The 60948-nt window shown below is 34.1% G+C and overlaps 1 protein-coding gene across 1 annotated transcript; it reads right to left on the bottom strand.

The window, feature by feature from the left end:
* Nucleotides 1–26964: 26964 nt before the first annotated feature.
* Nucleotides 26965–59950, bottom strand: LOC120355017 (Krueppel-like factor 4). Its single transcript, XM_039443249.1, has 2 exons — nucleotides 59796–59950; nucleotides 26965–28889 (listed from the first exon to the last, which is right to left on the bottom strand). The coding sequence occupies exons 1-2, from the start codon at nucleotides 59811–59813 to the stop codon at nucleotides 28014–28016; spliced, it is 894 nt and encodes a 297-aa protein (XP_039299183.1). The 5' UTR covers nucleotides 59814–59950; the 3' UTR covers nucleotides 26965–28013.
* Nucleotides 59951–60948: the final 998 nt, after the last annotated feature.

Here is a 60948-nt window from a genome sequence, read left to right on the forward strand (position 1 = left end):
TAAAAAGGTATTCTCAGCCATGCATGCATTGAAGAAAATGCACGATATCCTCCCTAGAAACATTAAATTATTATTGGTTCAATCTCTCATCTTCCCTCATTGAATGTATTGTAATTCTGTTCTTAACGATATGCAAGTCACTCTGAATGATCAACTACAGCAGTGCCAAAATTATTGTCTACATTTCGTCTACTCTCTCCAATGCCATGATCATATCACCCCAGCCCACATTGCTAGTTCAACATTGAAGCTTCCCGATCAAAGGCTTTTTTGAATAGTCAAGCTTGTTAGAGATATCTTGAAATACAGTAATCCGAACTATTTTAAAGATGATTTTAAATTTGTCTCTAGGAGGATAGATGCCTCACATACTAGAACCAGAGAAAGTACTTTAAGGATACCCAATCATTGAACTACTATTTTTACAAAATCCTTCTTAGTCAGTGCCTGTCGTGCATGGAATGCACTTCCTGTTTCTATCAGGTCTATTGAGAGCCGAGTGAGCTTCATCCTGACTTAAAATAAAACATCTTTTGGAACAAATGTCTGAAACTGTCTGGCCCTAGAACGATCACATGACAACCATCCCTCACCCATTCCACCAATATAAAACTTTAAACCTGTTATAGAACGAAATATATATATATATATATAATTCATTCTATAACAGGTTTACAGGTTTAAACTCATGTTATTTCAATTATCCACTGCATACTGCTGTATATTACTGAAAGTTGATAACCCTGATCTACTTTCAGCCTACTTCATTTTATTAATCAGTTATTTGATCTTATCTACCTATATAATTATTTTACTTTATCAATTTTCTGTTTTTTTCTCTTAAATATTAATATTGATTAAAACTTTTACAATATTTCCATTAATAAATAAATCTTTAGTTTAAATAATGAAATTAACGTTTTGGTAGAGAGTTAGTGGGGAGGATATTTTTAATATTCTTTCCAGAGAATGGACATTGATATGTCCAAAGCTCCGCCAATTCATGTAGATGCATAACAATTTAATTATTATCTATAGTTATTATATTACAAATTGCTTTTTCATATCATATACAGTTCAATAATTATTTTCTTAGTGTATATTATGTAAATTCATCTATAATTTTGCTGTATTGTAAGCTATTGTAAATAAGTTTATAAGCCAGTATATATTGTAATCTACATAAATAAAGTACTCAATCAATCAATCAAACCCCCGCCCCTCAGAATGAACCTCCATCACTCTCTCTCTCTCTCTCTCTCTCTCTCTCTCTCTCACTCTCTCTCTCTCTCTCTTCTCTCTCTCTCTCTCTCTCTCTCTCTCTCTCTCTTTCTCTCTCTCTATCTCTATCTCACTCTCTCTCAGATTTAACTGAAACATCTTTGTCTAACTGTCAGATTTAAGTGAAACGAAAATCTCATCTTACTGACAGATTTAACTGGAACATCTTTGTCTAAAACATAGATTTAAGTGGAACTCTAACTCTCAGATTTTTACCGAACCTCTATTTGTTAATTGCTTGCTTCCCATCCATCAGTTAAATTCTAGATGTACTTGAAAACGTTGCCAAGTACATGTAGAATAGTTGTAGGTTGTACAGACAGTGAAAATTATATTTTTAATCAATCATAACTAATACATACACATATATATATATATATATATATATATATATATATATATATATATATATAGATAGATAGATAGATAGATAAATTACTTTTATTTACACTTTACAATAAAAGTGATGTGGGCGAAATTGAGTCATCAATAGAAGCCCCCTCTCCCATTTAACCCATGATGATGAGTAACATAAAAATAATAATATACATTACAATTTGAAATTAAATGATAATTAAAAATTATAAGGAAACTACTAAATCAATTTGCTACAAATTGAATAAATTAAGAGGAAAAAAAAGAGAAAACTAAAAGCAAGAAATCTTAATAGTGAATTTTTATATATATATATATATATATATATATATATATATATATATATATATATATATATATATATATATATATAAATAGAATGAACAAGCATATCCAAATATACACACACATTAGTTTTGAATTAGACATATATCAGTGAGGGAAACTCTCTACAGAGTGATCTATGTTCTTTTACATCTTTTATCAGCAATGTCATATAAGCATTTCCAGATATCATTAGAATTATTAACAATAGCTGATGATTCATCATTATTTGAACAACCATAATGCAAATGTCCAGTTTCTAGTATATCAAGTAATTCATAAATTTCAGATAAAATTGGAAAGTGGAGATTTTCTGTTTTTGTTAATGCAAGATCACTCACCTCATCACCTGTTGAAAATTCAATATTCTTTGGAATTAGATTAAATTCATTGAATGAAATTGACATCAAGAGACAAGATAGTTTCTTGAACTTTGAAAAGCCATAACAATCAACCATATTTTTCAGTTGAGTTTATGTACAGGTAAAACGTGATAAGAAACTATTTGAATGGATTTGTATCTGCACACTATACTACACACTTCTATAAATAGAATTGAGCTTCAACACATGTGAGATCTTTACAGCTCAACTAACAAAGCGTTACTGAATGATTAAACCCAGACATTGCAGGTACAATGGAAATGAAAACAATCGAGTATACACTAGAAATTTATTTACACAATTCACTACAATTGTTCAACACTTCCTCTTCAATTTTTATTAGTTTAGTCACAGACAGTTTATGTGGTCGATAATAGCAAAGATAATCATGTATATCATTCAAATTCACTGTGCTCAAGAAAATGTCTTTTAGTTGTTTCACCAGATGATGATTTTCATGAGTTGAATGTTTAATTGCAATTTCACATGCATCATACCAATCAAGACACTGTTCTAACCTCATTTCCAATTCACTATCAGCTTGCATCCACTTGCACGGGTCCATGATGGGCGAATGAAGAAACTATACATATGACGGTACTAATATAGAGAAATTAAATGGGTTTTGTCCATTTCCGCCAATGCAGCATATGCAGGTGGTATGATATCTCAGTGCTTGCATACAATAAACACATCGAATTTCTTGTCCGTTATAGAAAAGGCCATATCATGCAAAGTTTTTCTTTTCTGCATTTGAATAGAATTCACATTTTTCATGCTAAGCATTCTATTGTTTTTACACACAAAATTTGGAGACAAGTCCATATTTTTCATTATCAATGAATTATAATGAAGTGCAGAGTAGAGGGCACATCTTCCTCTAGGATGGCGATTATGAATTTCACAGGTGTTATAACACCATGAAGTAGTGGAGTAGTTAAAATTTGGTTTATCAATTTCATCTGGTAAACAACATACATTTTTGTGTAACCTTCTAAGAAACTTTGCTTTCTCTGTACCTTTTGTGTAGATTTTATCATATCCTTCAAGATAAGATATCAATAATTCGTCTGTATAAATAAAATGCCCATCTTCCCAGCGTATTTTGTGATAATTGTTCCCTGCCCATGTCACTTCCTTACACAATTTAGCACTCAATTCCAACTTTGCAAATGGCGACTAGAAATGCAACATAACAAAGCTATTTATTTGATTAATGATGCAATTTCTTTCAGGATGATTTGATTAGAATTTCCCTTGAACCAATGCATGTCGACTGTTGCAAATTTTTTACAGGAGAGAGTTTTTTTCCTCCTGTTCGATGATGACACTTGTTTTGTCCTCCATCATTCTCCTTTGTCCTCCTTTGTCCTCATCCTCCTCCTCCTTTGTCCTCCTTTGTCCCCCATTCTCCTCCTCCTCCTTCTCCTGTGGTTTAGGTGTACTACATCTTGAGTGATAGTAGAAGGAGTCTTCCTTGGCATCAAGATCACACTCTATCCCGATAGAGCACGTTTTCTCCTCAGAAATAGAAGACATTGTAGATGTTAACCAATCATAGCTCAAATGAGTAAAATTTGAAAAATGCAATACTTATATAGTTTGCGCTCTATCAAGAAATTACTGAACCTCCTTCACCATGGAAGTAAGAGGAGTGTACTCCATGATACAATCACTGATTAAAATACAATAAGCGGAAGTATTTGCAGGGACAGCTTCCTTAAATCCCATATCTATTCTAATATCTGTGGAGGATTTCAAATGAGAAGATTGATCTGAACAGTCAATTACAATCAGGGGTGTTTTAGTACAAAATGTGTTTAAATCAATCTCTGTTCCAAGCTCACTATTGATACTATGGTTATAGTACACTGGCATGAAATCCAAAAACATACAGTACACCAATTCTTGTTTACCAAGGAGGTTTTCATAAGGAAAATAGTCAGAGTTCAAGTAGACCTTTGCATTCTGAAGATTATAACTATCAAATTCTGAGATTGATTTATTAATTTTTTTCTTATGATCTGTCTGAAATGCTAAAACGACATACTTTGGTGTGTCGAGATGGGATGCAGTTTTTACAACCTAAGAATGAACAGTGCTATTTTGTAAATTTGGTAATTCTGAAATCTCCCAATGACAAAAGCTTAGCTTCAGCAGTGTATCAGCATCGAGCAATCTCAAAAATTTCAACCTCACATGATCTTCTAAAGTAATATAGGGAATTCTCCATTGAAGCTTTGTTATGTTTACATTAACTCTTGTTGCTTTTGTAGACTGAATGCAAATGAGATCTGTTGGTTATCTTAATGAGACAAGTTCTTGTTTCAAGTTTAAAATTATTCTTTGAAAGAGGTACACAGAATGTAAACTTATTATCTTTTAGTGTATATCCTGCTCTGTCAAACCCAGCCAAGTGATATGTGTTTTTATCAAGCATATTTTTCACTAGTATAGCTTTAATTGTTGATGTTAATCTAATTAGTCTTGATTTAGAAATTTGTTTTCCAGCCAATTCATATCGAATTTCATCAAAGAGATGTCCAATGAGGTTACTGGATAATTTATACTTAGCTTCTATCAGAACATCCCCAGCCTTTGCACCTGGTTTTGTACACTTCACATCCCCCTCAATAAATATTAATGATTTGCAGGGAAGGCTGTACTGATCCACAGAACCCACATGGATGCGAGCTTTATCTTAGGGTTTAATTTCTTGACCTGAATATACTGTATGAGTATGGAACTGAAATTTAGTAATATCATTATAGAACTCGAGTTGAGATTCAACATCAAGAATTTCACTAATTGCTGCACTGTACATGACGCCAATCTACTATAAATCCAAACTTTTCCAATATTCTCATGCTTTATGGTGATATAGCACGTAGCTTTTTAGGTGTTGACTCTCATGTTCGAGTCTCTAATGAGCTTCTGTGAGCAAATGCTAGTGTAAGGTTTGAAAACAAGAAATCCCATTTCAAGTTCTTTGTTTTTCACGAATGTGAATTCTAATTGTAATTATATCTCCCAGGAAATCAATAAATGATCCTTCTTGATCAGTTACCTTTACATTAATGCTTTGAATTCTATGTGTGTTTAAAGGCATATAGATTATTGGATTAGGGGTTTCATTTATTAAATACGCACTAGGTACTCTGGGTGAAAACTCGTATATAATATGTTCCTGTTTACCATTAGAGTAACTCCCACATGCTATATTACACTCAACTACAATAGAGTCAATATTTGTTATGCTAACTAAATGCTGAGAATAATGCCATTTATTAGGTTGTAATATAACATTATCAAAACGAAGCATTTTTCCTATTGAAGCAGACGATGTAAAGTCAATAGGCTTATCAGAACAAATTTCAAGCTTCATAGTATTTGCGATAACATGAATTAAGAAATTAAAATTTTTCTATGTGACGATCAGTGGTGGGGAAATTAACTCCATGAGTGTTCACCCTGTGAGCAAATTTGCTCAAATATTTCACCATTAATTTTGAACCCCTATTTGGTTTCTGGTGAAAATAGGCTAGAACACTCCATAGAAAACATTTTTTATCAGAAAGATTTTTGATGTTGATAACACATCTCTTAGTTTTGATGGACTGGGGTGTTTGAACAAAACTGCTTGTGTATATTGGATTATATCTAATCACATTTACATCAAGCGAGTCAATCTTCTTCAACACCCACCCACTACCAAATCGAACAAAGTTATCGAAAGAACTTAAAATTTTCCTAACTGCTAACATGAAATGCTTGTTCAACTCATCATAGTTCTCCAAGATGTGCATGCCTATAGCAGAGTAACTATGCAGATTCACAATGGATGAAACAGCTTTGGATTCCTCAGATTCTAAAACTACCATCTTATACAATAATATATTTAAAACTAAGAACCATTTTACATTTCCTCCGAAACGTGCAGCATGTTCTCTTATTATCTCAAAAACACGAGGTTTTGAGTTTTCAAGTATGGTTTCAATGTCCGGAGCAACGTGTCCGAAGGAAATGCGATGGCGAATTGTGTGTGAACTGACGCCTCTGACCCTGCATTCTCTGGTGTGGTTCATCTCTGCTACTAGCAGGGGCTGAAAACAAACAAAGAATATATTACTATGGCATAGAATTAGATATAAAAACAAGTAAACATTGATCTAAAATCAGTTGTGATTTGTCAAGCTGCAAGTACAGTGCAAAAATGTTATCTCAGGATCAGATTTTCAGGTACGAGCAATTGAGGTTATTAACATTTGATAATCGTTGGAAATTAGAATTGAGTCTGTTGTCACCTCAAAATATGGCTAAACAGGGTTTTAAATTTGTGTGTGCACCTGACGTTGTTCAATGTGTGTTTTGTTCAGTATATTTACAAAATTGGTTGTCAACAGATGATCCTAGTAAGGAACATGATCGATGCAGTCCAAATTGTGGATGGCACAAACAAGATAATATTTCGTGTGAAGAGGAGAATTTCGATAATAATATTCCAGGACAATATGAAGAACGAGTTTTAACTTTCCATCGTCCAGAACCATTCAAGCTCTCGGTATTTATTAATAGAGCAAACTATTTTGCAATAAATGTTTTATTTTTAAACAAAAAATCATATCTGCAATGTGTATATTGCAAATATTTCATTGAAAATCCTTATGAAAAAGTGATACATGTTCCGTTTTGTATATATAAAAAGATGAGCTATAATGGAAAAGAAAAGGCGAATGTTGAAGAAGCTGTGGGAAAACAAGCTGGATATTGTACAATATTATGCATTCTGTTGTAAAGTAATTCCTAATCAGGATCGAGATATTATTGATTTGTTAGGAATAAGTGCATTGTAGTATTAATTTATCAGGAAAGAAGTAAGTTCTGAAAAATCATGATTAGAAAAATAAAGTGAAAATTGTATCATACTTACATGCGATGAATGATGTGATGCCCTGGGGTATAACTGTCTCTCCAGTTAGAATCCAACTCTCAGACGTACTACTACTACTTGTTCTTCACACGTCTTTCCTCCTCTAAGACTGGAGTGATTATGCTGTAGTCTACACTCAACACTCGAACTCTGTGAATTCAACGAGCATAATGAAAATCACAATAATATTGAGAAGAAATTCAGCAACTTAGCATAGTTATGAGATGTTAATTGAAAATTAATGAGGAGATTTGATATTATATTGCTCTTACATTCAAAATGTACGTTCAAAGTCTGTAAAATCAAAGAGCTTAATGAAGAAATTTAATATCTCTACATTGTTATGAGATGCTAATTGAAAATCAATGAGTAGATTTGATATTACATCGCTCTCACATTCAAAATATTATATCTGGAACTAATTGAGAAATTTTATAATAGTGCTTTGTGAGAAAACAGTATTTTTTTTTTCAATTTCAAATTCAATACTTACAAGCAGAATCTAAAAGAGGACGAGTTTCGGCGAGCTGTGAGAGATTTGATATTTTGTGATCTCTGAATGCACCTTGCTGCACGTGTCAGAATGCTTTTGTGTGTCAAGGATGTGCTAAACTTCTGTCTGTAGTGTATGCGGGAGAATGCACTATCTCTCACTCAACCTAGAACAGAGGGAAAGAGAAACGAATGAGTATATAAGTAGCACTAATTGGATTCCCCAGCTTCATTCGAGCACTAGTAACGTTCACATTAGATATATATATTTCTTCTCATCATCATCATGAACTCATCAACATCTGCACATCAGGAGTACATACTACCAGACACTCCTCCTCAACAAAGCACTTCCTTCTCATCTTACTGGGCAGAGCGAGCTGCACAGCAGAAAAAGAAGAAACTTCCATCCCCCGCTACCACTGCTGCTACACCTGACAGTGATGACTCACCACCCTCATCCACATCTCATCCGGAGTGGGCACCAAGGCGTGTACCGCTCACCTGATCTCCAACAAGCAGCAGCAACAGGGGAAGAGAAAGCTGTGCTTTCTGGAGGAGGATGAGGAGACCATCTTTGTACCCTCAAAGGTTAGTTATTTCATATATTATTAACTTGTAATGTGCACAGATAATTTTTAATCTTTATAAAACTATTATATGATGTCATTAATTTGTTGAGAGCATGCTACTATCTGATGAATTCCTTACTTTACTGAGAAGAACAAATTTCCAATGGATCTGTTACATGTGCTCACATTTTTTTTTCTTTATTATCACTTCCATTAAAACTAGTCACTAGGAGTAACCATTAATTTTGTTCTCTTATTTCCTATCCTGAAATATTGATTTTTATTGCTAAAGTCTTCCAGTGAAGCCTAGTTAGCCTAGAGTTCTAATCTATAATTCTTCTACTTTAAATTCTTTCGCTATACTTTTTTCACTTCACTATCACTACACCAACTAGGAGGGCTTTGTTCTCTTCAACCTCCTTGTGAGTTCAGTGCTGTCTAGGAGTTGGATGACTTCGGTGTTGTCATGTTGATGAAGACGTGACTCATGATGGGCTGCCAATCGTCTTATTTCACTGGTCACATAGGGGATGTGTAGATCTCGGTGCAAATCGCTGTCCATTATGTACCAGGGCGCATTCACCATGTTTCGCAGTACTTTGTTTTGGGATGTTTGAATCTGATTGATGTTAGATGTTCTAGAGCAGCCCCAAAGCTGAATTCCATACGTCCAGACAGGTTTTAGAATTTGTTTATAAATCAATATTTTGTTGTCCAATGAGAGTTGTGATTGTCTGCCCAACAGCCAATAGATTTTATTGTATTTGAGTCCCAGCTCACTCCCTTTCATCTTGATATGCTCTTTCCATTTCAACTTGGCATCAAGAGTCAGTTGCTCCAGACATTGAAACCATACTTGAAAACTCAAAACCTCGTGTTTTTGAGATAATAAGAGAACATGCTGCACGTTTCGGAGGAAATGTGAAATGGTTCTTAGTTTTGAATATATTATTGTATAAGATGGTAGTTTTAGAATCTGAGGAATCCAAAGCTGTTTCATCCATTGTGAATCTGCATGGTTACTCGGCTATAGGCATGCACATCTTGGAGAACTATGATGAGTTGAACGAGCATTTCATGTTAGCAGTTAGGAAAATTTTAAGTTCTTTCAATAACTTTGTTCGATTTGGTAGTGGGTGGGTGTTGAAGAAGATTGACTCGCTTGATGTAAATGTGATTAGATATAATCCAATATACACAAGCAGTTTTGTTCAAACACCCCAGTCCATCAAAACTAAGAGATGTGTTATCAACATCAAAAATCTTTCTGATAAAAAATGTTTTCTATGGAGTGTTCTAGCCTATTTTCACCAGAAACCAAATAGGGGTTCAAAATTAATGGTGAAATATTTGAGCAAATTTGCTCACAGGGTGAACACTCGTGGAGTTAATTTCCCCACCACTGATTGTGACATAGAAAAATTTTAATTTCTTAATACAGATATCGCAATTCATGTTATCGCATATGACAACAAAAAGTTTTTCCCCTATCGAACAAGCATATTCTGTACGTGTAAATACCAAATTAATCTCTTAATGTTGAAAGGTGATGCAGGGAAAACACATTTTTGTTCAACTAACACAGCAAATGGGAAAAACGGATTGTCGCGACTTCTTTCTCACGTTTCAAAAGCTAAAGCACAAGTAGATGTTTGTAATTTCTGTTTTCACAGATTTACAACAGACAAAACAGTAAACTGGGACGGGAAAGCAATTTGATGAGACATCTAGAGCTTTGTTCAAAGTTCCAGTCTCAGAGAATTTCGTACTCAAAATGGGGTGAGACAATCAAACTCAACTGACTCGGTTCAACTTTAAAGAAAAAGTATAAAATCTATGCAGATTTGGAAACATTTGTTGTGAATTTGGATAGTAACGAATCTGATTGTGAGGATGTACCTATCAGCAGGAGTTACACCAAGAAAACGGGGCATCATATTCAATGCAGGTATTGTTTCATCGTAATTGATGTGAATGGAGATATTGCATACGGCCCAGTACTCTGTAGATCGAGTAATATCAATGGAACGATCATGGTGAAATTTCTCAATGAAATAATCGAACTGAGTGATTTATTGAGTGGAGATATAAAATGCAAAATTCCGATGGAGCATTTAAGTGATCGTCAGCAACACAAATTTCAAAATGCTGATAAGTGCGGCCTTTGCAATGAAGTTTTTACTGAAACAGACACAAAGGTATGCTATCATGCACATGAAAATGGAAAATTTTGTGTGCTGCTCATGTGTCATGTAATTTAAATACTCAAACTGACAATACAATTAGCTGTTACTTCCATAATTTTAGCGGATTTGACAGCAATTTTATTCTAAAAGCTCTCGGAAAATGTAAAAAAGAAATTTCCTGTATCGCCAATACATCAGAAATATTTTTGACATTGACAGTGGGAAAAATCAAGTTTTTAGATTCATATAAATTTATGAATGAATCCTTGGAAGTATTAGTGCACAACTTGGTAGATAGTACATATATGGAATCGAAGTTCAAACATCTGTTTTCTATCTATCTGTTTTCTGATTTCTATCTCTGCCTAGACATCATGCTATTAGTTGAGGTTTTCGAAGAAATGAGGTCAATGCTTTTTAGCTCATATGGCCTCGATGTGACTCATTATATGTTGAAGTACACCAGGGTTGAACTCCAATTGATTACTGATCCCAATATTCATCTAAAGGGCATGCCACACCAAGCTCGCTACCGCAGCGGTAGTGAAGTTTTAAAAATCGCTAGCCATGCATTCAGGTTGATCGCGCCACACCGAGTTCGCTACCACGGCGGTAGTACGGTGCACTACCACCTACGACCGCCTGCTAGGCGATTCAACAAAAGTTTGCTGAGAGGTAGTACGGCGGACAAAGCGAGCTCAGTGTGGCGCGCTCAACCTGAATACATGGCAGGCAATTCGAAGAGGTAGCGCAGTGCTGAGTGCTGTAGTCACGCCCTCCCCCCACTACTAGACTCACTACTCTGAGACTACCGCTAGCGGACGTTCTTCGGTGTGGCGTGCTCAGCCGTGAAAACTACCACCAGCGGTACTACCTCGGCGGTACTGGCAAGCTTGGTGTGGCAAGTCCTTTATGTTTGAATCGGGAATGTGCGGTGGTGTTTTGTTTATTGGCAAGCATTATTGTGAAGCCAATAACAAACACATCCCTGACACATACGATCCAGCAAACCAAGTAACTATTTGCTTTATATAGATTGTAATTCTTTGTATGCCCACTCTATGAATCAATTCTTACCTTATGGAAATTTAAAGTTCCTCTCAGAGGAAGAAATCCATGCTCTTGACTTTACAAATTTGTAGAGTGAATCAGAAACTGGTTATGTTATTGAATGTGATCTCAAGTAACCCAAAGAGTTACATGATATGCATGCCAATTTCCCTCTTGCTCCACTTCATCAAATTCCCCCTATCAAATTGTTCTCCAAGTACCAAACCAATGAGAACAGTCAAACTCTGACTAAATAACTCATGAACACACTTTTTGATCAAGAGAGGTACATTGTTCATTACCTGAATTTGAAGCTTTACCTTCAATTGTATTGTACTCAGATTGCAATATAACAAAAGTACATCGCGTCATTAGCTTTACCCAATCGCCCTGGTTGAGGAACTACATTGAGTTCAATACCTGTAATAGGCAAGCCACGAAAAATAAATTTGAAGTCTCTTTCTTCAAACAAATGTTGAATCTTTGTTTTGGAAAATCGATTCAGGGAAATCTGCAACAATCTAAATTATCACAGACGCCAAGCATCTAGATAAGTACATTTCAAATCCCCTATGTAAACGCTGGCAGATAATAAGTTCGGATGTGATTGCAGTTTTCTCGTGTAAGCTGAAACTTAAAATGAATAAGCCCATCTATTCAGGTTTCTGCATCCTAGATTTGAGTAAACTACACATGTATGATTTTTTCTACTGTAAATTGCAAAAAGTCATACCATGGCAAAGCATCCAGCTTTGTATGAGTGATACAGATAGCTTCCTCTTATCATTGGAGACACCAGACATCTACCAGTTGATAAGAGATAACTTGGTTTGACACCTCAAACTACCCAGCTGAGCAGAAATGCTTTTCCAATGAGAGGAATAAAGTTGCAGGGAAACTTAAGGATGAAACTTGTTCGATTCCAATAAGATCTTCTTTCAGGATTACAGACGAAATTGTATTCATTTCTTGTAAATAATAAGAAGGTGGAAACTGTAAATAAGTGTGTAGCAAAAGGTGTGAAGACACATGTAAAAAATAGAAAACTTAGTTTTGAGTTGTATAAGAAATGTTTAATTGAACAATGCCAACATATAGAAAAATGTAATATGTTGAGATCCTACAATCATAACATACATCAAATTGAATGTGCAAAGGTCTGTTTAAGCTCATTCGATGACAAGCGCTTTATTGCAGAGAATGGAGTTGATACTTTATCATTTGGTCACTAATAGCAAACTGATTGCACAGATCAGTGTGTGTAATGGCATGTAGTGACCAACACATCGAATTCTGTTTCAAGCGTGTCTTCACACAAAGAAAAATGAGTAATATCAGAGCAAAATTAGCAGCAGAGCTACACACTGCTGCACGTGTAAATTACCCCACACGTAGATATGAGTTGAAGAATGAGGATGATTTATATCTATCTGATCTGATTGAGATGGGTAGCTTATCTAAATTCAATAAAGGATATCATTATATTTTAGTTGTTATTAATTGTTTTACTAAGTATGCTTATTGTATACCTTTAAAGAATAAGACTGCACAAAGTGTTTATAATGCACTCGAACCCATCATTCGTAAGAGTAAACATATGTTTTTTAAATGGATTGGATTTCCACAAGCATCATTCATAAGACAAGAGAACTTATTAGAGTAAGATTGTATGTTGTAAATAATCAGAGCAAGATAATATGTTGTAAATAATGTACATGGTATAATTATCTATCCACATTTGTTGTATCATATGTTGTAAATAATTAGAGTAAGATCATATGATGTAAATAATGTAGATTGTATAATTATCTATCCACATCTGTTATGAATAATCATTGTATAATTATCTATCCACATCTGTTGTGAATAATCATTGTAATATTCTTCACATTGCATGTTTTTTTAAATAAAAACAACTTAAATTGAATATTCGCTCTCTCATTTCTCATTTTGTCATAGAGAAGTGTGAAGTAGTAGCATGTGGTATGTGTCTAGAAGTTGAATGGGTGAGTACATGTACTCATGTAGTCACCTCTATAAGGAAAACTTTTTAAACTGATTATCACACCTGTAGTTGAAATGGGGAAAACTAAATCTTTTCACCAATCCCATCAGAGTCTTATACCAAAAAAAGGAGGAACAAGAAGAAGAAGAAAGTATTGATGTGGAAGAGGAAGAAGGAGAAAAACATGATGATATTAGTGAAACAACAGAAGTTGCATCACCATCAGCAGCTGAAAAAGATCTAAGCATAAACGATTCAAGTATATTTAATTCAACTAGACTTGAGAGTGATACATCCAGCAAAATAAAGAGGATAAAGAATCAAGTGCTTGCACAATATTTGTATACATTTAATACTGAAAAATTGGATAACTCGATTCCTTATGGAATTTCCTATGATTCTAACAAAAAAATATATTAAATGGGTGAGTTTAATGTTTGCTTTGATAACTACTTCTTTTATATTAATAGCCAAAAATTCCGAATTACACATGGTCTATTAGAACTGTTATTTGCCCAAAGACCAAATTCATATCTCTTTGATGAAAAAGACCTGAATAAATACAAGAAAATTTTATCAATAACAAAAGTTCATTTGGATAGATGAGGATATGTGAAACGTAACAGTGGTGTAAAGTCTCACTTAATTCAAATGCTGTTTCCTGTAAAAAAAGCAAGTAAGAGAGGTTCAGGGTTATTGAAATTTGCAAAAAATACTTCTAGCAATAGAATTTACCAATATTATGACAACTATGATGAATTGGTTCACAGACTTCATTTATTAAAATCATCAAAACTTGCTGGACACTCGAGTCATGATGTTGAGATTGCATCAATTATAAAAGAATTACGTGAAGGTAGAATTATTGTTTGGTTGGAGAATGAACGTGCACAGATTCGGTGGTAGAAGCCAGAGAGCCGCTGCAAAGAAAGAGATTGTATGGAATGAACCAGATCTTGACAGTTTTTGTGAGAGAATAATCCATGCAATTAATCAACAGGGTATCAGTGAATCTCTGCATTTGTATTCAGATTCACAATTATCAAATATAGTTAAGAATATTGGATTGAACGAGATTGAAAAGGAACACATCTTCAGTACATTACAACAGTTATCTGACAATATCAGAGTTAAAGAGAAATCTATCAATTTGGAGAATTCTCTACATGATCTCAAATCAACAACAGATATATTCAGATTGCACTTGAATATGATTAACGATAATAAAGTTGATAAGAATTATTTGAATGAGAAATTGGAAGTTATCTCAGACAAGATTAAAAATTTGGAAGTATTAGATAGAAATTATCTAAATACCAGATTGAAACAGCTTAGCACAGAAATTTTCACTAGAGTAAATGAAACTCATTCATTATTGGTTGATAAGAAATATTTGGATAAAACTGTGCAAGCATTGAATAACATTGTTATAGCAAAACAAGAGTTTAAAGATTGATTATCTGCAATGACTAATACGATAAAGACAAATCTTATGGAGGGGATTGAACAATTTGTTTCAAAAAACGATTTAAATGAATTGCTTTCTATGTTTGCTGAAACCTATGTATTGAAAGATTATCTGAGTAGTGAAATGCAAGCATTTATTAAGAAAGATGAATTACAAGCCACACTCAAAACAATTCGTAAGGAAATAGCATCTTGAATTATAAATACTGAGGATGGTGAAGTGACAAGATTACAATGTTCACCTGTATTTATTGATAATCTCACTTTTTTTGTTCATAGAATAGCCTACCAAATATTAAGAAACTACACAAAAGTGAGTTTTCATATGAATTAAATCGAGGCAAAACAGCATAATTTGACAGAATATCAAGTAGGCATTTTATTTACCAAAAAATGGGTTTGAGTATCTACGCAAATGTTCTAAAACCCTCAAGTTAGAATCACTTCAATCTTCAACCGATTTTACTAGACAAGTTGCTTGGAAGAAATCTCATGAGATTAAGGAATAGATAGGTACATTCTATTTCAACGTGAGAGAGTGTTCTCCACTCCACAATTTTTTTTTCCAATTGTAATGGATTTTCCAAGGTGAAACAAGATTGTGGAAAAAACGTGCCAATGGTTGAGTTTGAGATGAATTAGAGCAGAGATGCATTTGTCCTTGTAAGCTGTTTGAAGTAAAATTTTAAAACGTGCTAATGATCAAGTGATGAATTAGACCAGAGCTGCATTTGTCCTTGTAAGGTCTCTGAACTGAAACTTCAAACATGCTAATGTTCACGTGAGAGGAGAATTGGTGTGTGATGATATCACCCAAGATTATCCTCTCAGGAGACATGCATATGAATGGAATTAGTGTATCCTTATCTATAGATGCTCGATGTTTCAGTTAAATCTGACAGTAAGATGTTCATTTCACTTGAATCTGGCAGTAGTAGAATATCTCTCTCTCACACCTCTCTCTCTGCTATAAATCATCAAACAGACCATGACTATCTATGAATGTAATTGAGCATGACTATCTATAAATGAAATAGAGCATAACCGAGAGAGAGAGAGCAGGAGATTGATTGATTGATTGAGTACTTTATTTATGTAGATTACAATATACTGGCTCATACACTTATATACAATAGCTTACAATACAGCAACATTATAGATGAATTTACATGATATAGACTAAGAAAATAATTATTGAACTGTATATGATATGAAAAAGCAATTTGTAATATAATAACTATAGATTATAATTATATTGTTATGCATCTACATAAATTGGCGGAGCTTTGGACATATCAATGTCCATTCTTTGGAAAGAATATTCAAAATATCCTCCCCACCAACTCTCTACCAAAACGTTAATTTAATTAATCAAACTAAGGATTTATTTATTAATGGAAATATTATAAAACTTTTAATTAATATAAATATTTAAGAGGAAAAAAACAGAAAATTGATAGAGTAAAATAATTATATAGGTAGATAAGAGATCAAATCATTGATTAATAGAATGAAGTAGGCTGAAAGTAGATCAGGGTAATCAACTTTAAGTAATATACAGCAGTAGCAGTGGATAATTGAAATAACATGAGTTTATAAAATATATATATATATATATATATATATATATATATATATAATATATATATATATATATATATATATTTATTTATTTATTTATTTATTTATATGTATACAATTCATTCTATAACAGGTTTAAAGGTTTGTATTTGTGGGATGGGTGGGGGATGGTTGTCATGTGATCGTTCTAGGGCCAGACAGTTTCAGTCATTTGTTCCAAAAGATGTTTTTTTAAAGTCAGGATGAAGCTCGCTCGGCTCTCGATGGACCTGATAGAAACAAGTGCATTCCATGCACGACAGGTACTGACTAAGAAGGATTTTGTGAAAATAGTAGTTCGATGATCGGGTATCCTTAAAGTACTTTCTCTGGTTCTAGTATGTGAAGAATCTATCCTCCTACCTTCAGAGACAAATTTGAAATCATCTTTAAAATAGTTCGGATTACCACATAATAACAAGCTTGACTATTCGAAAAAGCCTTTGATCGGGAAGCTTTAATGTTGAACTAGCAATGTGGGCTGGGGTGATATGATCATGGCGTTGGAGAGAGTAGACAAAACGTAGACAATAATTTTGGCACCGCTGTAGTTTATCATTCAGAGTGACTTGCATATCATTAAGAACAGAATTACAATACATCAAATGTGGGAAGATGAGAGATTGAACCAATAATAATTTAATGTTTCTAGGGAGAATATCGTGCATTTTCTTTAATGCATGCATGGCTGAGAATACCTTTTTACAAGTTTTGTTCACTTGTTCTGACCAGTCAAGAGTATTATTCATATTGATGCCTAAATTTTTAACTGAGCTACAGTAAGGAATGTCATTACCATCTACACTAATTTTGTGAATCGATTCAAGGTCAATATTGTTTATAAGACGAGAATATCCAATTATAATGGGTTGTGTTTTGATGGGATTAAGCTTGAGGCCATTTTTCTTTGTCCATTCCACTATCGAATTGATATCCTGATTCATTATTCCAACTGTTTCATTAGTTTTTGTTATGGGACAGCTTAAATAGATTTGAAGGTCGTCTGCATAAGTATGGGAACCTGAGAATTTGATAATAGAAGAAAGGTCATTAGCATACAAAGTGAAGAGGAGAGGGCCTAAAATTGAACCTTGTGGTACTCCATGCATAACGTTTTTCCAAGTAGACTTTTTGTCACCGACAGATACACACTGTTTCCCACCTAATAGATAGGATTTAAAACAAACTAACGAGTTGTGACTGAAACCAAGAATAGCCAACTTATTCATAAGGACTGTATGATCAACAGTATCAAATGCTTTAGAAAAATCAAATAGGGTGAGGATGATGCATCTTCTTTGGTCCATAGCTAACCTTATATCATCAGTGACATGAAGCAGAGCTGTCTCAGTTGAATGGAATTTTCTAAAGCCTGATTGAAAGTTATGAAGCTTACTATTGTGGTCTAGAAATTTTACAACTTCAGCATGAATGAGTCTTTCTAGCACTTTGGACAATGCAGGTAAAATACTGATTGGTCTAAAATCCTCAACTTTATTGGGTGATGGAACTTTATTCAGAGGGCGAACCAGAGCAAACCTCCAGTTTTCAGGGAAAATGCCTTCTTCAAGTGACTTGTTGAAAATGTATGTAATGGTTAGTAAAACAGCAAATAACATCTTCTTGATAAATTTAATGGGAATTTTGTCTACACCCATAGCATTACCATGAATACATTGAATTGCTCTGAAAGTGTCTTCTTCTGAGATTGGATGGAAATTAAATTGATCAGTGATTGGTAAATCTAAGTTTGTAACCTGCTCTTCAAGATCATCAATATGATTAGCAATGACAACTTTGTCGCGTTGGTTAGAGTGTGAAACGAAATGGTCATTTATATTATTCAATGGTAAGTCAATTTGTGGATTCGATTCCTGTTTGCCAAGCCCGAATTCTTTTATTCCCTGCCAAAGTGATTTAGAGTCTTGTCTATTGTTTGTCATAAACGAGTTCAAGTACCTAATCTTTGAGTTCCGTAATTCCTGTTTAACTCTATTTCTAAGGCTCCTATACTCTATCAAACTGTCCAAGTCGAATGTCTTTTTATATTTTCTTTGTGCTTTGTCTCTACATCCCATCATCTTAAGTATGTCTTCAGTCATCCACGGTACTCGTCGTTTTCTATCAATCCTCCTTGTCACATAAGGTGCATGTATGTCATACAAAGTCAGTGTCCAATTCTCGAAAGTCTTGACCATGTCATCAACTGAGGGTAACGCTTCAATTTGATGCCATGGAGTCTGAGCTACATCAGTCAGGAAGGCGACTTCATCAAAGTTTTTGAAGTCTCTATAAGTGATAATTTTCTGTTCTGGCCTAGGTATCTTTCGGGAAAGTACACAGTAGATCAAATCATGTCCAGAAATAGCTGGGACTGGGATTTGGCCTGCTTGAACAACCTCATTAGGATCACTAACAATGAGAAGGTCAATGAGTGTGTCAGATTCATTTGTATGATGAGTTGGATTGAGAGGTAACATAGTCATGTTTAGGCATTGGAAAATAGTAGTCAGTTGAAAGTAGTCAAAGATGGGATTTGTCATGTTCAAGTCGGTGTTCATATCCCCCATAACTAGTATACGGCTATAACAAGGCTTAAGAGAAAGCAAGGCACTTTCAAAATCTGTAAAATGACCTATTTTTGGTGGGCGATAACAGATACCAATGAGTAATTTATCAGTACTAGATAAGGATAATTCAAGTAGCATAAATTCTGGTCTGGAACAATACTCTTGTTTAGATGTGATTAAAACTTTTGTTTTGATACCATCTTTCACATAAATTGCTACACCCTCACAAGCTTTATTTAATCTATCATTCCGGAAAAGATTATATCCAGGTAACAAAATTTGATGAAATACTAGGCTTCAAAAATGATTAGGAAATTTCAATTATATTGAAGTCCTGTAAATGGAAGATTGCTCAGAGTTCATCAATGTGGCAGCTGAGGGATTGGACGTTAAGGTGAGCAGCCTTGAAAAGTTTCTTGGAAGAGTGGAGCTTATTTGCTAGAAACATACCTGCGTCATTATTACTATTATTGAAATAATCATACCTACTTGAGAGCGAGCGAGCTGATGTGTCATTGAGAGGCATCATGGAAGCAGCAGACCAATTGTGAACCGACCTCAGAACAACACATGATGGGGAAAATGGGGATGAGAGAGAGAGAGAGCATCATCATAATCATCTTCTTCTTCTTCTTCTTCTTCTTTATATATATATATATTATATATATATATATATATAGAGAGAGAGAGAGAGAGAGGAGAGAGAGAGAGAGAGAGAGAGAGAGAGAGAGAGAGAGAGAGAGAGCGAGAGAGAGAGGGCGAGAGAGAGTGAGAGAGAGAGTGAGAGGTTCATTCTAAGGGGTGAGGGAGGGTTAGAGCAGGGGGATGTGCTGGCGGAGTGTGGTGGTGGGGGTACATAGGATGGGTGCGGCAGCAGTGATGAGGGGGGGAAAAGTTGTGAAAAAGTTCTTTTGAATCCACATTTCATATCTACTAATGGCCACATGAAGCTACATGTAGCTCTGCCACAAGTTCAAAAAGTGACTCTGGAGATTTGCTATATAGCCCGGCTATATAGCAGTTTTAAGCATATTTCCTCAGCTGAAAATGAGCTATCCTAAATTTTCGGTAAACATCAAGAATCTGAGCTATGTGAAGCAGAGCTCTGCCACATGTCAATTTTAGGCGGATTTCAGCTTTTTTTCTGCCAAGAACTAATTGAAGAGTAGGCTTCAGAAAACACTAAAAGATAAATAAAAATATAAATCTCAGTACCCTTTTAAATTTTTTTGTCACAATATGCTTCGGATATTGTCTGAACATCTTTATTTATATTAATAGTAGCCCTAAAGAAAAAAGACAACACTAAAAGAATATTTAAAATATTGAGATTTGAAAAGAGTTCAGCTAGGGTCTAAAAATTAGGTTTTGAGAGGATTTCAGAATAACGTCAAAAATATACTGAAAAAACCTAAAAATATAATAACTTTGACGTGTCATATACTGCAAAAGCGTTGCTTCCTTGATGCAGTTCCATTTGACGAATAAGTAAAGTAGAATACACCCAGACTCTAGAATAGGCGTTTTTCAGCGTTTTCATTTTTTTCTGCGTTTCCGCTGTGTGATAATGTTGAATCAAAAGAGCTTTGAAATGAAGATAAATATTCGCCCAGAATTGGCGTTTTTCAAACGTTTATCTTCGTTACCTCAGCTTTTTGGAATAAAATGAATAGGAAGTTCAAATTTTTTACAGATTTTCAGCTGGGAATTAAATATTTTTGCCTGAATGGGCTTAAAAATGCACTCATGAAATATACACCCAAAATAGGCGTTTTCAGCGTTATTCAGCGTCCCCAGCGATTTTCTACGTTTTTATTGTATTATGAGTCACTTGCTTATTACTTTCATATCGTTTCCATGAGTGACTATCTAGCACTATGAAATCTACAAACGTAACCAAAAATTATTCATTCTGGTGTATTTTCGGAAATGTGACTCATATTTGGGAGTGCTGGATCCAAATCTGAAATTAGAATCTTCCTATTTTTAGTCATAAGAAAGTTAGAATTTGAGAGAAAAAGAGATGAGTAATCAATCGCGAAATACGAAACTGCTAAACTTTTTTGCGGAATATTGATTCTGCGCAATTGTTGCGGTGAAACAGCCGAGTTGAAAATGTAGAGCAGTTGAAGTTTACAATTATACAAGCTCCCATAATTCATCTCTAGTCATGTTGCAGCGCAACATGTGGTAAAATAGAAATCATAAATCTGTGCAAATAGCGCAAATCTATATCTATGGTAATTGAAACGAGGTTTGAGAGTGAGTGTTCAATAGCTCATGATATGCATAAGTTTTCTCTCTGAAAAACACTGCATCGATTGAGTCTGATCGAGAACTTGACAAATGCGCTTCTTTCTATGACTCTATTCATCTCTATAATATTTGATTGACCTCTTTCCATTTCTCTGCTCCACATATCCCTCCAAGTCGGAGGTTGTTTTATATCGACTTATGTAAGAGGGTTTCTTTTCTCCAGTTTTTTTATAGTGTTTTCGATGCGTTCTTCTAGATTTTTTAAGTATATTGGAATGTAACAGGTATGGGTATGAATGTTTTGTAAGGGGTAAAACCAATCTGGATGGGGGCATGGGACGGTCAAGCTAGAACAATACAACTGCGAGACCCTTTGGCTGGAAGATTTAGCACATTTCCAACCCTTGTGCAATGAAGCGTATGCCTCCATCCCGTTATGTCTAGTGACGTTATTCCACACTTGGAATTTTACTCGGGGATTTCCATTTCCGTGGTTTGCACAGTTTCATCGAGGTTGTAATTTCCAACTATTAGACAGTCTCTACTCTGTAGCTGTTGGTGCAACATGGAATTCCTGCAAAGCTTATCAAGATACGCCAAATATTTAAACCGTGAAGGCATATACCAGTTTTTATTAATGTACAATCTAATCGCGAATCAAAGGATATGCCCGTCGTGTGGTAAAAACCAAACCCTGCAACCAAATGGTGAACTTGTAATGGTGAACAAATGGAAGAACTTTTCATCGACTTTGTCAATGCTATTAACCATTTCCATCGTATATAGTAGTGTGAAGTGTACAGAAACGTATAGTAGGGTTTATAGTATTGTATATAGTGTCGCATAGGTAGAATCATAGAGTGTTTATCAAATTGATTGTAGAGTAGTATAGGTAGAAATGTAGAGGTTTATGTTTATAATATTGTATATAGTGTAGTATAATATAATTATCGAATAAAAAAAACTTCAGGACAAGGCTCTTTGGGCCGCTGATTCCATGGATTGATTGGGCAGTTTTAATATTATATGTCAAACAATTCATGTTTTTTGCGGCCCAGAGTAATAGAACTTCAGCATCACTGCATAGCGGCCCAGCACAAGTGCGTTTACAATTTATTATAATTATGTGAATGTTATTATGAATGTGTGAGTTTTTATGTTTATATAAATTATGATGGTCAACCATAAACGTGAAGAAAATACTCCATTGATGATGAAATTATAATTTTATACATTCCTATTTAAAACTAATTTCTTAGTGCTACTTGATATTCTTCAATTAATACATATAATATGTTGAGTTGTAAGTTGCGGACCAGAGTGTTGAATTTTGGAGTAGGCTTTGAAAATATATTTCATGCTGCTACCTATCTGGATGGAGGCATTAAGAGATCTATTGTTGAATATTGGTAGAGCATTGACATGGGTTGACAGTTATGTTTCCCATTCAACCAACGTTGAAGAAGGGGGATTTTTCTCTTTTGACCGTTCCATGCCATCATCCAGATAGATTTTACCCTTTGTGAGTTCTGTACATAATTTGTATTTATCTGTACAATATTTAATTTGGATTCTCGTTTAATAATAACTATTAATAGTATCTCAAGTTTCAACGTAGGAAATTATATTTTAATTTTATTTGATTAAAATAGACAGAGATATTTTAACACTAACCTACATTGATAATATTCAGCTAGGTTCTAGGAATTTGCGTAGAGAGGCTTTCAAGAGTTTGCCAAAGAAACAGCCAAATCGGCATTTTCCAGCGATTTCTCAGTTAACTCGATTGAATCGAGTCTGAAAGTCTGTTTTGACTATTTGCGAAGCGAGCTTTTCGGCTAGTTATTCAAATTTTTCTATTGAGTTCTCATAACACCAATCACAGTGATCATATTGATATTAAATTCCAATCAACCGTTGAAAATAAATGTTTATTTGAGTGTGTTTATTCGAGAAGTGATTAAATTATTGAATATATTATGCACCTTAACATTATATATAGCAATAGGATATAATATTTCAAGTCAAAGCAAAGCCAATCTAATGCATTGCAAAAACTATCGAGCGATTGTGATAAATTTGAATTTTTACACTCGAATGTTGCCACAGGCATGTTCTAAATCCGCCTCTGGTGACTGGTAGACTCAAATATTTGGTGGAAGGAATTCTACTCAAACGAATACGAATATTGAAATTGTGGTTATAAAGTTTTTTGAATAGGAATTGATATGGTGGTTATAATTATAATTATATTATCTTCAATTGATTTACCACTTGGAATTCATCTTAATCAATGATAGGATAGTATTCACAGCACTTTCAATAGGAAACCAATATTCAAAATGTTAAAAAAGTGATGCTTAGCTTGTCTGTTGAATATGAGGATATCCCAATAAAATGTTCAGTGTTCTCTCAGAACTTATTTTTCTTTTCGTAGAGTGGAGTGATTTTTTTAAAAGAGATAGTATCTGACTGAGAAAGCAAAAACTGTTTCTTATTATGTTTCGTCACTGGAGTTTACACTGTGGATCACTGTAAACCAAGTTTGTTTGCCACATGTCTCTGGGCAATCAAAATGAGGATAACCCTTCTTATATAGAATATACTATATAAGATGCAATAACAGTAGAGCATTGATTACAGAAAGCAAAAGTAATACTGGGAACTAATTACTGTAGAATTGATTAGAATTATATTTGCCAGGAGTAAGTACAATCAGTGCGAAACTCAAGATTCAACTTCCAAAAAATATTAATTAGTTCTACATAAAGCAATACATTTATCAATGAACTCCTCAGTCACGAATCTACTAAACGACAAATAAACAGTATAACAGAACAATGCTTTTTATTGGATATTATCGTAATTTATTGGATGAAGGAACAAAATGACAATAAAGATATTATTGATTACAGAAACTAAATGTTAACAATATTATAGTTCTTATTACAACAGTCAGAGAGCCGAGGTCGGTAACCTGAGAAATGAAAGAACACTGTTTATTAAAGGAGGATAATAGTGTTTTTAATATTCACTATGTCTGTAATTACAATAATAGTTTTTGTACACTCTATTAAGTTATTCATGTTAGGAATATACAGTCAGAAAGAATAGAATGTAGGTAATACATTCTATACGCTCGACTGGTCACTATAGGAATGATATCACTCGGGTTATTGTCTTTGGCTTTTTTCAGTGAATAAAATACATCTATTTGAATACAAACTTATCCTAATTCATTACTGACAAATGTATCACAAATTTACTTTCTCTTTTATTATCAATAGGAAGACTTCGAATTGATTGTGGATAAAGAATTACAACCTATCATTCCTGAAAAATCACATTCATGCTGCTGAATATCAATCACTAGAGGTTGACATTTAGCATTTGAAACTTACTTGGTATCAACATAAGTTTCTATATAGTAAACAGTAACATGGACAGTTTTCCACAGTAGAATAGTTTCAATACATACCAAATTATAATAGCTATCAAAAATTAATTACCTACTTAATAGTATGTATAGACTATGATTTTTTATTTGAAGTCCTTGTATTATTTGAAAAGTATAGAGTCGTATTATGGAATGATTCTAAAGAATGTTTTCAGCCAATCACTCTTCGGTTGTCATAAGCAGCCAATACAGTAAACAATAAAGAAGATTCTAATTAGTTCCTTAAGCGAGTTTGGATCAAAACTTTTTAAATACTTATTTATAAATATTGGCGTTACTATTAAGTTAGAGTTAATATTTGACTGTTAATCGAACATGAAAAATGTAGAAGTTCCTGAGATTTTTATATTGGCTTACAGAATTCATATATGCCTATTCATATATTCCTTTGTTCAGGTTTGTTTTTGCATTTGGCTCGTTCGGATCAGTTCTTACATCTATTTAATCAGCTAAAGTCTTTTTAGTTGGAACTTGAGAGAAAAAAATAGTGATGAGTATCACTTTAAATTCAACCCACTACAGTTTAAGATGATGAATCAGGCTCTCACCAATCTGTTATGGAACGAATATTCTTTGCAATTTTGATATAAAGACATCCTTTACATTACATATATCTAACTGGATCCGATTCTCTCTTTGTAGTTTGGGAGTAGTAGGTCTATATAATTTATTATGGATTGCCTCACGGCAAATTTCGTTAACACATGTTTCTCTCTTAAACACACGTGATTGTTTTTCACTTTTCTATCGTCATTTTGGATTTGTGGTGATTCTTGGAGTTCACCTTGTATTGCTAGTCTATTTTAGAACCTTAGTTTTTTAATAATTTCCTCTAAATTAGTGTTTGTCATCTAAATTGGACCAATGAAGTTTATGTTATCACATAATCCGATCAAAGTTTATATGTACTGTGATTGTAAGTGAAATTTATTATCAGATCTTTCCAAAAATATGTAGAAATTTAAAATTTCATTATTGTTAAAATTTCATTGTTTTCATTCAATATGGGTATAAACCACAATAAAATTTTCCATTTTCATTAAATGCCAAAATATCAACTTCTCTACTGTAGAAAAGTTAATTCTATTTCATGGAATAAATATCATGAGTTATGAATGGCTCTATGAAGGTGAAATGTAGAGCATAGATAGAACCATGGTATCACTTATGGTAACATTACTTTCTAATTCATGTTGAAATATGATAATTGAAAACGTTGATGGAAGTTTCAAACTTCACAGCTTTAATAAACAAACGAAATAGACCAGAGGCATTTTTGTACTCTTACTACACTCCTAGACTACTCAATATCAGAGGGTTGAGCGAGCAATTACAGCAGGATGTAGTGCTAATAGTAGGACGATGATGATGAGGAGGAGGAGTTGAATAGAAGAGTTGACATGCTCCACCAACTGTATCTAATGACCATTCGGTCATCATTATATCTACTTTGTAGATAATTCCAATTCATACCAGGTGAGATTCCATTGTGAGCATAGTGCTTTTACGTGCTAGTCTATGAATGTTGAATAAAACTATTTTTAAAAACTCACATTTCATTAGTTAATTTCACACTTAATTTGTCATTCACTTCATTTTGTGATTCAATTGATCAAAGAGGCTCAGAATATCAGGTGATGAGCTTGATCTGATTCGATTCATCAAGATTATCTTAGCTGCAGTATTGTAAAGCTTTACTAGTTTGAAATTGAAATCAATTACAACGTTATGTTTGAAGTCGGTTAGTTATATGTGGTAACGACTTCAAACATAACGTTGTAATTGATTTCAATTTCAAACTAGTAAAGCTTTACAATACTGCAGCTAAAATAATCTTGATGAATCGAATCAGATCAAGCTCATCACCTGATATTCTGAGCCTCTTTGATCAATTGAATCACAAAATGAAGTGAATGACAAATTAAGTGTGAAATTAACTCTGATTATGACAAATCTAGCATTGACTTCATGTAAAAATAATTAATAAATCATGTAGCTATGACAAGATCTGATATAATTCCTTAGAAACTAGAGAACATATAAAAACAAATTAATGAATTGAGAATTTATAACTAGGCTTTTGAAAAGTCTAGTTCTTTCGACAGAAAGAATAGGAGTAGCCTAATAAATAATGCTCTTAAAATCAATGATATGTGATTTAAGCCATTATTCGTTCACATTTGTGGAATGAATACTAAATTAGATTTGTCCGAAAAGCTCATTTTCTGTGATCATGTTATTCTACAGAATTGAAACAATTTATCCACATATAACTAGATATCATAATATCATAACCATTTGTTCATGTTCTGCATTAAAGTTGTGTAAGATAAAATTTGATTTGATTCACAGAAATGAAATAGGAGAGGATTTTGAAGTAATTCAAATTGAATCAAATGTTTAGCAGTTTTAACTTTTAGTTCCAGTTTTTGATGGTGTTGAATGTAACAGTGCAGCATTACAGTGTAGTTTCAATAATTATTGTATGGAATAGTTTTTTGATTACAAAAAGTAATCACTTTATAGTATCGCGTCTATATTTTTGATGTATATTATAACTTTCGTTGTTTCTGTTTCAAAATATCCATTATTTTATATTTGTTGATGATGCATTTGGGTTCTGGTGATTAGTTGCTCTCATAACTATCTTGACTTGATTTTTTTCCTATTATTCTGTTGCAGCATTATGTATCGTTATTTTGATTAATCGTTTTCTTGGTTCAGTTTTGTGACTTTTTTGTAACTTAAAATCCTTCTTTCTGACGATCAATAATCTTGTATTACTACAATTTACTCCTGAGGTAAATAAGGTTTGTTTCGGTGCTAAGATGTAAAGCCTCTTCGAGTTGTATATGTGCATGTACTGTACTGTCTTTTTTATACATGAGACCCTAAATTTCTCCGTTTTTTTTTTCTAAAATTCTTGACTCAAGTTCTTGCATTAAACCTGATTTCTCAGCCTATGAGGCTGATGATGAAAATCTACTATTGTTTTCATGTGGAAATAGCATTTTGGATGTAGCTTTGATATATTTGTATAGGATATCAAACAGTGACATGTCGCTTCATGTGTAGGGAGAGATGATCAGAGCGTGAGAAGGCGCGATCGCAGAGCCGGCAGCGAAAGGGGCGATCGCCGGTGTGCTTGCGGTAGTGGCGGGTCAACTCGTCGGAACGGGCGAACTTCCAGCCGCACCCCTTCCAGCCACACTGGTATGGCTTCTCTCCGGTGTGCGTCCGCAGGTGCGCCTTCAGGTGAGACGACTTGGTGTACGTTTTGCCGCATCCCGAATGCGAGCATGTGTGCACAATGACTTTACGTCGACTCCAGTTGTGTCGGCGTCTAGTTTTGGTCGCCTGCTGAGGGGTGGTGAGTGCTTGGGGGGCTGGTGGTAGGGGGGGACCATGATGAGATGTTGTCTGTTGATAGGGCAAATGATGGTGATGTGTGGTGATGTGGGGTGATGATGGTGGAGTGATGATCATGAAGTGGTGATGTTGCCTCTCCGGGTTGTAGGGGTCTGATCCAGTGCTATGCTGGAATGCTTCGGGTGTATTGGGAGGCGAGATCTGACCTAGAGGAACGAGATACCTTGACCCTTGTTGGGCTGTCAAGTACGAAGAATTCCTACAGACGAATGCTGGTGGACCCTCTGTACTTGCACTGGACCACTGAGCTGATTGAGATGACGTGGATGGCATGTTGTAGTCCATATACATTGTTGCATCGCCACCCAAACTAGGTTCGGAATCCTTCAACTCGGAATCAGGAGAATGTCGGCTGTGCTTGTAGGAAGTGCTCAAGTCAATGTAGAAGTTGGACATTTGTTGAGGCTGGTGGTGGGGGAAGTGTGTCGGTGGGAGCGTTGGTGGGGTCGCATCACTGCCTCCAAGGATCACCGTCTCGATGTCCTGCCACACCTGTCACAACACATCAAAATCATTTATTCTTACATATGAATTCCAAATATACTCGTATATTGATATTCCTCATACATTCAAGTAGAGTACTCTTTGTGAATGTGAAACCCTTTGATTTAAAAATATGTAATTGCACTGTTTTGTAAGATTATCTATTCTATGTCAACATGTTATATGTAGAAAATATAAAATAATAGTCAATATCATTTATCTCAACTTCCAGCTAATGCACTCATTTCAAGGTAGTAAATCTATATATATATATATATATATATATATATATATACAACCAGGTAGCACTAGAAGACTTGTTCACTAGTGCACTAGGGTGCAACGCCTTACCCAACTCGGCAATATGGCCGACAGTATATACATATATATATATATATATATATATATAATATATATATATATATATATATATATATATAATATATATATATATAGAGAGAGAGCACTTAACAGAAAACACTTTAAAGTTTTATAATATAAATATGTAAGAAGCTGGTTGCTCTACATTCACGCTTCTTCTTTCTAATCATATGAACCATATGACTTGTTAATAATTTACTCATGTTATTGTTTCTGAGTCCGAATTCTGGTAGCTAGTGGATCAGTATAGAGCGGCTGGTCAATGTGATGTAAATATTTTGCTTATTGGTCATTGACCCAGATACAATATAATTTTAATAATGAGGACCACCGTCTTTGTTTCATAAAAGACGGAAAAATTATTACTAACATGAATAGGTTCTTGGAGAAAAAATACCAAGTGAGCAATATATAAATGTATTGAAATAGAAATGGCAGAACAATAATTTTTGATAGTGAATACAAGTAGCTCAATAATCATACAGAATTAAAGTTGATAACAAATTGTTAAGATCAGTAAACATAAAAATTTAAATGGAGAAACAAACAATCAAGATAACTGATAAACATCAAGAATCATTAGAGGCAGTTCAAAATCAATAAACATTGAGGTTTAATATGGAAAATTTATAATTGATAAACATCGAAGTTTAGTAGAGACAATTCAGTTAAGATACACTAAATCTATGGTAATTCACACTTACAAATAACTTGAATACTAATCATAAGATTACAATACAATAATGAGCTTGAAAAATACTGAAATTGAATTTAAAATGTGATGAATTTAATATTTATAGAATTTGTAGATTACAAAATATTGTAATTGAACAAAATATATTTGATGCAATAAAAATTGCTTGTTTGTTTTAAAATCCTAAGTCAATAATAAAATGTGATGATCAAAAAACCTAGCCTAAGCAAGTGATGTACAATATTTTACCAAGTAACCAATATTTTTATATATAAAGTGATTCTGCAATAGTAAGTTGCATCATGAACAAGGAAAGATTATGTTCTGACAACATTCATGATTGAAAATTCAAATACTGAACTGAATGATTGAAAAAGGTTACAATAGGTTGTCATAGTTATTCTTGTTTCATACAAAAATCTGACCTATGATGAAGCAACAAGAAATCAAAAATAGCCTAAGTAATTAGATCCAAATAATAAATAAACTCAACCCTAACCTTATTTAAGGGATAGGAAGATAAAGGTAATTAGCAAATACAAAGATGGCAAAAATATGCAGTTACCTAGGGTTTCAACATGATAGTGGTGTTCAAGTTGGCTCCAGGAAATAGTCAAGGTAGGCTTGCTTGAAGTATGGGTATACTGTCCGTGATGAATTGATGCAGATTTCCAACACTTGTATGGATAAGACGATTGGTTACAGCACATTGATAACTCCCAGTTCGTTTGGAAACATTGAAAGATCTTCCAAGAAAATATTAATCACTGTTCAATATTTGAAGAGCTAACTTTAGTTGAATTGTCCAGTTCATATGGAAACTGAGGTAAGCCTAAGCAAGTGTGTGGCTACCAGTTTAAACACAACAGTCAAGTAAAGGCAGGGTATTACCAAACATTAGTAAGTTACAGTTCGAAATCAAGTTTAAAAGAAGATTCAAAATGATATTGAAACAGATTCATTAATAGCAACAAGGCACATCAATCCAAGTTGAAAGTAGATGATAGTGTTGAAGTAGATTCATAAAACATTAACAAGGCACGCCAAGTTACAGTCAAAGGTAGATGGTTACGGGTTCACCCAAAGGAAAATAAAATTTATATGGAATCAATTTGTTACACGCACGCGTCACCAACTCACAAGAATGAAGAAATAGGAATAGAATTATCCCATTGCACTGAGCAAAGTTTTCACCAGAAAAACTTGAAAAGAATAAACGAAACACAACTCTGACATGAAGATTGAAGAGAAGACGCCGCCATCAAAAAATGCAAGTCATAGCTGCCATAGGCTGTGTCCAGCTTTGAAAAGCAGTCACCAGAGCGCAGCAGCTGCTGGAGAGAAGACAAAATGTGAGCAGAAGAAATGAGCGCTCCAGGCGGTAAAGAAGGAACTAATGATTTCAATCATTGAATTGGATGTGAAATTCAACAAATGTTGTTTATCTAACTAACAGCAGAGCTGATGAGAGAATCATTGAATGTTCATATTTGTACAGTTTAAGATTTATTGAGATTTATATTATAATTGACATTAAAATCGATTTATGATGATCTTACTTCGCACATATTACTTAAAATGAATAATTGACAAAAGATTTTCATTTACTTTAGAAAATCGATTTTAATGTCAATTATAATATAAATCTCAATAAATCTTAAACTGTACAAATATGAACATTCAATGATTCTCTCATCAGCTCTGCTGTTACTTTGATAAACAACATTAGTAAATTATTAACAAGTCATATGGTTCATATGATTAGAAAGAAGAAGCGTGAATGTAGAGCAACCAGCTTCTTACAAATATAAACAGGATACACATGACACGGATAGATTAAAAACACTTCAAGTGTTTTTAATCTATCTGTGTCGTGTGTATCCTGTTAATATATATTTAAATTTATAAATTATATATTGTGGGTTCGAGTCTCATCGAATAGGCATGCAAGTTTAATCATCTCATAATTTACCCTTGCACTTTCCATTACCCATGCACAAGCAAAAAGCTTATGTGAGCATCATCCGCATCCGGGTTTTACCGGCTGCTGGAGAGAAGACAAAATGTGAGCAGAAGAAATGAGCGCTCCAGGCGGTAAAGAAGGAACTAATGATTTCAATCATTGAATTGGATGTGAAATTCAACATAAGCCGGGCCCATTATGTCATCTGCAGGATGGCATAATAAGAAAGAAAGAAAATATGTTGAATGAGCAAGCTAAGTCAATGATGAAAAGGATGATTGGAAGCTGGGGAAACGTAAATCCCAAAAAACAACAAGACACCAAATCCATGTTTCACACCCATAGAACCAAACAAGACAAGTACCAATGCCGGGCCCATTAGAAAAATGATAAATGACTACAACAATACATAAACCTAAGAGTAAATTAAACCAATAATAAAATTAATGAGTAGATACATTTTCAATCTCATTATCATGAGGCAAAGGTACAATACTAGAAATAGCACGTGTTAAGATGCCTGTAGGTGTGAGAAGTGTGACAACTCGGACTTTATTATCCGCACCAGGATGTACCTCAAGGATTCTGGCCAACCTCCAAACTGATGGTGGTGTGCCAAGATCTTTCAAAATTACAATGGTATTGACCTTGACATTTTCTGAGGAGGAGGTCCATTTCTGTTTTTTCTGCAGAGTAATTAGGTACTCCTGGGACCACCTATTCCAAAACAATTGTGTTGTAGCTGCTAGGTGGCGCCAACGAGAAACATGGTCTACATGTTTGGTGACTGGTTGAGTGAATGGTAAGGCAGTTAATGGACGACCTACCAAAAAATGCCCAGGGGACAAGTAAGAAAAAACATTGTGATCCTCTGTAAGAGGTACCAGAGGTCTGGAATTCATAATAGCTTCAGTTTGTGCTGCAAATGTAGATAACTCTTCAAAATTCAATGTCCTTTTGAATGTAGTCTTACGCAATGTGTGCTTGAAATTTTTTATGGCATTTTCCCAAATTCCACCGAAATGTGGAGCTCGGGGTGGGATAAAATACCACCGAATATTCAATGAAGATGTAACACCATGAATATCATTCTGAAATTTTGATGAAGACAATAGCTGGAATAATTCCTTCAAATCATTGTTAGCACCATGGAACGTGGTAGCATTATCTGATGAAATGGTATGCGGAATGCCACGGCGTGCTACAAATCGAATCAATGCAGCAATGAATGCATTTGATGATAGTTCAGAAACAATTTCTACATGTATGGCTCGAGTTACCATACATATAAATAGAGCTAAGTAAGCTTTGCTGAAAGTTTTTGATTTAGGCCCTCCCAAACGGATTGAGATAGGACCTGCATAATCAATACCACAAGTATAGAATGGGAAGTCAATTTTTGTGCGCAAATGTGGGAGTTGCCCCATTATTTGCTCAGATCTGATAGTGGAAAATCGGAAACACATTTTACATGTCTTGAGAACTCTTTTGATGGTTCGACGAGTAGAAATGATCCAGTATCTTTGGCGAAGACTAGCCATAGTTGATTGGACACCAGCATGCCTTGAACGACGATGATATGCTACAATCAATGCATATGTGAACTTATGTTTATTGGGTAAGATGATCTGGTGTTTTGTGTCATAAGGTAAGTTAGTCAATTCCAAACGACCTCCAACCCTCAACACATCCTGATTATCAATAAAAGGAGTGAATGGATGTAATGTACTGTTTGGGCTAAGCTCACTGTTGGAATTCAGCTCCTTCAAATCAGAGGAAAAGGCATCAGCCTGTACAGCCTTGATTAAACAAATTTCAGCATTGTTGATTTCATCTACTGATAAAAATTCATTTTTCCTATCATCAGGATGCTGCAAATTATGAAGATAGTGTAATACATATGCAGCAGAGCGAACCATTTTATGATAATTAGAGCACCTTACAAATAAATTAGACAATACAGATTGATTAGAATTAATAACTAAAGAAACACGAGTAGATTCGGACAATAATACATTTGATGAAAATGAGTCCCATGACTCCCTTGAAGATGATAACCATGATGGACCTGACCACCACAGTTTGCAATTCATTAATTCAAGTGGAGAGCAACCTCTTGAGATGAGGTCAGAAGGATTATTGGATGTGCGAACATGATTCCAATGAAATGATCTCTTGAATTTCAAAAATACGAGTAGAACAAAAGACATTTTTCCTATCAGGAGGTGTTTTGATCCAATCACACACAGTTTGCGAGTCAGACCATAGGAAGACATTGGAGATTGGTAACTCAATAGCATTCAATACCTTGTTGATTAGCCGAGACAATAAATGTGCAGCGCATAATTCCAGTTTGGGAATGGACAATGCCTTAAGAGGTGCTACACGAGATTTTGACCTTTATTCCATTACTTGATACAGAACGAACATATATACAAGCTCCATATGCCTTGAGACTAGCGTCAGAGAAGCCATGCAATTCAAAGGTAGAATCAGTATCAGCACTGATTACACAACGTGGAATATTAATATTAGAGATAGAATGCAGCTCGTGAAGGATTTTCAACCATTTACTCAATAGACCTGGGGGTAATGAATCATCCCAGCCTATACGGGCTAACCATAATTCTTGGAAAAGAATTTTAGGAGCAATGACAATAGGCGATATTAAGCCTAATGGATCAAATATTGACGCAATGCAGGAAAGAAATTCCCGTTTAGTGGAAGTTGTTTTGTGTGAGATCTCTCCAACACTTGATGGAATTGATAGCATGTCAGAAGTGGAATTCCAAATAAGGTCTAGGGCCTTTGCAACAGTATCATTACTGTCGGCAACTGCTTTAGTAGATGATGTCTCTAGAAGATGTGATGGAATAGTACTGAGAAGATCTGCAGAATTGGACATCCATTTTCAAAGTTGAAAACCACCCTTTTCAAGAGTGCTGATCAAATTTTTTGACACAGTAACTGCCTGCTCAAGAGTATTACAGCCAGATAATAAATCATCCACGTAGAAGTCGTTTTTGATGACTTGAGACACTGAGATATCATCCCTTGCTTCCATATCAGCAAGTTGAATTAGTGTGCGCGTTGCCAAGAATGCTGCAGGACCAGAACCATAAGTCACAGTATTAAGGTGATATTGTTCTACTGGTTGATTGATGTCATCACGCCAGAATATGCGGTGTAGATCACGATCAGCTGGATCTAGGAGAATCTGCCTATAGATTTTTGCAATATCAGCTGCAAAGGCAATAAGATGAGTACGAAAGCGCAGAACAATTTCAAAGAGCTCTGGCTGAACAGTATGCCCTATATGAAGAACATCATTTAAGGAAACACCAGTAGAAGTTTTGGCAGAACAATCAAAAACTACTCGAAGTTTTGTAGTAGTAGAATCAAGTTTAAAGACAGGGTGATGTGGGATGTAGTACACCCCTTGATTCTCTGTGGGCTCATCAACTTTAGTCATGTGCTGTAGTTCCTTGTATTCTTTCATGAAGGCCACATATTGAGATTTCAATTCATTATTCCTTGCTAATCTTTGTTCCAGCGATTTGAATCGTTTAAGTTCTTGAAACTTGGACTCACCCAGAGTATGAAATGATTCCTTTTTAGGAAGTGATACAATGAATCTACCATCCTCCTGACGATGAGTGTGCTCTTCATAATGCTTTTCTGAGAAAACAATATCATCAGGTGGTGGAATCTCCGCAATTACACTTTCGAGAGCCCAGAATTTTTCAAGTTGGCAAGGAGTGTTTGATGAAACTGTTGACAAAAAATTGGATACATGAGAATTTGGAACAGATGAGCTGGGTACCTTACAAGAGCCAAAAATAATCCAACCCAACCTTGTGCTCTGGAGAATGGGTGCATCTTTGGAAATGACAATCTGTCCTGCTGACAAGACTGAAGCAAAAACGCCAGCACAGAGAAGAAGATCAATGTTTTTAGCCTTGAAAAAGTTAGGATCAGCCAGTGAAATGTGTGATGGAATTTCAAGTTTTTCTATTTCAATTCTGGAATTTGAGAAAGAATATGGAACTTTATCAATGACAATAAAAGATTCTTCAGTGGACCATTGTTGGTCTGTAGACTTGACAAGAATTGAAAGAACATAAGTTGACTTTGATTGGTTGCCACCAATAGAATGAATAGTTGTTTCAGTACTGACCGCTGGTAATGCAAGCTTATCAGCCAAATGTTGTGAGATAAGGTTGCAATCCGAGCCACTGTCTAGCAATGCAACACATTTAATCAAATTTCCTTGTGAGTCCTCAACAAAAACTTGAGCTGTAGGAAGAAGAGAAACACTAGCTTGCTGAAATAGACAAACTGAGGATGCAACATTTGAATGTACATTATTATCTGATGAAACCATGCTCCTCTCATTTAATTAAGGAAGGACTGCAACAGATGAAGATGAAGCCCTTAAATGATTGTCAATAATGGAATTTTCAACTGATGATTTTTTCACTGACGAATGAATATTGTTAGAAGTAACTTCTTTACCTTTTTGTTGGTTCTGTCCCGAACCTTGTGAATGCAGAATAGAGTGGTGTGCCTTACCACAATGAAAACAAGATTTTGTAGAACAACCATGATTAGGAACATGTGGTTTGAGACAATTGAAGCAAAGGTTTTTGCTTTTGACAGCATTCCAACGTTCAGAAGGCTGTAATTTGAGCAATTCATTACATTTATAGGCCATGTGATTTGAGCCTTTACAGAAAGTGCAATTGATTGTCAAATTATGAAACATTTTTACATTATTTTGATTACTTGATTGAAAGTGATTAACTTTTGATTGCTTGGAAGCAGGATTAGTTGCATTACTAGAGTGAATAGTTGTTGAATTGTTAGCACTGGATGCAACTGCATCCATAACTTTACATTGTGATTCCAAGAAATTCCAAAACTTCTCAATTGTTGGAATACTGTCAATAGGAACTGATTTCTCCCATTCCTTAACAGTGTTAGAGTCCAATTGCAACAACATTTTATGCATATACAATAAATCAGTGAGATTCTTAAGTTCAAGTGCCTGAAGGGCAGCAATATGTGATTTACAAAAGTCAATGAATGCACGCAATGACTGTGCACAGTCGCGCTTAACTGCAGGTGGAGACTCAATGGCAGTGATGTGGTTTGTTGCAATGAGTCGTTTATTGTCATATCGCTCTTCGAGCAATTTCCAGGCTACTTCAAACCCTTTTTCATTGGCATCAATATGTTCCACTCTTGCTAGAGCTTCACCACTCAATGTTTGTCGTAAATAGAAAAATTTCAATGTGCTACTTATTTGCTCCTGACTACCTATTATGTGCATAAATGCACTGGAGAATGCCTGCCATTTTGAGAAGTTTTCATCAAAATGAGGGAGAGGAATTTGGGGCAAATTAAAATTTGCATGCTGTGATGCAGTAGTAGCAGGTTGTACTGATTGTTGTGAAATAAGATCATTTCGAGTGTTAGTTATTTTAGCCTCAAAAGCTTTCAATGCAGCATTTGCTTTAGAAATGAATAATATGAACCTTTCAATTGTTTAAAGTGTGATTCCTTGTCCAATGATACATTTTTGTATTGTATTTGTTCATGAATTTTCTTGTATTTATCTCTGAGGAGATCAACTTCATTTTTAATGGTAAGTAAGTGATAATATGTTGCTTCATCATTTACAATAAAATTTGGATACTTTGTGAAGAACCAGTTGGCTTCTTCTAGTAAATTATTCCTAGAACTGATAAGAGCAGAATGCTCAGACCCTAAATCTGGGGACACTGAACGTGAGTCACTGGGAGGAGGGGATGTAGCCATTGTTACAAAAAAGGTATTGATAACAAAAGAAAATTTTCATACGACCTTCACTGAGATTATCACTGCACTTTCACTGACACCTGTGCTGTGGTTGTGATGTAATTGTGATTAATGCTGGCTTGTGTATGGTCGCACAACTTGTCCAACTGATACATGGTATGGACAGCTTGGCCACTGAATGGTACGTCTCATTGGCAACCCCTCGTCCACAGCAACCCTCAGTCCAGGTTACAAGGTGCATGGGCGATTGAGTACACATGAAAAGAAACAAAATTACAAGATTAATAGGATATCCGGCGGGCCGGAGGACCAGTTTATATTGTTTCTGAGTCCGAATTCTGGTAGCTAGTGGATCAGTATAGAGCGGCTGGTCAATGTGATGTAAATATTTTGCTTATTGGTCATTGACCCAGATACAATATAATTTTAATAATGAAGACCACCGTCTTTGTTTCATAAAAGACATGAAAATTATTACTAACATGAATAGGTTCTTGGAGAAAAAATACCAAGTGAGCAATATATAAATGTATTGAAATAGAAATGGCAGAACAATAATTTTTGATAGTGAATACAAGTAGCTCAATAATCATACAGAATTAAAGTTGATAACAAATTGTTAAGATCAGTAAACATAAAAATTTAAATGGAGAAACAAACAATCAAGATAACTGATAAACATCATGAATCATTAGAGGCAGTTCAAAATCAATAACCATTGAGGTTTAATATGGAAAATTCATAATTGATAAACATTGAAGTTTAGTAGAGACAATTCAGTTAAGATACACTAAATCTATGGTAATTCACACTTATAAATAACTTGAATACTAATCATAAGATTACAATACAATAATGAGCTTGAAAAATACTGAAATTGAATTTAAAATGTGATGAATTTAATATTTATAGAATTTGTAGATTACAAAATATTGTAATTGAACAAAATATATTTGATGCAATAAAAATTGCTTGTTTGTTTTAAAATCCTAAGTCAATAATAAAATGTGATGATCAAAAAACCTAGCCTAAGCAAGTGATGTACAATATTTTACCAAGTAACCAATATTTTAATATATTAAGTGATTCTGCAATAGTAAGTTGCATCATGAACAAGGAAAGATTATGTTCTGACAACATTCATGATTGAAAATTCAAATACTGAACTGAATGATTGAAAAAGGTTACAATAGGTTGTCATAGTTATTCTTGTTTCATACAAAAATCTGACCTATGATGAAGCAACAAGAAATCAAAAATAGCCTGAGTAATTAGATCCAAATAATAAATAAACTCAACCCTAACCTTATTTAAGGGATAGGAAGATAAAGGTAATTAGCAAATACAAAGATGGCAAAAATATGCAGTTACCTAGGGTTTCAACATGATAGTGGTGTTCAAGTTGGCTCCAGGAAATAGTCAAGGTAGGCTTGCTTGAAGTATGGGTATACTGTCCGTGATGAATTGATGCAGATTTCCAACACTTGTATGGATAAGACGATTGGTTACAGCACATTGATAACTCCCAGTTCGTTTGGAAACATTGAAAGATCTTTCAAGAAAATATTAATCACTGTTCAATATTTGAAGAGCTAACTTTAGTTGAATTGTCCAGTTCATATGGAAACTGAGGTAAGCCTAAGCAAGTGTGTGGCTACCAGTTTTAACACAACAGTCAAGTAAAGGCAGGGTATTACCAAACATTAGTAAGTTACAGTTCGAAATCAAGTTTAAAAGAAGATTCAATATGATATTGAAACAGATTCATTAATAGCAACAAGGCACATCAATCCAAGTTGAAAGTAGATGAAAGTGTTGAAGTAGATTCATAAAACATTAACAAGGCACGCAAAGTTACAGTCAAAGGTAGATGGTTACGGGTTCACCCAAAGGAAAATAAAATTGATATGGAATCAATTTGTTACACGCACGCGTCACCAACTCACAAGAATGAAGAAATAGGAATAGAATTATCCCATTGCACTGAGCAAAGTTTTCACCAGAAAAACTTGAAAAGAATAAACGAAACACAACTTCGACATGAAGATTGAAGAGAAGACGCCGCCATCAAAAAATGCAAGTCATAGCTGCCATAGGCTGTGTCCAGCTTTGAAAAGCAGTCACCAGAGCGCAGCAGCTGCTGGAGAGAAGACAAAATGTGAGCAGAAGAAATGAGTGCTCCAGGCGGTAAAGAAGGAACTAATGATTTCAATCATTGAATTGGATGTGAAATTCAATAAATGTTGTTTATCTAACTAACAGCAGAGCTGATGAGAGAATCATTGAATGTTCATATTTGTACAGTTTAAGATTTATTGAGATTTATATTATAATTGACATTAAAATCGATATATAATGATCTTACTTCGCACATATTACTTATAATGAATAATTGACGAAAGATTTTCATTTACTTTAGAAAATCGATTTTAATGTCAATTATAATATAAATCTCAATAAATCTTAAACTGTACAAATATGAACATTCAATGATTCTCTCATCAGCTCTGCTGTTAGTTTGATAAACAACATTAGTAAATTATTAACAAGTCATATGGTTCATATGATTAGAAAGAAGAAGCGTGAATGTAGAGCAACCAGCTTCTTACAAATATAAACAGGATACACATGACACGGAAAGATTAAAAACACTTCAAGTGTTTTTAATCTATCTGTGTCGTGTGTATCCTGTTAATATATATTTAAATTTATAAATTATATATTGTGGGTTCGAGTCTCATCGAATAGGCATGCAAGTTTAATCATCTCATAATTTACCCTTGCACTTTCCATTACCCATGCACAAGCAAAAAGCTTATGTGAGCATCATCCGCATCCGGGTTTTACAGCGTTTTCCTAGCGGTTCCTAGCGCTTTTCCTGCGTAATCTCAGATGTTTCAAGAATTAATTGAATGAAAATGTTCAATTTTGGTCATTAGAGTCTGCTAAGGTGTAAAGAGCTTTTAAATTACGCTAAAGAAACGACCAGAACCGCCCAGAACCGCCCAAATATAAAAACCCTCAGTAAAAAGAAACACCAAAGAAACGCCCAGCCTCAAATCTTTTATTGACTATTTGATGGAAGGAAGCAAGTTCTGAAGAATGCAGCAAACCTGCTAGTCTCATTTTTCGATGATTCTACTTGGTGTCCGGGGCTGGAACCCTTAGTCAGCTTTTTCCTGCAATATCTTAGCTTTCTCAAGAACTACTGTAGTTGACAGAAAATGTTTACATCTGGTACACATGTTTAGCTGAGGTTGTATTAAATAGGGCTTAGAAGGTACGCCAAGTATATGCCCAAATATGTGTTTTCCCATTTTTATCTGCATTTTATCAGTTTCTTTGGAAGTAAATTACATTCAAGATAATATGCAGTTTAACAGCGCATTCAAGATTCCCTAGCGCTCCCCAGCTTTTTTCCCTGCGTTTGTGTTAGATTTTTTTTAAAAACTAATTGAGAGAAAATGTTAAATTTTGGTTCACAGATTCAGCTAAGATGTACGAGTATGAGGTGTTTTGAACTAAATTATGCCAAAGATACGCTCAAAACAGGCATTTTTCTGCTTTTTCTCAGAACTAATAGAAAGAAAATTCTGAAATTTTGTACATTGATACAAATGTACTGTATTTGTACTGTGTGTAGACTTACTTCAATGTGCTTGGAAATGATGCAGCCTTTTTTTCGTTTCCAGCTTTTTCGTGAACAGATAAACTGAAATCATTTGAATCTGTTACAGAGGTAGATTCAACTCAATTCAATTCAATTTATTTATCCTTTTTACAACATAGTTATTGTACAAAGTAGTTATGAAATAAATAACTTAAAACTAAAACAAAATAACTTAAAATAGCAGGTTAACAAAAACACAGAAGGTCCCTGCAAAGGCAAAGCCTGTGCGCAGGGGCCGAGTGTTACAAAAAACTACAGAACCAAAGTGAAAGCATAAAACAAAAATATAAATTAAAAGTATGAAATTTGTATGATAAAAAATCTCGAGAATACAGACAATTAACAAGAAATAATGAACTTATTTAAGAGAAAAAAAAGAGTTGAAAGGTGAAAAGTTACAATAAATCGAACAAATCAGTAGAGTTATGCAATGTGACCCATTGACTTATTTCGTTAGAAAGATTTCTGGTCAAATTGTTAGAGATAAAATGATCAGGTATTACGTTAACAAGTTTATGGACAATGTAATTGAACTGCCTTCTACAAATGGATAAAACTATATGATGAGATGCGAAAGTGATGAATGAGGGACGAAGATTGTACGTTGATAAATGGAGATTGAAAAGATTACTATGCTTATTCATGTACATTATCAAGTTTTTTGTGTGAAGCTGCCTGACAGTCAGCACATTCAGTTCCCTGAAAAGATTGTCACTAGGGAAATGTCTGGGCTTTCCAAGAATTGCCTTTAATAAGGTCTTCTGAATAACAATTATCTTATTCAAGTGATTCATGTAGGCAGCGCCCCAAACGATAATCCCATATTGAAGAAAAGACTGGATGTAAGCAAAATAAACCAATCTAGAAACGGCTATGTTACTCAATTTACTGATAGTGTAGAATTTGTTGATCCAGTGTTTAAGCTTATTACAAGTGATATTGATGTGGACATCCCACCGAAGATGTTGATCAACAGTGACACCCAGATACTTGAAGAATTTTTCTCTACCTAATTTTGGACAACTACAATCTGATGAATCTGAAAGGTTACAATCAGGACTATGAATATGAATATGAGTGAGATCAAGCGGCAAACCAACAACATTCGATGAAAAGGCTAAAAATACACCTTTCTTTGCATTGAGGGTGAGAATATGCTCATCTAACCAGGCTTTAACAGTTCTTAATCCAGATTCAGCCCTATTTTTAACCTCTTCCCATGAATTACCAGTAAATATTAAGGCGGTGTCATCTGCAAAAGCAAGTGTCACACAGTTCTCAATATCAAGTTTGATTAAATCATTAATGTAAATGAGAAAAAGGATAGGAGATAGCACCGTGCCTTGTGGGAGACCAAAATCACTCAAAAGTCTAGAACTAGTTTTATTTTCTAAGGTAAGCTTTTGATGTCTATCACTCAGGTAACTGGTGAATAATCTAAGGGGTACACCACGAATTCCTAATTTCTCCATCTTGTTCAGTAATTTTGAATGAGGAATGGTGTCAAAGGCCTTAGCTAAATCCAGGAAAATGGCTATTGTTTTCTTATTATTTGTGAAGTTATTGGCAATTGTTTGAGTTGAGAGAGTTATAGAATCAATTGTATTTTTGTTAGTCTGAAAGCCATACTGCTGTTTATGAATGACCTCGTGTTTGACTAAGTAAGCAATTAATCTAGACTTGATTCCTTTTTCCATTATTTTTGAGAAACCACTTAACAGGCTGATTGGGCGGTAATTGGTTGGGTCCTTAGGATCCCCCATCTTATGAAGCGGTATAATATTCGCTAACTTTAAACTAACAGGGAAGTGCCCTTCTGAAAAACAACGGTTTATTATTACTGTTAATGGTTTAACAATGTGTGGAAGTATAATTTTCAATGTTCTATTGCTTATTTTGTCAATTCCCGGAGCAGAGTTATTGTTGAGAGAGTTAACAGTAGCTGATATTTCACTTTCGTTTGTGGGTGATAGGAAAAAGGAGCCATGACCATTTACAGAAGAGTTCTTGAACAGATTACCATCAGATGCATTGGGATTATCACTTATCAGCTTTTCAGCGAAATTTTTACCTACTTCAACAAAATGACGATTTAAGATGTCTGCATCAATTTTAGGAACAACCTTTTTACGGCTCCTACCCAATAATTCATTCAACGAGTCCCAAACTCTCCTAATATTGTTTTTATTCTGATCAATCTTGTTTTTATAATAGTCGCATTTACACTGTTTTAATAATTTATTAAGCATATTTCTGTAAGAGATGTATTCAGCTTTTAATATTACATTAGAAGGCTGTTTAGAGAGCTTTTTAAAAAGTTTATCGCGTTTAGCAATTGCTACAATAAGTCCCCTGGTGATCCAAGGCTTCAAAGGTTTTAATCTATGTGGAATATATACTTTAACTGTAGCCTGTTCTACATGGGATGAAATCTTGTCAGTCAAAAAAAGCAATTGATCATCCAAGTGTGAATTAGGGCTTAACACCTCACTCCAATTTTCTTTTTGAATAGAAGACAATGATTTATCATAATCAATTTTATTGTAATAATTAATAGGCTTGTCAGACCCATCAATATCAGCTGCAAGATCAACGTGAACACTAGTACAAAAATGATCAGTTATATTAGTTTTCATAATAGAGCTGATAACATTATCAGAATTGTACGAAGAGTTCTTGAAAAAAATGTGATCGATACATGATTCAGTATTGTTATAAATTCTTGTAGGTTTATTTATGTAGGATTTCAAACCATTTAACGATAATATTTCAAAATATTCACTGGCTAAATTAGTATTTCTATTCAAATGAATATTTATGTCACCAGCGAATATTACGTTAGATTTATTCCTTAGATTTAACAAACAGTTCAAGCTGTTCAGAAAAATATCAACATTGGATGAAGGCGATCTATAAACAGTGATAACAGTTATCTTTTCGCTAACTCCTGGCACTTGTATATCAAAACAAATAGAGTTGGTTTCATTGATCTCACAATCCAGCTCATCTACAATCAAGTTACTTTTTAAAAATATACAGATTCCGTTACATTTATTGATTTTTCCCATTTTATTAATTACTGAATAACCATTGAGGTTGAAATTGAATTCATTATCATCGACCACCCAAGTTTCACTAAGAATTATAATATGAAAGTCAATTGAACAATTACTAATTATGTAAGAGAATTGATGGACGTTTTTTTTCAAACTTCTAATATTTAAGTGGATGACATTAAAAAAAGAGTTGCATTCTCTATTACCAAACAACTCAGTTCGACACTGGAAAATATTCTCAATTTCAATCGTATTGTAACATTCGAGGGAAATATGTTCGTCAACGTCATTGACAAGAACCATACTTAAAAAAAAGTAAGAAAGAAGAAAGAAAGAAAGAAGAAAACGGAAAGTTAAGAAGAAGATATGGAAAAGCTTAGAAGAAGCCAACATATGCACGTTGAGTCTCCACAATCTTATCGTAATGATTCATATTAGAGAGAGAAAAAAGATGACCATATCTGATGCAAATATAATCAATTATAAAATAACGAAACTACCGTAGTTACCTCGGCAAAATATATAAACTAAACTTAGAAATCCTAATCTCCAACCAGACACTCACGCATCAAGAAATCCTGATTACTAATAATAAAAAGATGTTTTATAATAAAAATAATAGATGCTTTATAATAAAACTAATAGAAAATACTTGTTGAGTAGTTGTGAATGTGACACTGTGGCAGCCATCCACACTAAATTGAAAGACACGACGCTGCCAAAACACAGATTTGATTCCGTGGCTCAACAACACCGCGTCCCCCCACTCAATAATAAATAATAAATGTTCATAATTTTTTTTTTTGAAAATTTGTAACAGAAAAATCAAGACACCCAGGACAGGACGCGAGCAAAAGTTGAAGAGAGAATAATAAAGAATTTTAAATACTAAAAAAAAAAAAAAAAAATAATAATGTTGAATTAAACAAAATTGGCTATAGATATAGATACCTTAATCATGTAGTAGACTAGGGCACAAACACTCACTCACTTTCATTCATACCAATGCGAGCTTTGGAGAACTGAGAGACCGTTTTCCCATTCTTTTTCCAAAATACAATACCATCTCGACTCCACACATTTTTAAATCCAATCTTGATACACAAATCTTTGAAAAACGTACGTCTTTTCATGGTAAGGTCCTCATGAATGAAGAATCCCGTACCCTTCAAATCTCGTCTGCCCGTGATGACTAAGTTTCGCTTTTGGTAGCTGACAAATTTGATTGATTGATTGAGTACTTTATTTATGTAGATTACAATATATACTGTCTTATACACTTATATACAATAGCTTACAATACAGCAAAATTATAGATGAATTTACATGATTTATAGACTAAAAAAATAATTATTGAACTGTATATGATATGAAAAAGCAATTTGTAATATAATAACTATAGATAATAATTATATTGTTATGCATCTACATAAATTGGCGGAGCTTTGGACATATCAATGTCCATTCTTCGGAAAGAATATTAAAAATATCCTCTCCACTAACTCTCTATCAAAATGAGAACCTTGATGAGAATTTGTCTGTGAATCACACGAGTAGAAGACGAGTCATCAGCAGCAGGAGGGTGGAGGTAGGTCGGGCGACCGACACGGTGGCATCTGTCGATGTCGTCCGGGCAGATTCCCACATTCAGCTTCTCATTCAGGAGACTAACGACGGTGGCGGTCACATTCTCACCTTGAACCTCCGGAATACCCGAGACACGAATATTATTTCTTCTCGAGTACTTTGCTAGCTCGTCTAGACGAGAATCGAAATCCTCCTCCAGCCTTGCGATGTTACTTTTGAGGGTGTCCACCTCACTCGCGAGCTTCCTAGTCTCGTCAGCCATAGCCTCGAGTCGCCCGTCAAGTTCGGCAAGCACCTTAGCGCTAACCTCGGCAGATAGTCAATCGCACAAACGCTCCTCCAGGCGGGCAGCAATCTTGTCAACGAAAGCTTCGTTTGACAGCAGTTTCTCAAGGGCGGCTACTATCTGGTTCTCCGTTGTCATAGCAACCGGGACGCCGTCTGCAGAATGCGGCCGGGCCTGGCACTTCTGCTGCTTCTTGTGTTGCTGCTGTTGTTGCTGCTGCTTCTGCTTAGCCGGTGACGGAGCGATAGCCAGGTTCTTATCTTGGTTGGAGTTGGCACTGGCAGCGGAACGAGTTAAAGCCGGAGATTGAGATTCCATGTCGAATATCAGTATATGCTATTTAACTGCGTAGGAATCAGATGTGAATGAAAAATGATAAGGTAGATCTGTGACAAATGTAATAATCAACAGATATGCCAAATTTCAATAGAAAATACGGTTAAAAAAGCACTAAAACTGGGAGCTCAACTACAAACACGTCATCCTTCAACCATTTCTTATCTCACACAGATTCTAGAGACACTGCATAGAGATGTCTTTGAAATTCTGCCAAAGGTTTCTAGGAATGACTGATCTTGGAAAAAAGAAAGTTTTGTTTTGGGTTCATTTTCTACAGTTTTTCAAAGCATTGTTCTAGATTTTCCATATAGATTGAAACATAAAAGGGTAGATATAAATATTTTGTAAGTCTGTGCATTATTTTCGTGTTTTGAATTATAATTTCACTACGTGGGAAATTATATTTGAACGAGCCTTTTTCTATTATTTTTTTATGTCCTAAAATAACTTTTTAACTCTTCGTTTAATCAGCTTCAAATTTTTAACAAATATTCTGCGATTCGAACCTTTTTACAGTTCGACAACAAAATTTACCGACTCCGTCCTTTTTCAGGGAAAATGTATGATAGGCTATCAATATTATGTATTGTTTATGCTATAGATAGACTTTATAATTACGAGAGGAAAAAATCATACAAAAGACATATGGAATATTATGAATTGATTTCAATAGAGGAGCCGATAGGATGTCAGCGGCATTTTTTAAAATTATTATGCGAGATTATTTTATTCAAGAGAATAATAATTTATTCTCATAAATGAACAACATCTGATAGAAGGCGGCAATTTTCGTCTTTTTGAGGCAGAAATTGTGTCAAGATAGTCACGGGCAATCATTAAAGTGAAAAATGTGATGGTGAGGAAATCATAATTATCAAACTACAAATTGAAATACATGACTAGAGACCCCTTGAGTTGGAGAACTCGCTCATGAACTGTTGTATTGATCTCTGATATCCGCAACTTGTATTTATACAGTTCATGAGAATTATCATGGAAACAGCTGAATATATATTTTACAAGTATGATATTACAGTAGTAGGTTCCATGGGAATCCTATTCCAATTGAAAAAACCTTTCTGTCGCTTCAAAACTTTTGTCCACCATATTGGATCCGTCATATAGATCCAACTTCATTTCTAATCCAGCTTCATTTCGAATCCAACTTCATTTTTTCAAATGGGAAGGTGATCATGTGATACATGATTTCGAAACAGAATTTCGAAGGAAAATAAACTATTGGCGAAACCCGAACATTGATATCTTAAACCGTTTCAATGATCTCAACATTTGAAGGTACTAATGAATGATACAAAAATGATATGAATAAGAACGGTACCTACACATTGAATAATTAAGTGTTAGTAAACACTAGTGTTTAGTAGCTTCTACTCACATTTTACTTTGAGCAAAGAAATGTCGTAGCAACTGCTATCAAAAGTAGTATTAATTACGTGTATGTTACAGACAGGCAGACAGATGTTAACAATTCTGAAGACAGAATTAATATAAAACTTATAAATTAATGTTGTGTATTGAGCTGAAATCATGTGTCGGCGCATAAAGTTTGTCTGTCTGACAGTCTGTGTGACAACTGCCAAATAATAGCATCAGCTTCTTCAAATAAATGGAAAATTACAGAAAGAGCATGAAAATAATTCCAGCTGACTGAATGCTAAATCAAAACAGTTTTTTTTCTTATGCACTTTCAATTTTCCTTTATATCTTGAAAAAGGACGAAGGAGTGAGTCAATTTTGTTTTACAACGAACTTGACCTGTGAAAAGGTTCGAAGAATTTGTGTTCAAAATTTGAAGCTGATTGATTAATTCTCTCTAAAGTTCTTGTCGAACATACAAACAGACCGAAAACGACTTTGGGCTCTAGTAAGTCAAAAGTGAGAACTTCACTAACGCTCGTTCAATTAAAAAAGCAAGTGATAAATATCTATGATGAGCTGATTGGAGAAATTATTTTAGTTTTGAATTCTCAAATACTTGAAAAATAATATTTGTCTTAGTTGCATCGAAACTGATTTGTTTCAAGTGAATAAAATTTTTCATGCCCTTAAAATAAAAGATTGACATGATTGATGTTTGTTTTCAAGTTCGACGATAACTTTTGATTGCTTTAATCAATCAACTTCAAGTTTTCAACACATTATTCGAACCATTATATAGATTGAGCCATTGGCTAACGAAATTAACTCTCTCCTTCGACTGTTTTTAGTGAAATATTGATTGAGAGTGCATAAAAAAATATGATAAGGAATCATAAATGATCTGTCAGCTGGATTATCAATTGTATGCAATTAAATAACTCAATACAACTTTTCTTGACTATTCACTGCTTTTAATAGAACAGCTGACAGAATATCAGAGGCATTTTGACCGAGTTCTCCAGCCCAGATTCAAAAGAGAGAAATTTTTCAACCTCAAGCTGCATAGTTAATAAAAACATTTTCGAGAACTTATGGATAGAAAACGTTCATATTCGGTACAGAGGCTCAGCTAGGGTCTGAAAAGTTTTTCTCGAGAGCGCTTTGAATGTTCGCCATCGATACGCCCAAAATTGGCGTTTCCAGCGTTTTTCTGCGTTGTCTCAGTCATCTGGTGATTGAATAAATCCTGAAAGTCTATATTGACTATTTACGAGAAGAGGTAGGATCAAATGAAGAATGCAGGCGATTGAAGAGAGAGCGTGCTGGTCCCATTTTTTGATGATTTAGCCGGGGATCCATGAGGCGGAAACATCTGGCTAGACGGATAAAGTAAACGAAGCGAGCCTTCTATGTCAAGTCCATTAATTTAGATTTAAATATTCAAATCATACATATTATATTACATAAAAATAATAGTTCCAAATGTAAACCTGACAACATACCTGCAATTCAGTTTATCACGACTGAAAAAGAGTTAGAATGTTGCATTTCAGAATTTACACAAAACAATTTTATATTCGTACTTGCATGCTTATATAGAACACCTCAGCACTGTTATCTTGATCCGTTTCTAGAGAAACTAGAAATATTGTGTAAGAAATATAAAAATGTTATTCTTGCAGGAGACATAAATAATGATGTCCTAGAGAGAAATAATGTCTACAATAAGTTTATGAATATCCTTGAAATGTTTAGTATGATGTACAAAGTCGATTTTCCAACTAGAATTACTGCTGATTCAGAAACAGCTATAGATAACTTTATTACAAACATCAATGATGAGAATTTAAGAGTATCTGGTATTGTTACTCGAATAACGATGCTCAATTTCTCAAGATCCTCAATGTAAATGTTATTTTCCAAAAACCGACTAGGAAATTGATTTTGATAAATGTTATTTGGAAATGACCTTAAATGAGCTAGTGCGTTTGGATTTGTTGGAGGTTTTTCAATCCCCAGTTAGTGAGAAATATATGTTTATTTCAATTTTTTCTTACTACTTTAACAGTAACTTTCCAAATATGTTTAGAAATGAAAAAAAACTTAGTAGTAAATTATGGTTGAATACTGAAGTAGTTAGTATGGAGAATGATCTGTTGGAATTAGAAAAAATATTCAGACAAACTAAAGCAGAGGATATTAAATTGCAGGTTAAAGCCAAAAGAGAAGCTCTTAAGCTTTTAATGAGAAAATAAAAACAAAAATATTTTGAATGAAAAGTTTTCAATGCTAAGAATAAGAATAGAGTAACTTGGAGGATCAAAAATGCTGAGGTGGGGGAACAGAATAAGGATATCTCAAATAAAAGTGTAATAAGTGATGGAATGCATATATATATATATATATATATATATATATATATATATATTTATTTATTTATTTATTTATTATTTATTATATATATATATATATATATAATCGATCCTATTGAAGTAAGTAATGTATTTAACAATTTTTTTTGTGACTGCAATCGATAACTTTTTGATACCAAATATTCCTGATAATTCTAGACTAATTCAAAATTGCCAAACGTACTGGAAATTCAAATTCAAAACTATCTCAGTGTTTGAGTTAGGTAAAATTGTAATGTCATTTGAGAATAAATTTTCTACCAGACCCCCAGACCCAAAGATATACCAATGACTATTGTTAAACTGTTTTGTCGGCAATAATTAGACCCTTAACACATATAATAAATTCCTCCTTAATTTCAGGCCATTTTCCTAAGAAATTGAAAACAGCTAAAGTGATACCAATATTTAAAAAAATCGACCATTAATGCAGCAGTGGATTTGATAAACACTGTCATTGACGCTATAGACAAGGAGAAAAAAGTTATTGGAACATTTTTAGATTTGAGTCGAGCATTTGACAGTGTGCAGCACAATGTTCTGTTGGAAAAATTGGAGACTATGGGAGTGAATGGTAAAGAGCAATCTTGGTTTTCATCCTACTTGGAAGGCAGGCAACAATTTGTTGAATTAGATTATTCAAAAGAGTCACAAAAACATATTTATAGACATATTTATCGCTCTGAACTGAGATTTTCAAAGTATGGGGTTCCTCAAGGCTCTATATTGGGTCCATTGCTATTCCTGTGCTATATCACAGGTATGCCTGGCGTGATCCACGATCAAGCTCCAGTTTGTCTTTATGTGGATGATTCAAATATAATTTTCTCAGGGAAATTAGTTGAGGATGTGGAGCTCTTATACACTATAAGCCTATCCGCGATTAATTATTACCTGAATGGCTATAATCTTGTCCTGAATACAAGCAAATCTATGGTTGTTCCATTTTCAACAAGACAGAGTAGGAACCAGTCAGTGTGTCCAAATGTAGCTATAAATGGTGAAATTTTAGAAACTAAAAATACTACGAAATTCTTGGGTCTGTTATTAGATAGCAATCTCTCATGGAATAGTCATGTTTGCCATGTCATGGAAAAAATATCTCCTGGTCTTTATGTTCTGAGACAAATGTCCAACGAGTGTAGTATCCAAACACTAAAGTCAGTATACTCTGCTGTAATACATGCACATTTAGCATATGGCCTGTGCATATATGGCAGTACGAGTGAAATAAATTTGGATAAAATTCTTAAACAACAGAATAATGTTATTTAATGGCAATTAGAATAATGTTTAACCTCAGAAGAAGCGACTCAGTAAGATCACTGTTCTCTCAACTTGGGATTTTAACAATTTAATATGTATCTGGTCAATAAGTATTTGATGTGATCATGTTTTTCAGGAAGCAGTTCAATTTATTAGAGTTAAGAAATCAGACTCACAACTATAATACCCGCTTTGGCCTAATTATTTAGAGACATAGATTGTATCTTTTTGAGAAAAAAAACAATTTTCAAAGGAAGAAAATTTTTTATCAGTTTACCAGGCAATTTAAAGTTATTTTGAAGATATCAAAATATTTGGTAAGAATCTGAAGGAATATTTGGTGAGCTTATCTCTGTATTCTTTGCAGGAGTTTGACAACAACAATCATTGATTTATTTTGAATTTTATTTGTGTACCAACTATGGTTAAGACTTATATGTAATTTCAAACTGACGCTATTCATATGTATTTGTACATGTCTGATGAATAAAGATTTTTCTATTCTATGTATATCCTGAATTAATTTGATACATGCTTCAATTTCCAGCTTCTTGGTGAATATAACATTTAAATATTGTTCCTGAAATTTTCGTAGCTCGAAAACATTGGAGGAGACTAACAATTATTATACAAGTATTATATATAATTATATAAATACATATTCAAAAAATATAATTATATGAACAGCTATACTTATAGCTCTTTAGATGAGATCTCGGAAACGGTTCTCGATTTCGACGAGATTTGGAACATAGTAGTTTGGCGTGACAGGGTCTTATCTCAGCAGAATCTAAAATGGTGAAATTTCCTGAGATTTGAGAATAAGTCATAGTATAAACGCAGGTTCTTGTCATCTGTTGAAAAAGGAAGTGAGTCAGTGTGGAAGAGACAGAAAAAGGGAGCGAGTCAGTGTCTAAGTGAGACATGGTTATGTTATTGTGATTTGATAGATTATCTCAAGTTTTACTTCAAACAGAAGCAGGGCAGATACATCAAAATTATATGCATTTGAATCTTGTTTACAATCACGAAGTGCAGATAAGTCCAATAGAAATAAGTAATAAAATGGTAAGAGTTTATTCACATATTCAGCCAAGTAGCCCATTCAAAAATTTTTACTTTTTTCTAATGAATCAAATTTATGGTACCATATGAAAATGGAATAATCAATATAATAAATCAACTTCATGGAATAATTCCTCACTTTCTTCAATGATGTGCATCATAGAATAAATATCTCACTATGTATTCCTTGAAAATAAGTTACAAAGACAGTCTGAATATAAGAAATCATCACTTGATACAGTAGAAGAAGTAGTCATTGTAGGAATTTTCCGACAAATTAAACTTACAACTATCGACTGTTTATCGTGATTTTTTTTTGCCTTTTCGAGTAACATAGGAATTAAAAAAAAAAAAAAAAAACTGTGACATGATCTGAGTGTCAGGGAATCGACTCAATTCTGTTCTCATTGAAATTGGAATTCGATTCGAGGGAAATGGAAAATTGAATGCATGAGTACTTATGTCATGAATATAAGCTGGATTTAGAGAATTTACTGAGATCTCGACAAGTAAGAATAAAATATGGGCTTTTTGTGTAGGTGTGTAGTGAAATGGATGCTGACCTTCACTAGGTTGTGCTGGATATACAATCAGCTTACTGGAGATTTATTATGGTATAGCAACCGAAACTAGTTTATAATTTTTTTCAGAAGTTGTGAAAAAATATAGGTTTGAAATAAGGTCATTTTTATTTATTTCACTGACACGAAGCTCCATCTGTAGACTAGAAGGTCATTCATGAGCAAATGAGTAATTAGAGCAGTTTATGATTAAATAGTACAGGATCAAAAATATATGGTAGAGTAAGTAAAATATAAAGTCCAATGAAGTAAAGCGCAACCAGATGGAGTGCAAGCGAACATTCGTTGAACAATGTTAACATTAGTCAGTCTCTTATCATATTGTTTCATTCTAATGAATACAGTTTGACGAAAAACACTGTAGACGAGGCAAAGGCTCTTCAATGATTGACATGCATCTCTCTTATTATTCGACTCACTGGAATCACCAATCCATCTACTAAAAAGGAAGATCTTACAGAATCTGAAACGACTGCCTATCAATTCATGATTATATTCACGGCTACAAAAATATATAAATATAAATCATACAATATGTGAGATTTGAAACTAAAATTCAATTTCATATTATCAACTTCACTCTGGATGTTGAGGTGTTGATCTCCGTTACTAAAGAAAATAACATCTAATTTCAGTCCTTTCTTGTGTCGAGACGACGTTGGGGTTTGAATGCTAGGGGAGGTTGGAGGTTCGTTTGAGTTGGCGCACGCGTAAAAGAAAGCAGATTACAGCACAGACCTTGCTTACTGCTTGACAGGTAACAATTTACTGGTATACACAGTCCATGAAGAAACATATTATACTGTATCCACACTATCCACTAATCATTTGCCACTCCTAACCGAAATCTCTCTTTCTTCTGACAGAACTTGTCCCGCTGTCTGATTCTCCCTCTTCTTCTTATTCTTCTTTTCCTCCTTCCTTCTATTCTTTTCTTTCTGTTCTGTTCTTGCTCAGCCGCTCCCGATTGTTTGATAATGATTTACTTCCATTTCCAGTATTATTCACAAACACTCCTGATTTGAGCTTCCTTTGTAAATCAATAATGCAACACAGCACACAGAGCACTAAATTTGGAAGGTAACCAGGCAATTCATTTTTATTTAAATTATAGGAGCGGATCCTTTCTAAACGATTGAATAGTGCTAGTAATTGTAATTATCTCGATGGATTATCATGAAGATTAGTTACCGAGTAACTGGAGTTTTGTTTGATACCAAATCCACTGAGGTGGGGATGCGGTGAAAACTCCAATAATTGATATTTGAAAATGAAATATAATAAATGATGTTGTTTTTACTTATTATTATGCTAATAAACGACAGTTTACGAATCGAGTAATACTTATCCTAGCTGTTTGTTGAGCTTGCTTCAGTTCAGTATTATACATAACATGTACTAAAAAACAGTTTCCATAAAATACAACCTAAAGATCTAAAGATGCACAGAACTATTTTACAGTAAATGATGGTTATTATTTTATAATAAGAGGAGTAGTGTGCCAAACTCAGTACAGCTGGGATTGTTCATAGAGTCAGTCAATAGAATATATGAGATACACTGTACAGAATGTTGAGAATTATAAAGTTCAAAAAGTTTTTGAACTGATCAACAAAGCTACCTGTACAACGCCTGAAAAACTATTTCTTATTCAAATTAAATTTTTGAGTCAATTGACGTGATTAATTTTGAATACTGATGAAGCCTACTTATGTACAGGTGCTAAACTTGGTTATGAAGCAAACCGCTTTGGAAGTGGTCCAAGAGTGACAGTATGTCATTCTTGTTTTGCAAGTCATATGGATTCTGCAAAATAAATCATTTTGATACTTGATAATGGAATAAATACCCTGAACCAGTTGTGTCTAGAATAAAATAATACAATTAAGGATACTGGTAAATTCTTCATAAATGATAAATGGATTCATGGAGTGAAACATTAAAACAGAAGCTTCAAGTTTTTTTTTACTTCATGTTTTTATTGATGATGTTTTTTATAAGTGAATCTTAAATGGAGCCGGAAATGCCAAGAAATTATTGATACATTTAAAAATCTCTAGATGTTTTCAATTACAATCTTCTCCTTTCTGGAAACCAGTTATTATATTGTTTGGTTGACCCCTTCTCGTTTGATTTTATATAGTTTTTAATAATTTCTAGAGAATGTTTTTTGGAAGGTGAAGTGGAGAACATATTTTTATGCTCAGAATCACATATTAAGTATGATTAAGAGAACCACAGAAGATGTGAATACAGCCCACGCTGGCTGTTCCCAAATATAGGTTGGGCTGACTGACTTTCTACAGCTAGACAATGATCAAGAGTCTGCCGTCTTGCTGGAACAGTATTTCTTCACTTTTTTCAAGTTGATATTATTCTTTTTGTGTTATAGTTTAGGAAATGTTCAGATATCCATAATAATTGAATCACTGAGAAGTGATTGACAGTTTGTAGTTTGATAGTTTGCATTTGACGTTGGTCGTTTTTACACAAAATTTATGTGGACGTAAAACTTATGTGGATCATAAGTCATTGGACTGATCTGAAACGTGCAATAGCGATGAGAGCATTCTATAAAAATTGTAATATAACTGCCTCACAGAAAATATTTTGATAGCATCACCACATTATTTGGAGTCATGAACGGATTCTTGTGGGCCTTGTACGGTACCTTGAAGGCAAGATACACCGTACACGTCCTACAACAATACATGAACAAAACGGGAAGCATTCAAAACAGAGCCACCGCTATTCCCCGAGTGTAGTAAAACTGTAATTCCAGTGTTTTAATAGGCAGGGTGAAAACACCGAATGAGAGAACAGCTTTCTGATGTCAACTTAGATAAGTGAAGAATAACTTTTTGTGTTTCGATTGCAGGAACATAAATGGTATGTTGAATAAATGCCATTCTATTAATACTTTACTAGTCCTATGAATTTATTCTAGTTTTAATAATGGCAATAAAACAACCGGGCTATTTGTAGATTTCACAAACGCTTTTGATCTTATTAATCATGAAATTCTATTGATGAAGCTCGAAGCGGCTGTGATAAGGGGATTAGCGTTGCGGTGGTTCCGCAGCTTCCTGACTGGTAGTGAGCAGCGGGTGAGAGTGGGCAATTGCCTCAGCGAGCCTCTTCCAGTCACTGTCGGGGTACCTGAGGGATCCGTATCCTCTGCTATTTTATTCATTTTATTTATCAACTATTTGCTTACAAAAAACTTTAATGGTCACATTCAGGCTTTTGCTGACGATATTGCCTTTTTCTATTCCACTAAAAATAAAGAGACTGTACAAAATAATATTATCTATGACTTGAAAATCCTTCAAGAGTGGTGAACAATAATAATAGAATGAGAGTAAACGTTGCAAAGACAAAATATATCAATTTCGATTTTAAGGCATTCAATTTTGCAGGCTCAATTATATATCATACACAAAATTGTGTCAATCGTGATAATTGTGACTGTGAAGAAATTGAAAAGGTCAAGTCATTCAAGTACTTGGCTTTATCTTATGATAAGAAAATGTCATGGAAAACTCATATTCAAAATTTGCATGTAAATGTTAGAAGAGCAATAAGAAAGTTCTACTTCCTGAGAAGCATCTGCGATGAGCAGCTAATGAAAACATTGTATCATGCTCTCATACACTCTCAATTACAGTATGGTTTGGTATGTTGGGGTGGAACTTTTAAAACTATTATTAATAGGTTAAGAATAACCCAAAATCATTATATAAGATTGATAATGTTTAAAAATGTAAGAGAGAGTTCTTTTCCTTTGTATGTAAATTTGAAAATAATGCCTATCAAAAATTTATTCGTTTTTAAAGTTTTAAAATTGTTTTATTTGAAAAGCGGAAACTGTGGTACGGGAAATCTTTATTACAATATAAGAAGCGTTAACCAGCTACTATGTAGGACACCAAAGGTGAGCAGGGAAATTTTTAGGCACTCGCTTATGTACTTAGGACCTTATATTTACAATAAATTGCCAATTGAATTGAGAAGGTGTGATTCCTATATTATCTTTTGTGAGAGAGCAAAGAGCTGGTTATTTACAGTGAACGACGTTTGGATGGTTAGAAAAATGTTGTTAGATAATGGTGCAGGTTGAGCTAGCATTGGTCAACGGCACCATTCTCATAAAAATATTATTATTCAATTGAATCACTATTCCACTAAGGCATGTACGGTATTATATTAATTACATTAATTATTACATTTAAATGCATTTCATTTATTCCAGTTTTTGGTTTTCTGGCTGTTTCAATTTATTTGTTTTTTTTATATCATGCGCTGCAGGCAGTAGTTTCAGTATTGTTTTAGCAATCTTAATCACCTAGACTAGACTCAAAGCTTTTATTTTTATTATTTATTATTTAAGTTGATAATGTTTTCACCTTGTTAATTATACTTTGATTATCTGATCACACAACTGGATACGTGATCAGTATAATTTCCAAGATACTATATAATTTCTACTTTTGTTATTTGTAATTTGAGAAGGAAATAAATTCATTTATTCATTTATTTATTTGTTGAGATGACATTACTTGGAAATTTTCAATTCCTTTACACCATCCACAGTATGCTTTGAATACCGAACGCGAGCACATGATCATTTCCGATGTCATCTTAAAAAAGCAGAGGAAGTTTTCAACATTTAATTTCCAGGAACATATATGATGAAAGCGATCCTCATTCTGGTTTACACTTTTTCGAAGTCCTTGAAGGCAACATTTAAATAATTTCGCCAGTGCTACAGAAAAAAACTACACATTTGACCGATAATACAACACTAATAAATTGTGATATACACACGAGAGTTGAAAATCTGATTATAATATACTATAAAAAATTTTTCAAGCTTTGTATTCTTTCAGTTCCCATGAGCGAAATATTTTTAGATGAGACGTTCAAGAAGGAATCAATAATTATTTCAGTATATCAAAGATGCTTCCTCTTATTTTTTCATCAAGGGTAAAAACCCCTCATGAGGTTCAAGTTTGTATGTGCTCAGTAGGAAAGATGATTATAAGAGATGAGAGGTTCAGGTGGATACCTTATCCGTCTTACAAGAAAACGATGTGAGACTCATGAATTAGTGGTCGCCCGTCCAACGAGGGCAATAGGGACATAAATCGCGCGACCACGAAGCTAATCGCTTGCTTGAATTTTAATGAATAACTCTATCATTATTTATTTCAATTTACCAATTGAGAAGCATTGCATGTTAATTTGTTCTTATTTTCATAGCATTCGTCCATTACTATAGGCCTAAGCAATTCGCTGATTAAATAGGCTGTGGAATCAACTTACAAATTCAATCGAGTTGAAATCTTTTTGTAATAACTATTATTTGAAATCAATTGCCCAAATGAAAGTTATACATTGCATAATATCTTATCATATCAGCTATCTCATAATATCCAGCATTCATGAACTGTTAATCATAAAATAAAGCTGGATTTTTTGCGTATCTTCTATTACGTATTATGGATAGTGACTGTTTAGCAGTCATCCTGATAAACCTCTTGTTCAATTACAAAATAGAATAGGATTCGATCATGCTAATTTTATAGAAAATCATTATTTATGATGTTATCTCTATGGGTCTATTACAATACTAACATAAATTCTTTCTTTAGCTGAAAAATCTATCAATGACACATTATCTATTATCATTGAGGAATAGGGTACTCTACTTATCTGACCATTCTGGTTTTATTCCTTCACAATAGTGAGTACAGTTTCAGCAATTAAACTCCGTTCCATCGAAATAGGTTACTGTGCATTTGTGGAACTGTTACTGCAACTGTAATATTCACAAATACTACACCGACAGATCTATTTTTGTAAGAGTAGCCTAATTTTGTATTCTAAACGTGGCATATTGGTGCACATTATTCAATAATGTCTTGAATAGAGAAATTAATTTTATGAAGTTGACAACATTTCAAAATTGATTAACAGTACCCACCAATAATTCTGATTAGGTGGAAAGTGAAATATGGCAATTGTGAGTAGACATGCTATTGTGCAAAGAAGCTTTCAAATGTTGTGCGATATCAGATTTTGAGCATAAATTGAAGGGTTATAAAGGCTTTAAAACAATCAACTATCAACATTCAGGAAGTTGTAGGAAGTTTGCTGGTCGTGGATATGTCTTGTGAAGAGGATGAAAATAAAAATATCACTATTTTCAGGTGCAGTTTTGTGGAGTTTCTCCAAATTATCAATAATTTAGATTACTGTTGGTGATCAAAAATCGTTGTTGGATTATAAAATATAGGGGGGATAAGAGAACAATAAATTATTGTGACGTATTTAAATGTAAGCAGTATTGAGAGTTGAGGTTCAAGTGCTGCATTATGATTATTCTATGAAGTGTTTTTATTGCAAAAATTGACCTCTTGAAAATCGGCCATGTCCTGTCGTGTTGGTCATATGCCGATGAGGGCACAGATCACTGTCAGTCACTGTCACTGATCACTGATCACTGGTCACTGGTCACTGTTATCAGTCCTCGATACTCAATCATGTCACTAGTTGGTACATCACAACAAATCGAATGACGACTGATCGCATCAAAAACAAGCACAACAGAATAGAATAGAATTATTATTTTGGAGGGGGCCAGAGAAACGAGAGACGCCCACCGGAGCAGCGGGGAAAGCAATCTGGGCGGGACCATTGGAAATTGTCACCCAACAACCAGGGCCATGCCATAAGTAACTACTATGCCATGCTCCGCATCATATTAGACAGGCCCCTCACCAAATCTGAGAAACGAGCCAGTATGATGTAAAGAACTAGTAGAATATAATAAGGAAGTCGGAGGAGTGGGAGGAGGAGAAGGAGGGAGCAGATAAAGAGGAGATGGTTGTGGTGGAGGTGGATGAGAAAAGTGAGGAGCAAGATAAAAATGAGGTAGAGGAATTAGCATTGGAAAAAAGAAGAGGAAGAAGAAGAAGAAGAAGAAAAAAAAAGAAGATTAGCCCATGTGTGGATTTTGAAAATCTTCTACATTTTCCTTGGGTTATCGACTGATAGAGGTTATCACCTATTACCTATTAAAGGTTATTACCTTATAAGAGGAAGTAGTGAAGTAAAATAAAAATTAGTGTATGATTCAAATTCTGTGTTAAGATACACCTCACATCTGAGATCTTAGGTAAATAACATTGGATCTGTTAAAAATTGAACAATTCCAGAGATTTTTTCCGAGGCTATCAATCACATCAAAGAGATTATGTGTAATAGTCTTCGATATAACTGAATTTGCAGATAGGATTCTACATTAGATTATGATCGGCTTGACCATTCTATTATAGAATTCGAAGTAAAATGATCGTTAAGTTGGTTGTTTTCATATAGGAACTGTATGAAGATTCATAAAATAACATTGCAAAATTGTAATATAGCATTTAACATAACTGGTTTGGAGAGAACAGATGGAGCAAATTAATGTCACCTAAATTATCTTCACAAAGAGTTTGATTATAGAATGATGTCACAGTTGAGTTGAAATGGACAATTGTTCGGCGAAAGTTGAGAGTGATT

The sequence above is a fragment of the Nilaparvata lugens genome, chromosome X (genome assembly GCF_014356525.2).
Source record: "Nilaparvata lugens isolate BPH chromosome X, ASM1435652v1, whole genome shotgun sequence".
Taxonomy (NCBI): domain Eukaryota; kingdom Metazoa; phylum Arthropoda; class Insecta; order Hemiptera; family Delphacidae; genus Nilaparvata; species Nilaparvata lugens.